The 72,089-nt window shown below is 31.4% G+C and overlaps 2 protein-coding genes across 2 annotated transcripts; both read left to right on the forward strand.

Moving 5' to 3' along the window:
- The first annotated feature begins 15,965 nt into the window (after nucleotides 1-15,965).
- LOC139870155 (uncharacterized) lies at nucleotides 15,966-33,775 on the forward strand. Its single transcript, XM_071858001.1, has 3 exons — nucleotides 15,966-16,089; nucleotides 16,310-16,591; nucleotides 33,645-33,775. Exons 1-3 carry the CDS (start codon nucleotides 15,966-15,968, stop codon nucleotides 33,773-33,775), a joined length of 537 nt encoding a protein of 178 aa, XP_071714102.1.
- Nucleotides 33,776-34,405: 630 nt separating this feature from the next.
- LOC139870156 (uncharacterized) lies at nucleotides 34,406-35,314 on the forward strand. Its single transcript, XM_071858003.1, has one exon. It carries the CDS (start codon nucleotides 34,406-34,408, stop codon nucleotides 35,312-35,314), a length of 909 nt encoding a protein of 302 aa, XP_071714104.1.
- Nucleotides 35,315-72,089: the final 36,775 nt, after the last annotated feature.

Raw genomic sequence — 72,089 nt, forward strand, 5'->3', positions numbered from 1 at the left:
TAATCTCCAAAACCTTAGAGATTTCATAATTGTCGCAAAATATTTCGCTAATGAAGTTGTGATTCAATAGTTCATCATTCATTGTTATAGATATACCTCGGTGTATGATGTTGGTGCTCGTGAAATCCTTGTGAAATTCACAAGACATGAATAATGTTTTCTAGAAAGGTTCGAGTATGTCAAAAATGAAAGTGTAAAACCAAACATGTATTTGAATAATACACTTGGTTTATTATGCAATGGAGTTTATTGTCCTGAAGTAGTGATTAACGATTGTTAAGTCATTAACAAAGTATGTACATCAAAGCATATTGTGATATAAATTAACCAAGTAGTACATACTAGTTAAGATTCACACGTAATAGCTTAGTACGAAAAGATTTATTATTGTTCCAATCCATATATATAAAGAATACATATATAATTCTTCAGGAAGAATGAGTCAATACATCATAACTCATTATTACTAATATTCCTTGGTATTTATGGGGCGTATGATGTTGATATCCGAGGTACTGAGTGCGAGTTTGAGGCATGGGATGCAGATGTTGTTGTTGGTGGTGCTGGTGTTGTTGGTGGTGATGCTGATGGTACTAGTGGTGCTGGTTATGCTGCTGGTGCTGCTGATGCTTGTAGATATTGCACCATATTCTCCAGAGCCACAACTCGATCACGAAGCTCGTTGACTTCTTCTATTATACTGGGATGATTGGCGGTTCGGACAAGGGGACGAATAAGATCTAGAATTCTAGATATTATATAATCATGGTGAGCTGTTCTAGAAATGAGGGTGAAAATGGTGTTTCGGACTGGTTGGCCGGTAAGTGCTTCAGGTTCTTTGCCAAGTGGTGAATTCGGTTGGTGGAAGGGATCACCTTCTTCTTGCCTTCATTGATTGAGTCAGCTACGAACCCATCCCCAATTCATCCAGAATAGATGATGGCTGATTGGTTCGTTTGTTCTGGTTACGCTGCCATTGGAGCTCGAGGAGTTCGAGGAATCCATATTATGTGTTTGGAATAGGGTTTGATATGAAATGAGTGTTGGATACTAAATGATATATTTGTTTCCTCGAATACGTATATATAGCAAAAAGATTTCCGTAATTTACGGAGAAAATTTAGGAAAAGTGTTAGACAAAGTCTATTGTGATAGATATGATAACGTATGATTTGTCTATACTCCATTTATGCAATAATTGCAGTATGACGTGTCGAGATTATATGTAATCTGATAATCTTTCGATTAAAGACTTTCAATTTGTGATGGCCTATTCAAGTCTAGGGGCTTGAGCTATAGGATCCTTTAAATCGGTAATCCAAACCCTTCCATTCTAGAGTTTCGTAGATGCCACTCGTCAAGAAAGTTCAATGATCAAAACAACGAGAAAGCAAAGATTTAAAAGTAACGAATGTGAATAGTGATGACATTATAATGTCTTTGTCATGACCCGGATCTTTCCATGATTATATATTGAACAATATTAATATTTACATGATTAAATGTTTCCAACATATTAAGCAATCAAACTTTTTAAAACTTGGTTAATTGAAATGAATTTTATGTAAACGTGTGACCACCCAACTTGTCCGATGATTCACGAACGTTATAACTTGTAAATAACATGATAATATATATATATATATATATATATATATATATATATATATATATATATATATATATATATATATTTAACATGATGAAATGATAATTAAGTATCTCATTAAGTATATTAACATTGAACTATATACATTAAATGAGACTACTAACTTAAGGATTTCGAAACGATATATATACGTAACGATTATCGTTGTAATAACGTCTTAATATTTATATATCGTATTAAGATATATTAACACACTATGTTATCATGATAATATAACAATTTAACATCCCATTAGATATAATAACAATGGGATTAATTACATTTAACAAGGTCGTTAACTTAAAGGTTTCGAAACAACACTTACATGTAACGACTAACGATGATTTAACGACTCAGTTAAAATGTATATATATATATATATATATATATATATATATATATATATATATATATATATATATATATATATATATATATATATATAGTGTATTAAGATGTGTTAATACACATTTTAAGAACTTCAATACATATATCAAAACACTCTTACTTAACAAAAATAATCACAATTGTATTCCCATTTGTTTTCATCAAGAATTTTACTCGTATTCGCTCGGTATTTTCACTCGTATTATACCTAGCTTCCAGATGTATTTACTATTGGTATATACCAATAAAAATCTGCTCCTTAGCAGCCTTAAATGATTAAGGAACATGTGGAACCAACCATTTGTCAAGTAGCATGAATTATTTAGCAAGAAAACAAAATTAGGAATCTTTTCTTTCTTTATAAACTAAAAACGTTTTTATGCATACACACCATTTCTTCATTCCATTTTCTCATACTTACACTCCCAATTCTCTCTCAAAATACTCCTAACTTCATACTTGATCATCTCCAAGTATTTTCCCCATCATTTATGTCGTGACCCATCCAAATCCACCTGGACGAATACATTACATTTGGTTACATCGCGAGGTACTTGACCTCTATATGATACATTTTACAAAAATTGCATTCGTTTTTAAAAGAAAAACTTTCATTACATCGAAAGTTGACGGCATGCATACCATTTCATAATATATCCAACTATAATTGACTTAGTAATAATCTTAATGAACTCAACGACTCGAATGCAACGTCTTTTGAAATATATCATGAATGACTCCAAGTAATATCTCTAAAATGAGCAAATGCACATCAGAAGATTTCTTTCATACCTGAGAATAAACATGCTTTAAAGTGTCAACCAAAAGGTTGGTGAGTTCATTAGTTTATCATAATCGATCATTTTCATCATTTTAATAGACCACAAAATTTTCATTTCCATTTCTCATAAATATACGTCCCATGCATAGAGACAAAAATCATTCATATGGATTGAATACCTGGTAACCGACATTAACAAGATGCATATAAGAATATCCCCATCATTCCGGGATATCCATCGAGCATTGTAACAAACATCGAAGTACTAAAGCATCCGATACAACGGATGGGGTTTGTTAGGCCCAATAGATCTATCTTTAGGATTCGCGTTAATTAGTAGACTGGTTTACTAATTCTTAGGTTACCAAGCAAAAGGGGCATATTCAGCTTCGATCATTCAACCATAGAATGTAGTTTCAATTACTTGTGTCTATTTTGTCAAACATTTATAAAACGCATGTATTCTCAGTCCCAAAAATATATATTGCAAAAGCATTTAAAAAGGTAGTAATGAAACTCACAACACTGTATTTTGTAGTAAAAATACAGATGACGATATTGAACAATGCAGGATTGGCCTCAGATTCACGAACCTATATCAAGTATATATATTAACACATTATAGTATTAATCAACTAAGTTTATATCGTATTAAGACTAATATTATCTTACTATAATTGGTATAATATTAAAAACATGATATTTATGTGATATTAGTATATTTATGATATAGGTAATAAATATATTTTGCATAAATAATATTTGTTGTAATAATAATAATGTTTAAAATGTTAATAATAATAATATTATTAGTTATTAATAATATTTATGGTAATCTTTAATAATGAAAATGATTAGATTTATAAAAATAATAGTTTTGGAAATAATAATAGTAGTAATAATAACAACAACAACAATAATAATAATAATAATAATAATAATAATAATAATAATAATAATAATAATAATAATAATAATAATAATAATAATAATCAAATCATGTTTAATGATAGTAATAATAATAATGACAATAATAAAAATAGTTATACTAAGAATAGAGTTACGTATATTTATATTTAATATTTTACTGATCAGGACTATAATTATACTCATCTTAACATCTTAATAATATTATTATATCATCATTTTTTTATTATAACAGTTATAAGCATACTATGTCATTCTAAATCAATGTCCTTAATTCATATTGTATTATATTCTTAAAATGTATTATTAAGCATGTTAATAATAATAATACTAATAATAATAATAATAATAATAATAATAATAATAATAATAATAATAATAATAATAATAATAATAATAATAACAATAAGATAATAATAATATTAATGTAAAAACTACCTTAAGTATGTTCTTCCATGGTTGAATCAAAAAAAAAAAAAAAAAATAGTGCTGCTGCCCAGATTTGAACTCACGACCTCTCAAAGATTACCAACACCACTCAACCATTACTCCAATCCGGTTTTACTGAAGTTAGTAACACCCCGAATGTATATATCCCATTTAATTATCTGTTTCCTACTTCTAGCTTGCTAATGACCCATTTAGAGTTTGGCCCAACATCATATTCAGCCATACTGCACAAATCATTCACAACCCATTCTGAAAATGTAATCTCGGCCCAAAGTTCATCAATTAAATCAAAGCTTCGGTATACAATACTCACAAAAAAAATGGTGGCCGACACAGGTAGGTAAAAGGGTTCGTTTATTCTTCATCTTCATTATTTTATTGTCCTCATCATAACCATCATTCGTCATCATCATTTTAATCATCATTTTCAAACGTTTTCTCGTCACCGTTTCATAACTACAAAATCGAAAGGAAGCAGAAACAATAGTATTTACTTCTCCTTCTTCGTTTACAACCGGATTCGAAACAAAAGAAATATATATATATATATATATATATATATATATATATATATATATATATATATATATATATATATATATATATATATATATATATATATATATATATATATATATATATATATATATATATATATATATATATATATATATAAAACACGGTTACGGTTTCAGAAGCTTGAAGAGTAGTATAAGACGTCAAGTAGGATCCAGTCAATCTAATTATATAGAAGTAAAAGAGCTACGACTGTAGCTGTAAATCGAAATTGTGAGTTACCGAACTAAAGTAGAAACAGACTTGGAAGCAAGCGTAACAAGAGCTGAGTTTCATTGTAACTGATCAACAAGAATAATCATGTGTGTGTTACGGTTTCTACTAGTCACATGAGTTTTGATATAAGATGTGTGTGTTTATCCTCAGTCAGAATCTCAATCATATAGGTTTCCTTTGAGGTGGGTTTCGATGGTAGTCAACAAGAAGAAGTAGAAACAGTGAATAATAGTAACAGGTAACTGAGTGAATTACGAGGGTTTGTAGTTTTAACAATTAGATAATAGAAGAAAATAGATGTGGGTATTCTTGGTTACCTTATACGTCAACTAAAACCGAGACAATGATGGAGTGGTGGTGTTTTAAACAGACAATCATAGCAACAGAGGTTCAAATGATGATGAAAGTTGGCGGTTGTATGGTGATATTTGAATAAGAACGAGAGAGGAAGAGAAAGGGAGAGATAGATGGTTGTTTGGGGTGGATGTTAGGTGGTTTGTGGTGTTGGACGTCGGTGATTCCTGGTTGGCAGCAAGGTGATGGTTCAAGTTAGAGGTGAAAGATTGTGATTACTTGGTTTTGGTTCAACAATAACAAGTTGGTTTTTGATTATAGATATGAAACCGTGATCGAGCAAGGTTTTCGTGGTTGATTAACAGGTTTAAAGATGGTGGTGTCGTGAGAAGATGATGATGGTGTTGGTTGAGTTCACAACGAAAAAAAATAGAGATATATAGATATGGTATGTACTAGTATGTGCATATATGTATACATAATATAAATTGATGCTGCAAGTTGGTGATGGGTTTGGTGATACCCAATGGTGGTGTGTTCGATGGGGAAAGTGATGATTAGAGTGTTCTCCTTTTCTAACTATGTATATGTATCTATATATAATATATACTACATATAAATATCTGTAAACATTACATAATATTAATAATAATATAATATAATAATAATTAGGTAACCAAATCATTACATAATAATAATATAATATAATAATAATTAGGTAACTAAATGAAATAAAACGTGGGAGAATTCTTAGCCGCCACCTTTCGGATAAAATTTCGCTCTCCGTTGTAAATCAATGACGGATAAAAGTCTTTGGAAAAATCTCAAATTTTTAGATTAACTATTTTTATTTATTTTGGTCATTATGGTATAAAATTCGATCCTTAATTTAATAAATAAAAATTACATCAACTGTCCCTCTCATTTATGGGTAAAATATAAAAAGTGTTAAAACTTAACAAATAATTCCTAAATACATTTTTAATAAGCATAAAATTTATAGAACTCATTTTCGGATCACCGTTTATTTTAAAATAACATAAGTTCCTTTTTAATTCGTTTACTATCAATTGAATGACAAATTAGCATTTCTATCATTTACTAAATAACTTTGAAATTTCTTATATATATATATATATATAACATACTTTATATATTCACTTTTATAATAAATTTTAATATATCTTATATTAATTTACATATTTATTTATAACAAATTGTATATTGTATATAAAAGTTTATTAATATTCTTATGCATAATTATTTATATTTACTTATTTATATATATTTATCTATTTACAATTAATGGTTCGTGAATCGTCGGAAATGGTCGAAGGTCAATTGAATATATGAACAGTTCAAAAATTTTGAGACTCAACATTTCAGACTTTGCTTATCGTGTCGCAACCATATAAAGATCAAGTTTAAATTTTGTCGAAAATTTCCGGGTCGTCACAATTTAGCTTCAATTGCAAGCTTTAATCATCATAAAAACAACCTAGAATCAAGAAGTTGCAAGATTACTTCCAATCATTTTAATCCAATCCAACAACTCATCAAAGATCAAGAACTTCCATCTAATCTCAGTAACTTTTCATTCTTAATCAAGGTAATAATCATATCCAAGCTTTGGTTTAATTCCTATAAACATAACTACCTTAAATCAAGTAGTAATCTTACTTGAACTTGTTTTCGTGTCATGATTCTGCTTCAAGAACTTCCAAGCCATCAAAGATCATCCTCAGACCGATGGGCAAAGTGAAAGGACCATTCAGACTCTTGAAGACATTCTTAGAGCATGTGTGATCGATTTCAGAAACGGATGGGATAAATATTTACCATTGGCAGAATTCTCGTATAACAACAGTTATCATACGAGTATTAATGCTACACCATTCGAAGCACTTTATGGAAGAAAGTGTAGATCCCCTATCTGTTGGAATGAAGTAGGTGACAGACAACTGACTGGTCCCGAGATCATACAGGAGACTACTGAAAAGATTGTGCAAATCAAGGAGAGATTGAAGACCGCCCAAAGTCATCAAAAGAGTTATGCTGATGTTCGAAGGAAGCCGTTAGAATTTCAGATTGATGACATGGTTATGTTAAAGGTTTCACCTTGGAAAGGTGTGATACGCTTTGGTAAGAGGGGTAAATTGAACCCAAGATACGTAGGACCATTCAAGATCATCGAACGTATTGGACCAGTGGCTTATCGACTTAAGCTACCACAACAACTTGCTGGAGCACACAATACCTTTCACGTCTCGAACCTAAGGAAATGCTTTGCAAAATAAGACCTCACTATTCCTCTTGAAGAAATCTAAATCGACGAGAAATTGCATTTTATAGAAGAACCTGTCGAAATCATGGATCGTGAAGTCAAACGGCTCAAGCAAAGCAACATACCTATAGTTAGGGTTCGTTGGAATACTCGAAGAGGTCCTGAGTTCACTTGGAAAAGAGAGGACCAGATGAAACAGAAATATCCACAGCTGTTTACAAACACCGCCCATTGAATAGGTATTACTTCAAATTTTGGGACGAAATTTCTTTAACGGGTAGGTACTGTCATGACCCGGATTTTTCCATGATTATATATTGAACAATATTAATATTTACATGATTAAATGTTTTCAACATATTAAGCAATCAAACGTTTTAAGACTTGATTAATTGAAACGAATTTTATGTAAACGTGTGACCACCCAACTTGTCCGATGATTCACGAACGTTATAACTTGTAAATAACATTATAATATATATATGAACTTATATATATATTTAACATGATGAAATGATAATTAAGTATCTCATTAAGTATATTAACAATGAACTATATACATAAAATGAGACTACTAACTTAAGGATTTTTGAAACGATATATATACGTAATGATTATCGTTGTAATAATGTCTTAATATTTATATATCGTATTAAGATATATTAACACACTATGTTATCATGATAATATAACAATTTAACAACCCATTAGATATAATAACAATGGGATTAATTACATTTAACAAGGTCATTAACTTAAAGGTTTCGAAACAACACTTACATGTAACGACTAACGATGATTTAACGACTCAGTTAAAATGTGTGTATATATATATATATATATAGTGTATTAAGATGTATTAATACACATTTAAAGTACTTCAATACATATATCAAAACACTCTTACTTAACAAAAATAATCACAATTGTATTCCCATTTGTTTTCATCAAGAATTTTACTCGTATTCGCTCAGTATTTGCACTCGTATTATACCCAGCTTCTAGATGTATTTACTATTGGTATATACCAATAAAAATCTGCTCTTTAGTAGCCTTAAATTATTAAGGAACATGTGGAACCAACCATTTGTCAAGTAGCATAAATTATTTAGCAAGAAAACAAAATTAGAAATCTTTTCTTTCTTTATAAACTAAAATCATTTTTATGCATACACACCATTTCTTCATTCCATTTTCTCATACTTACACTCCCAATTCTCTCTCAAAATACTCCTAACTTCATACTTGATCATCTCCAAGTATTTTCTCCATCATTTAGCTTCAATTACAAGCTTTAATCAACATAAAAACAACCTAGAATCAAGAAGTTGCAAGATTACTTCCAATCTTTTTAATCCAATCCAACAACTCATCAAAGATCAAGAACTTCCATCTAATCTCAGTAAATTTTCATTCTTAATGAAGGTAATAATCATATCCAAGCTTTGGTTTAATTCCTATAAACATAACTACCTTAAATCAAGTAGTAATCTTACTTGAACTTGTTTTCGTGTCATGATTCTGCTTCAAGAACTTCCAAGCCATCAAAGATCCTTTGAAGCTCAAGTTATTTTCTCATCATTTACAGTAGGATTACCTACTATACTTGAGGTAGTAATGATGTTCATAACATCATTCAATTCATATATATATATATGTAACTATCTTATTCGAAGATTTAAACTTGTAATCACTAGAACATAGTTTAGTTAATTCTAAACTTGTTCGCAAACCAAGTTAATCCTTCTAACATAACTTTTAAAATCCACTAAACACATGTTCTATATCTATATGATATGCTAACTTAATAATTTAAAACCTGTAAACACAAAGAACACCGTAAAATCGGACATACGCCGTCGTAGTAAAACCGGGGGCTGTTTTGGGTTGGATAATTAAAAACTATTATAACCTTTGATTTAAAAGTTGTTCTTCTGAGAAAATGATATTTCTTATGAACATGAAACTATATCCAAAAATCATGGTTAAACTCAAAGTGGGAGTATGTTTTTCAAAATGGTCATCAAGATGTCATTTTTCGACGGAAATGACTACCTCTTTCAAATATGACTTGTAACCTATAACTCTGACTATAAACCACTACTTTTTGAGTTTAATTCTAAATACCACAGTTCATTATGAAACCATAGCAATTTGATTCACTTTAAACGGAGTTGTAATGAATATTTAGCGAGCAAAACAAAATCTGCTAAAATTAACGTTGTATGGACGAAATTTATATTGTAAAAACTATATTAACCATATCCTTGCTAACTTTTCCTATATATATTTGGACATGTTATCATTAGTATAACAAAATATTATAATCTTAGTTAATTCCGAGATTGTATATATATATATATATATATATATATATATATATATATATATATATATATATATATATATATATATATATATATATATATATATATATAATCTTGGTACATTCCATGACAACAAGTATACAATACGTTTTGATAAATCCTAAGACAATAAGTATACAATACATTTTGATAAATTCTAAGACAATACGTATACAATACGTCTCTGGGTTGATACAAAGACAATAAGTATACAATACGTCGTGGGGTAATTCTAAGATTATATATATACCGATTATTGGACTGTTGGACATTTCAGACTATTTTGGACCACTAACAAAGGACTACTAACATAAAAATGTTAAAAATTAATATATAAGTATTCTATGAAATTGTTTTATTTTATTCACATGTTGTATTATTATCTAAATTATTATTATTGTTATAGGTTCGTGAATCCAAGGACGACGACCATATTTTTAATAAGCTGAAAACTTATTATTAATATACTTTTACTACCGTGAGTATATAGTCCCATTTTTTAAACTCTACAAATATTTAGGGATAAGAATACATGCATTTTATGTTTTACGCCATGGATGCAAGCACTTAAAATATATTCTACGTTGAGTTATACCACATTGCATATCTTCCCTAATAGCTTGGTAACTAATATTTACATGTTGTAAGAACATGTAAGCGCGAATCCTATTAATAGATCTATCGGGTTTGACAACCCCAACCGGGCTAGTCGCTCTAGTATCGTAAACGGTTGCATAGTACTTCGTTTTTACTACACTTGGTACAGTGTAGGAAGATTTCATAATAAAGGGAATATGCTACATTTATGGTTAAGTATGGTTACCGAAGCGCTCAACAACTTATAGAATATCTTTATTGAAATATTTATAACTATGAAATCTTGTGGTCTATATTTATATCGATGCTAGCTTTAAACCTATATATCTCACTAACCTTTGTGTTGACTGTTTAAGCATGCTTATTCTCAGGTCCTTAAGAAAGTCTTCCGCTGTTGCATTATCTGAGCAAGCAGTGCATGGAGTCTCATGTTTTTGTTTAAATGAAGTGTTGTATTCAATAAAACCTTTGTCATGTATTATATTCGACTGTTATGTTACGTGTGTAGTATTTAGAAACCGATGTATTATGGGGATTATTTCTTAAATAATCGCCCACTTGTTTAAAACATGCATTATGTATAATAAGGGTGTGTCTTTTTATGAAACGAATGCAATATTTTCTAAAATGTATCATATAGAGGTCAAATACCTCTCTATGAGACCAATGAATAACGTACCGCGTTTATAGTAATATGGACGAGTCATTTCAGTCTTTAAGATTCTCGATAACCCAATGACATTTTTTAGTTCGCAAACCGATGCATAAAGATATAAGGCATTTAGGTACGTGATATAACAGGGAGTTATATACGTTTGAGTATGAATAGTAATAAATATAGGAGTTTCAAAAATTATGGATAATATTTCATGTAATACATATGTAATACACAAAACCATGATAGATGACATAGGAATGTCGAGAATTTCAGAAATCACAGTGTCGCATTTAGATGCGGTGGCGTAATTGGATAGTACTTAAGGGAATGAGCAGAGTTCTTAGATTGGCTCGGCATTCTAAGATAAGTAAAGTTCCTAAAGTATAGTGTAGCATTTAACAATTAAAGGCAATAATTAAAGGCACTATAGTCAAGGAAAGTTGTAGTCCTACATTGCTAAGGTACCTAATTGTATAAGGCACACATAAAATGCAATCCTGGTTCTCTACAACAGTACTGCTCTGATACCAATCTGTCATACCCCCAAATAGGGCATGGGGTATTTGTGAATAATTATATCAAATCACAGTTGTATAAATGAGAACGACTCTATATGAGACGTTTTATTGAGTTTTGCAGCGGAAGATAAATAGATTACATTGTATTTAATAAACAACGCATTAAATGTCTTTAATTGATATGATATGTAATGAATACTCCAAGCATAGCAAACAATCGTCAACAAATTAGCAAATGCAAGTCCTTCAAATTATCCATGAATGACTCGTTGAAATGTTACTTTCAATTAGCAAATACACAGCGGAAGCATTATGTAGGACCTGAGAATAAACATGATTAAAAAGTCAACACGAGGTTGAGTGAGTTCATGGGTTTATCATAAATCGATAGTTCAATATAGCATTAGACCACAAGATTTCAGTTTAAAGTTGATTAATACCAAATATATTAATCGAAAGAGTTGTTGTTTGTAATATCGCTACTAGAAAAAAGTTACCCCTTGTTATTCATGTCGTTGAATCATTATTATGTAGTCAAAGACCAACGATCAACTAACTAGAGACATCACTCTCAGTAGCGCTACTCACAATAACTAAGCTTGCATCATATACCTCAGCAATTAACGATATTACGGCAGAGATTTAGCATGACAAAGCATGTATATAGCATAAAAGTTTGAGTACTTGTGTCTAAACGTAAAACTATTATAAAAGTTGCGCATGTATTCTCAACACAAAAATATATATAAAAAGGGAGCTATGAAAACTCACGACACTGTATTTCGTATTTCGTAGTAATTAAGCTTATGAGCGGCACTGAACAAGTGCAGAGTTGTCCTTTGATTCACGAACCTATATCAAGTATATATATTAACACATATACTCGTAATCGAATAAGTTTATATATATTATTTCATTCGTTATATATTTCTGTATATATATATATATATATATATATATATATATATATATATATATATAAGTATTTATTTGATAAAATAATATTAATAATGATAATGATTAATGAGTTGTATTATTTTGTAATAACAATAATAATACTAGTGGTAAAATGATAATAATCATAATAAGGTTTAAAAATAATAATAATAATAATGATAATAATAGTAAAAATGAAAGTTCTTATAATAATTAAAATGTTATATGTTTACAATAGTAATGATAATAATAGTAAAAATGATAATAATAATAATAATAATAATAATAATAATAATAATAATAATAATAATAATAATAATAATAATAATAATAATATAGTTTTAATGATAGCAAAAATGATAATTTTTGTAAAAATGATAATAACAATAGTAATTTTTAATAATAATAATACTAATAAAGATAATTATATTAGTAATAATAATAAAGATAACATTAATAATACTTATAAATATAAAATGATACTAGTACTAATAATAATAATGATAACAATAATTTGTATTTTTAAAATAATAATAATAATAATTCTAATTATAATAATGATATTAATGTTTAAAATGATAATAATAATAATACAATAATAATACAATAATAATACCACTAATAATACTAGTAATAGTAATTTTAGTAGTAACAATAATAATAGTAATTTTAATTTTAATTTTAATTATGTTAATAATAATACATGGTAACTAATACTTACCAGTAATAATAAAAATAATGGCTTTAATACTTAGTGATAATAACGATAATAATTAATAACAATATTAATAATAATAAAGATAATGATAATAATAATAATAATAATAATAATAATAATAATAATAATAATAATAATAATAATAATAATAATAATAATAATAATAATAATAATAATAATAATAATAATAATAATAGAAAACTACCTTTGAAGAAACAAGCTAAAAAAAAATTGCCGCAGCACGGTCTCGAACCCGAGACCTCTCGGTTAAACTCAAACACCCAAACCATTCTTCCATTTCTTGTTTCCTAGATTTATACCCCCCCTAATATATATATATATATATATATATATATATATATATATATATATATATATATATATATATATATATATATATATATATATATCTCGGCCCTTCTGTTTCATCTTCTACTTCCTTATTTTTAAAATTCGAACGACTCAATGAATCATAAAATCAGTGTTTTAGATTCCTCAAAATAATTAGAACTAATCATTATTATGTTTTTGCAATAATAGAAAATGAAAATAAAAAAAATTGAAATAAAAAGCCTGCTGGTACCGTCATTGTTTACAAAAAAAAATAAAAAATAAAAATTAAATAAAATTGGTTCTTGATTTTTGAGGACGTTTTGGATAAAGATTACAACATGAAATAGTTTCTAAATCGTCCCTATAAACTTTCTGAGCAATCAATTGAGCTTGAAACACAAAATCGAATATGAATTTTACTAAGAACGAATAGTTGACTTTTTTTTAAAATAAACTTTGACTTCAAAATTTGGAATCGTTACAAGGAATTGGGTGATCAAACTTTGCAGATAGTTTGATTAAAGGATTCCTAACAAGACTACATTTACAGATTTTGAAATGGGGTTTCGATTTCGGGCTTTTGATTATAGAGTCAAAAACAGAGGTTGAAAAGGGAAAAAAAATTTCTGTTAAATTTTAATCAGAAGAAGTTGTTGTTTGATAGTTGATTAAGATTACTAGCTACTTGATTCGTTTTATAATCAAATGGGTTGATATGAATACAAATTTGTAACCAATAGAATATATAAAAATATATAAAGCAGATAAAAAAATGGAAGCAGATCTGAATCCATTAAAAAAAAGAGAGCATATATAATTATAAAAAAAATATATAAACAGCTCAGTACCTTGTTTTTGACTTCTTTATTTTATTTTATTTTTATTTTAATTGATATTATTATTAAATATATTAATAATAATTGTAAATATGATAATAATAAATAATAATAATAATAAAGATAATAATAATAATCATTAATATTAGGTAATAATAATACAAATAGTAATAATAACATTAATGATAATAATAATAATAAATTGTAAGATAACAATATTAATAATGATGCTATTATACTAAGAATAATGATAATAATAATTCTGAATAAAAATGATAATTTTTAGTAATAGCAATAATGATAATATTAATGATAAAAATTAATAAGGTGTATTATAATGATAACACCCATTATAATAATAATAATTTTAGTAATAATGGTATTACTAATAATGTTAGCAATGATATTAGTAATATTTAATAACAATAATAATAAAGATAACACTAGTAATATTTAATATCAATATTAATAATGAAATTAATAATAATTGTAAATGATAATGATGAGTGATATTAATATAACAATTTAATATTAATACATAATTATTAACAAATAATGGTTCGTGAATCGTCAGAATTTGTCGAAGTTTAGATGAAATCGTGTAAGGATTTTTGTTTAAATTAACTCAGAAATTTCCGGGTTATCACAGAACCCATCTAGGTTTTAGTTTATTACAGACATAATGATTGCGATGGATATTTATTTCTACTTCCTTGAGTTCCATGCTTTCATATTGGGGGAATAGTGCTCTTTTTGGTGATTGGTTCCATTTTTCTTCGTCTTCTTTGTTTGAGGCATCTGTTTTAGAAGTTGTTGCTGTGGGCGTGTTTTCTTCCAACTCTAGAGCTGCATTTTTAGATAATGGTAATATCCCATTGTGGTGACCATGGTTGCACATCGGTTCCGACAAACTTATCTACTGTTGTTGAGAAAAAGGTGAACATACCTGTTCCGGATTCATCTGTGAATGGGGCCTTGTGAATATTATCAGCAAGACGAATTAAGTGTTTATGCATATTTCATTTTTAATATAAACAGCAATTATCTAGATATCAAAGATGATCTCTTGTTACCTTCAGAATGGTTTTGGGAGAACAAGTCAATCTCTAAAGGTTGTAACGCTTCTTTCCTCACCTTGATCTCGAAAAAGACGTGTCCAATGGGACTTGAAGACTATCGACCCATAAGTTTAATTGGTAGTTTCTACAAAATCATCGCTAAGCTTTTAGCCAATCGCCTCAAAAAGGTAGTACCCAATCTTGTTAGTTATGAGCAAAGTGCTTTCTCAAAAGGGAGATACATTCTTGATAGCATTTTAATAGCTAATGAGGAGGTGATGATTTAAAAGCCCGAAAATGTAAAAGTCTAATCTTCAAAGCGGATTTTGAGAAGGCCTTCGATAGTTTAAATTGGAAGTACATCCTAGATATCCTAAGACATATGGGATTTGGCAGTAGATGGATTTCGTGGATAGATTCATGTCTCAAATCCGCTTTCGTGTTAAAGAAATGTGTAAGGCAAGGAGATCCCTTGTCTCCATACCTATTTATTTTGGCTGCGGAAGGTAAGTCTGTTGATAAAGAAAGAATTGACATCGGCTTATACAAAGGTGTGGAAATAGGCGCGAAAAAATACCGTATCTCACCTACAATAAGCGGATGATACAATACTTTTCGGGGAATGGAGTACAAAAAATACCTTGACTCTGTTGAAAATCCTAAAATGCTTCGAGAAACTATCGGGTTTAAAAGTCAATCTCGCCAAAAGCTTCATATACGGACTAGGGGTTTCAACGGAGTCCATCGATGAGGTTGCATCAATCTTAGGATGTAGCTCCGGTAAATTTCCTATGACATATCTCGGGCTTCCTATCGAGCATAAAATGAATAAGATTAAGGAGTGGGAACCTTACAATGATAAATTTCAGGTTAGATTAGCGGATTGGAAAGCTAAATGGATGTCATTCGGTGGCCGACTCACTCTCATAAAATTGGTGCTTAGTAGTCTCCAGTTGTACGCCTTCTCCCTATTCCGAGCTCCATCAGGTGTCATCAACTTGCTTGAAGGTATGCGTCGTAAATTTTTTTTGGAGCGGGTTGGGTGATAACTCTAAAATATCCTGGGTCGGGTGGGAAAAAAATTCTCTCGAGCAATGAGAAGGGTGGGTACAACATTGGCTCATTAAAAGCAAAAAACTTGGCACTCTTGGCTAAATGGTGGTGGCGCTTTCGTATCGAAGAAAACTCATTTTGAGTTTCCATTATTAAAAGCATTTATGGGCGGGATGGAGGGTTGGGATACTCACGTGCACATTCTGTTTCCAACAGGGGGTCGATATGGCAAGCTATCCAGCAAACTGGTTCATATTTAAGGCAGTGGAACATCAACCTCTCAGCCTCCTTCATCAAAAAGGTTAACAATGGAGAAGGAACTTTATTTTGGAATGATATCTGGCTAGGCAACATACTGCTGCGTGATAAATTTAACAGGTTCTTTAGGATCGACTCAAACCAAGAAGCGAAGGTTTCGGATAGGCTGAACAGCAGCCGAACTCACGGAGCTGCTTTCCTGTCTAGACACTTTCAACTTTGCAAACGACTCTAATGATTCGTGGTATTGGTTTCTCCATAACACCGGGATTTATACTTCTAAGGCGTTCACCATAATCTTGAACGACCGAATGCTTCAAAACGCAGTTCTTCCAAGCCCCACAATGCGTAACAATTTCGTCCCTCAAAAGCTTGCTATTCACATATGGCACACGAAGCTTAATAGATAGCCGGTTCGAGTTGAATTAGACAAACGCGGTGTAGATTTAGACTCGATCCGCTGCCCCATTTGTGACAACGATATGGAAACGGTTGAACATATGGTTTTATTGTGCCCAAAAGTTAAAGATTTATGGCTTCGAATTTTCAATTGGTTCAATTTGGGTAGTGTCAATTACTCCGGGTTGAGTGACATATTTTTAGGGAGGAAGCCTTCGTCAAGCGCAAAATCTTTGTCTAAACTGTGGCAAGCCATAGAGTGGGTTACGGGCTATATGATATGGAGAAATCACAATTTGAAAACCTTCGAAAATAAAGATTGGAATTGCCCAATGGTTGTAAATGAAATCCAAATTAAAATCTACCTATAGATATCCTCGTGTGCTAAGCATATCAATATCGATTGGGATCAATGGCTAGTAAACCCCTATGTGTATGACGATCATGGTTAGAAGCTCATCTATGGTGAAGATCTTCATGCTCGTGTCTACATTCCTATTTCCTTTTCATGTAGTTTCTTGTCTCTAGTTCAAACTGTAATTTCCTTGTTTCTGCATGTTCTCCATGCTCCTCCTGTAACATCTCTTTTTTCATAATATAATGTTTTGCTTTTCAAAAAAAAAAAAAAAAACAAAACAAAATTTTTCATCAAAATTTTATGGGTTGAAAAAAGATGCACTATTAAATTATTTTAAATCTATAATCCTCAATTTAAATTCAGGTTTGCAGCCAATGCATATTTTGTATCATAACGGCAAGTATTAACCCAAATACTCGGTTATTGCTAAGAATGTGTAGGTAAGACATTATGTACCATTGGTCTTTTGATCAGGACACTCAGAGGTATGGTAGGATTCCTTTTAGCGTTCTTTCGCATGCAGGGCATCCATAGTACAACCATTCTTTGGTTCCTATTATTTCGCCGATTTTTCCCTCACATGTGAACATACGTTATCCAATAATGCAAATAATCTATCAAACTAATAAAATATTAGGCAACATTATGCAGGGAACAGCACAAAAATCTGCAACACCATTAGATTAGATTCATACTAATACAGTGTTGTAAAACTACAAATACAAATGTCTATAAAAATTTAAAAATAAAAATTAAATGATGGGTTGGTGAAAGAATGATGCCTTACCTCTTACAATAAAAAAAGAACCATGCACAACGTCGTCGTCGTCGGTTTCTTAATTTAAGAAAGATGGAATGTGGGAAATGGTCTTGTGGTGATTCATATATGGTGATGATCAATAAGATGAAATATGGTGATACGGTTTTTTGTTTTTCCCTTTTTAGCATTTTGGGTCAATAAAACAGTAACATTTTGAAATAAAGGTACGTCCGGTAAAAGAAAATAAATGTTGTTGATTGCGAACTTTATTTGATTGGGGCTGAAAAGATGGCACATATAACTAAAAAGGGTGATTCAAGTGTATCTAGTTAAAAGGATAAACTCATAACTCATAACTAAATTGAGTGTTTATTCATCAATTACCTTGTATGCTGTTGGGTTTTGCTGCACCAGTTCCTGTAATGTTCGCTGCTTCTCTTCAAGTTGTAGTAGTGGTCGCTGTTCGAACTTGTTTTTGTACCTAGTATCATAGATAGGTTAGTTTTGGTTATGGCGTTATATTATTAGAATGAAAATGTCCTTTTTTTCTCAACCTGACAATGGTAGGGTATGGTGAAACTCTTCGGTATCGGTTAAAGTAGCAATGTGTCCCGGAAGTAATATATGGTTGTCCGGTATGCTTTGCTAAAGTTTTTGGTTTTGACTTACATTTGTTTCATTTTACCCAGCATGCGCTAGCGGCTATGATAACTGGCTTGGGCAGCAAATTATAGGTTTCAACATCGTAAGTCTCTTTGCGTGATCATACCACAGGGTTAGCTGTATTGTGTTGTCGCTGAAGACATAAAAACGTTAGTTGTGTAGATTTAATCTATAAATTATTTGTATTATTGATAATGCTAAAAAAGAACATATATTTCATAGCAATATCCTTCCAATATGTAAAGCTTTTAGTTGTAATTATTCTATTTTAAGTAATAATCGTTTATATTAAATAAGTGCGAAGACAAAAGAAGAAAATGAAGATTTAAAGACGCAAATGACCAAAAAGCTCAAACGTACAAGTTACAATCCAAGTGGTTCAATTTATTGATGAGAAACGTCTAAAAATTGACAAGAGTACATGCCGCAAAACGCAAAGTACAAGATATTAAATCATACGAAAATTCATTCGAGAAACCGGAACCGAGACATAAACCGGGCAGAAATGTACGAGACAACGGAGCCAATATTACAAGTCAACTATGCACAAGAATATAATATAATATATAAATAATTATATAAATTATATATATATATATATATATATATATATATATATATATATATATATTAAATAAATAAGTCGACAAGCTAGGAAACAAAAGTTGGTGAGCTGGATACTGAACCTCCACGATCGCGGAGCTGCATAGGGTAAAACCTCTACGAACGCGGAGCTGCCAAAATCATAATTTTCCTATAAAAGGCACGAGCTTCTGCTGGATCCATTACACCATCTACATATCTCTCCCTCTGTTAATATATATATATATATATATATATATATATATATATATATATATATATATATATATATATATATATATATATATATATATATATATATATATATATATATATATATATATATATATATATATATATATATTAGTTTAGTTTAGTTTTATATTAGTTAGTTTGGGTAATGTAAATGGTTATTTTACGGGTTTTAAAGTCGGAGCTCTGTCCCTGTAACACTACGCGATTAATGATCACTGTAAGCTAAATTCTCCTTTTTAAATTAATGTCTTGTATTTAAGTTATTATTATGCTTATTTGAGCCGAAGTAATCGTGGATGTTGGGCTAAATATTAAGACGGGGGTTATTGAGCTTTGGACCATAATTGGGGTTTGGACAAAAGACCGACACTTGTGAAAATTGGACTATGGGCTATTAATGGGCTTTATATTCGATTAGCTAAATGAAATCTTGTTAATTTAATGTAGAGATTTACAATTTGACGTATTTATATATAACCACATACGCTTAACTAGGTACGGTAGGCGGGATATCTATAAATACTAATAATTGTTCATTTGACCGGACACGGGGATGGATTAATAGTCAATGGACTCATTAAAACAGGGGTGGATTACATTCAAGGGTAATTGGTGTAATTGTTAACAAAGTATTAAAACCTTGGATTACACACAGTCAATAACCTGGTGTAATCATTAACAAAGTATTAAGACCTTATTACGGTTTAAATCCCCAATTAGTTGGAATATTTGACTTCGAGTATAAGGTTAATTTGGCGAAGACCCTCGCACTTTATAATTATGACCGATGGACTATTATGGACAAAACTAGATGGACTTATCAAATAATCCAAGACAAAGGACAATTAACCCAGGATAATAAATTAAAATCAAAACGTCAAACATCATGATTACGGAAGTTTAAATAAGCATAATTATTTTATTTCATTTCTTATCGCAATTTTATATTTCGTCATTTAAATATCATTATTTATTTTACGCTTTAAATTAAGTTATATATAATATTTTGCATTAGGTTTTAATTGTGACTTAAAATATAAAATCGACAAACCGGTCATTAAACGGTAAACCCCCTTTTATAATAATAATAATTGTAATATATATATATATATATATATATATATATATATATATATATATTTTTTTTTTTTGTACAAATATAGTTATATAAAAATATAGTGTAAAATAAGCCGTCTCCCTGTGGAACGAACCGGACTTACTAAAAACTATACTAATCTATAACTAGGTACACTGCCTATAGTGTTGTAGCAAGGTTTAGGTATATCCCATCTGTAAATAAAATAATTAAAACTTGTGAAAATTGTATCGTATTTAATTTCGTAGCAAACAATAATAGTATTTCGTATACACCGCTGCACACATCAATTATTGTATACTCACTTTAAGTTGATGATGTTTATTGATATTCTGTCTTTTGGTTTTTCGTTTAGATTGGTACTTTGTTTCATCTCTTCAACGCTAACGATGCTGCCAATGTAATCTGCGTAAGAATGATGGCCAATGTTAGTTTCATATTTTATAAAGCTTGTGTAAGTGTTCATTTAGTACCTGTCATTGTGTACGATTTGAGATAGCTGAAAGATTTGAATTCGTAGAAGTGTGGTGGAGATCCAATCACTGGTATGACTTCGAATACTGTCTGCAGTCCAAATATGAGGGAGGTTGGGTTTGATATTGTTTGGTACCATCTTTTAGTTCCTTCAGAGATAAAGTTTGATATTCTGTACGTTTTTGGCCTTCCATATATCTTTATGAAATGGGTTTCGTGTCTGAAGTTCATATTAGCTTGGATTGTTGTATCCTGTTATGCAGTTGCGTAGAGCTCAATCTTTTTTGGTGAGTAAAGGGCATTGTCGGTAGTATTCCTATCTAAAAATAGAGGTGGATTCTTTAACTTATGTGTGTGTTGATAAAAAGCCAGCAGTAAGCACTCTTTGAAGAACGTTTGGCCTTTTAGAGATCCATTGTCTATAATTGTTGCTTCGATTGCCTTGAATCTGTCCCCTGGTTGGAGAGTCGATATTGGCACCACTCGAGTTCCCGACCTCTTCCATTATGTAACATTTACAAATATGCATCAGTACATGTCAAACAATATTTTAACTTTAATGAAATAGCTGACTTAATAATTTTATATATAAAATAGCAAGGTATATGTAATCAGATATAAAATTATAAAAGGAGTTCCTATAATTTATCAGACAGTATAATTTATGGCACATTTGAAATGGTTTCTGCAATTCAACTTTATACAGTTTAATTCATATAAACACAAATTTACAGAATTACAGAATACCAACACAGAATAATTCAACCATAGAAACATATCTCTATAATCGGAAGGGACCAGCATATGTTGAATCGTTACGAACACAAACTAACGACATAACCAAACCCGATGAACCCGTACATTCTGTACGAATAGCTTGCGCAAAAGATATACCAGCACTACCATCATCCCCCTAATAGATGTACGCCGAAAATAGTTCCTTTTAGTAGCCGTACTACTCAAGGAAGCAGCAACACTCCCACCACCCGATAAAGATGGTGAAAGAACATTGGTACACTTACTCTACTTTCTCTTAGGCAGCATGATAAGACGAAATATTGACCACTCACAACAATAAAACCAACTCCATAATAATCAAACACGAATATAAATACAAATAGCAGACTTCAAATCGTGTCAACGAAATTGTAATAAACCATAAAACCTTAAATCTTAACTAAAGAAGATAAGCAAACATAAACAGTAAAAATTTATTGCAGAAGAAAATGTAGCACATAAATAATAGTTAAAAAAAAATCGTGTATCAGAAACAACATCGTTAACTGTAAGAGAAGTCAAAATCAACAATCAGAGTTCAACACGAAGCTAGGGTAGACTAATGAACACAATCGCAGTGAAAACAGAGAAGGAAAAATGATGCAAGTAACCACCCTAGGCAAAACGTTAAACTTAATCAAAATACAACAATGTTTATTTAACCCGTATTAAACGACAGGCAGTTAAGCTTAAAACGGCAGAAATTGGCGAGATTATTAGTATATAAGGGGTAATGAATGTTAAAAAAAAAAGACGTGAAATAATACACAGTTACCATAACGATAAAGTATCACTTACACAAAGATTTTGTGGTTCTTGAAGTATGTCATCAAGAACTTCGTTTGAGTTTCCGTGTTTTCTAAACATAGCAAACTATCCACATTTATCTCTACAAAAGAAACACCACAAACTGCAAGTAATACCCTCTATGGCAAATATAATATTTACCTTTCGAATTCTAATAATCCACATGACATTAAATATGCTAAGTCCAATAAAGGTAAACAAAACTTGCAAAGACAAAGAAACCAACATAAAAAGCATGAATTCACGCATTTTATGTTGTAGATCTTACGCTTAGCATGTAGTCGGCTACAATTGCAGCAAGTGTAGGCTACAAAACAAAAAAAATGATGGCATTAAGTAAATAACTAAGAAGAAAAAAACTCATATAAACACTTTATGTCTCTCAGAAATTAGTAATGCAGTTACATCAATTGGATTATAATCTTCAAATGAAATCAAACTTTTCATTAAGACATTTTCAAAAATACTTGGATGGCATTGAAAAACCACTAACATACATTCAAAATTCTATGTTATAATCAATACGATCCTATTCCACCATGAACATTAAAATTATAAAGGATAATTCTATGTTATGGTGCTTTATTATCTTCCACTCCTTCACTATATTTTCATATTTTAACTTATAATCACATAGCATAATTCAATTAATTTAGTGAAAACTATAGTATAGCCAAAACATGAAGGAAAAAACAATCAGCCAGTAAAACAGACAAATTAAAAGAAAATATAAACCCTAACCTCTTTAATCACATCAAATTCACTACCTACAAATCATACCATCGATCATTCCGTTCTCAGTCACTGAACCGAGTAAGTGCAGGACCTTTTAGACCGCCAAATTCACAAAGAATCTAATGTGACGACCCAAAAATTTCTGACCAAATTTAAACTTAACCTTTATATGTTTCCGACACGATAAGCAAAGTTTGTAATGTTGAAGTCTCAAAAACTTTAATCTGTGTTCACGTATTCATTTACCCTTCGACTGTTTTCGACTATTCACGAACAATTGAATGTAAGTAAAAATAAAAATATATACAAATATAAATATAAGTGTATATACAATATTTTGAATTAATAATGTAGACTTAATCAATTGGAATTAAAAATGTAAAATAATAAACAAAATTATTAAATTACCATTATATATGAATATATATAAATATATATATAAAATTATTATGAATCTACATATATGATTTCTATTAATAATTATTATATTGTAATATATATAAAATATATAAGCATTCAATAATCAATAAATATTATCATATGACGTATAATATAATTAGTAAATATTATATAATTAATTGTAATATTAATATAATAAATGTAATTACAAGTTAAAATATAGTTGTTATAGTAATATTATCGTTACTTTCATTATTGGTATTAAATATCAATATTAGTATTATTAATATTATTATTATGGTTATAATTATAATTTTAAGGTTATAATTATCAAAAATTAAAGATGTTAAATATAACTATTATTATAAGAATGATTAAAATTACAATATTAGTTATTATTATGATTATGTTTATCAATATTATAAAAATTAAGATTTTAATAACTTTACTAAAGTTATGATTTGAATAAATTATTAGTTATCATTATAATCTTCAAAATTATCATTTATATTATTATTATTATTAAATATGATTAAAAATTGATATCATTCTTATTATTAGTATTATTTTGATTATTATTAATATTATTATTATTATTATTATTATTATTATTATTTATTAATTATTAATATTAATCAAAATATCAGATATTAATGCTGGAATCCATTAGCCATCGCAATCTGCTTTATTTCTTTTATCCTCTTCTTCTTGTTTGAGATTCTTGACTGCCTTTTTGTTATACGTTGATTTCACAAAGCTATTAGGATCGATTTTAACTGCCACATCATGTATTCAATCGCTGTATATAAGTCCTTTACTACAATTGAGAAATCGAAAACCAGAAAAAAAAGAATAAACTAAACCCGTCTTATTCTCTGTTCTTAAACTCAATATTATAAAAGCCCATTTTCAAATGAATTAGCAAAATTTGGAAATGCAGTTGTGTTAGGAATTAATTATTCAAACTGTCTGTAAGTTTTCAAGTCTCAAATCAATGAATTGAATTTGAATTTTAGAGTCAAAGGTTGTTTATCAAAAAGTCAAACATTATGTTCTTGGTGAAATTCGTAATCAAATTGATGTTTCAAGTTAAATTAACAAACCAGGAAGTTTCTAATGACCATTTAGAATCTTTTTCAATTGGAAGTCGTGATCTAAAACCCTCTTAAAAACAAGATTGCTGTTTGTGTCATCGTATTCATAAAGAAGCTGTGTCGTGTGATTTTTTTCGGTTCCTTCCTGTCAATCTATATAAACCAAAAACCTTTTACTTCTAATTCGTTTGCAGAACATAAAAACCAATTCCTTGTAGTTATTTGTTATGGTGGAAATTATTCTGGTCGATGGCGTATTTGAAGAAGATGAATGAAAATTTAACTGGTTTAGATAAATTATGTATGGGTATATAATCAGAAAAGTATGAGACGGAAGAATGGTTTGGGTTGTGTGCGGGTGAGCGAGAGGTGGCGGGTTCGAGTCTCACCTGGGACAATTCTTTTTAGACAAAGTTTTGAAAGGGTATACACCATTACCTTTAGTTCTATTATCATTATTAATATTAATTATTATGATTATTATCATTATTATTGTTATTATTATTATTATTAGTTAATAATGTTATTATTATGATTATAAGTCTTATTATAATTATTATCATTTTTATTATTATTATTATTATTATTATTATTATTATTATTATTATTATTATTATTATTATTATTATTATTGTTATTATTATTGTTATTATTATTATTACTTTTGTTATAGTTATTAGTATTATTATTTTTACTAATAAAATTAATAGTTACCATTTACCATTTATGATTATTATCATAATTATAATTACAATGATGATATATTATTGTTATTACTAAAATTATTATCATTACTAGTATTATTATTAAGTATTATTAGTATTATTAATATGATTAATATTGATACAAGTATTATTATTATTAGTGTTATTATGAAAATAACAGAATTTATTATTATTTTCATTAATATTAGCATTAGTACCATTTTTAGTACTATTATTATTATTATTATTATTATTATTATTATTATTAACAAAAATATTAATATGAATATCATTAGTAGTAATGTTATTATCAATATAATTAAATACAACTTTTATTTATATTAAATATTATTATCTATATAAAAATATACTTATAAGTATATTACATATAAGTATAAATTAATTAGATTAACAATCTTTATATAAATATCCATATATAACAAATTCAATATTTTATATATATATATATATATATATATATATATATATATATATATATATATATATATATATATATATATATATATATATATATATATATATATATATAACTATATAGATAATAATCATTTTCAAATATATATACAAATTAGTTACATAATATATAAAGTTATAATTGTTCGATTACGAGTATATGTTTTAATATATATACGAATGATGTAGGTTCGTGAATCCGAGACTAACCCTGCATTGTTCAGTTTCGTCATATGTGTTTTTACTACAAAATACAGTATTGTGAGTTCATTTGATTCCCTTTTACTCTTTACATTTTTGGGACTGAGAATACATACGCTGCTTTTACAACAACTTTATTAAATGCTTTTGAAATATATTTTTGAACTGAGAATACATGAGATGCTTTTATAAATGTTTGACGAGATAGGCACAAGCAAAACATTCCTCGAATGAATTATTATGCAGACAGAAGTTCTGCGGATTATTATTGAATTATGTGGACATGATAATTGCCACCATTTGATGTGAATATTTTCCCCTGATTATTATTGCTTGGTAACCTATGAATTAGAATCGGGTATGGCCATAATTCACGCGAATCCTAAAGGTAGCTACCAGGTTTAACACCCCCACCCAGAATGTTTAGTAGACGGAAGAGCTAGTGGGCGTGGTGTTTAGTACTTCGAAGTTTATATATTATACAGACGAGATGTTCTTTTTGGGGATATTATTGATGCGCATTATATGTTAAGGTCGGTTACCAAGCCAAGTTATGAAAGTGAAGTGAATGTTATGTATCGAGAGAATGATTTTTATACACAGGTTATGTGTATTAGTTTTGTGCACGAGATATGTGCACGATTATTTAAAAATCGCGAGGCAACCTACGCGGGAGAAAAGGATACGAACCTACTCTGCTCAGCATTATGAAAAGTGGTTTCGTACACGAGATAGGTGTACTGTATTTGAATCTTGTGGTCTATCAAAATGATGAATTTTATTATTTACGATAAACTTATGAACTCACCAACCTTTTGGTTGACACTTTAAAGCATGTTTATTCTCAGGTACGAAAGAAATCTTCCGCTGTTCATTTGCTCATCTTAGAGATATTACTTGGAGTCATTCATGATATATTTCAAAAGACGTTGCATTCGAGTCATTGAGTTCATCAAGAATATTATCAAGTCATTTATAGTTTAGATATATTATGAAATGGTATGCATGCCTGTCAACTTTCGATGTACTGGAAGTTTGTCTTTTAAAAACGAATGCAATGTTTGTAAGACATATCATATAGAGGTCAAATACCTCGCAATGTATCCATATGTTGTTATATTAGTCCTTATGGATTAGGACGGGTCTTTACATGTGGTATCAGAGCAGTGGTCTTAACGAACCAGGTCTTGCATTAGTGTGTCTAACTGATAGTTGATTAGATGCATTACTGAGTCTGGACTTCGACCGTGTCTGCATGTCAAAAGTTTTGCTTATCATTTCGTGTCGAAAATTACCTGCTTATCATTTTTAGGGAATCACTTGCTTATCATTCTTAGTCTAGACACATCTTACTACATTGACTGCATGAATAGTGTATACACAAAATTCATATCTCAGCGTATCTGCTAATTCATATCTTAGCGTATCTGTTACTATAAACTTTGCCTGACATATTCCGTAAATTCCTCCGTAATCTACGGGATCTTCTGTACTATATAAGTATTCTATGTAATTAGAATATCATCCAATATTCGAAAATCATTTCATACCGAAAAACCCTTTACTCAATCGTACGAAATGGAACTCGCCATTAGTTCAAGTTCTTCGGAATCCGACAGCTATTCCGACATGGATGTTCACCTAAGCTCCAAAAGCAGCGTCACCAGAATGAATCAATCAATCATCCATCCCCAATTCATCTGATGGGTTTGTAGCCTACTTAATCATTGGAAATAAGAAGAAGGTGATCCCTTCCATTCCGCACATTCCCCTCTTGGCGAAGAACCTGAAGCACTTACCGGCAAACCTTTCCGTAATACCATTTTCTCTCTCTTTTCCAGAGTATCTCGTCATGATTATATACTACCTCAGATTCTAAACCTTATTCATCCGTTCATTCCGACCGACAATCATCCCGGAATAATAGAAGAAGTCAACGAACTTCACGCTCGAGTAATCAATTTGGAGAATATGGTGCAAAATTTACCAGCTTCAGCAACATCATCGGCACCAACAGTACCATAAATAACAGCACCAGTAACATCAACAATCCATGCCTCAACATCTCATTCTGTACCTCGAGTATAATCATCGTTCTACGTATCATTCTACATCAATTATCTTCGTTCTTCATGGCGATTATATAATCTCTAAAGTCTTAGAGATTATTTATTCTAGCTCAAACCGAAAAGCAAATGAGATTAATATCATATTAACTCATTAAATCCATGATTTCATCTGAAGAAAATATATATGTATATATGTTTTCATAAAGATTGTAATTAAAAATTCTTTGGTACAAACTGTAAATGGTGAAAATATTTTAATGGGTAGGTAATACCCGAGGAATATTTAGATTTCACATTAATAAGTTACACTTTAAATTCCTCAAATCTGATTCAACAGTCATTTACTATCCTACCTACATCCACAGATATACGAATCCGTTCACCACAGAGTAACCATTTTCATTCAATTTCATATTTGAATTTTGACCTATCAGAATCCAACAAGTGGCATAATGAAGAAAACATTGGACAAAATAAAATTTGTTAGAAACAAACAAATTAACTATGAGAAATTTTGTTAAGAATTCACGCTAACAAAATCCTAGCTAACTTTTCCTAGCTAACTTCTAATTCCTTATTACATTTTAATTATCGCAATTTATTTTATCGCAATTTAATTCTCGCAATTTTATTTATCGTCATTTAATTTCTGTTATTTATTTTACGCACTTTATGTATCATCATTTAAATACTGTTATTTACGCATTTTAAATATCGGGACACGTATACAATGTTTTGACATATCATATCGACGCATCTATATATATTATTTGGAATAACCATAGACACTCTATATGCGGTAATGCTGGAGTTAGCTATACAGGGTTGAGGTTGATTCTACAATAATATATATACTTTGAGTTGTGATCGAGTCTGAGACATGTATACAATGGGCCACTAATATGTATTAATTAATTCGAATATTATATATTAAACTATATATGAATTGTTGAATTACTAACAGTGGACTACCAACTATGGACTACCAACATTGGACAATTAAAATGAATTAAAATATTGATTATAACATATGAAACTAAACATCTCTTCCAGTTTTTCACTTGATTTCATCTTAAACCTCATTTGTATCTTGACGATTACAACCTGCGTTCAAACCTTTCGTGATTCTTGAAAACACCTCAATCGAGAGGATGAACCAACCGCACTTCACTATGGAAGAAAAGATTGATGCATATAGTTATGCACCTGAAAAACACTCGGAAACTGAGTAAATGTTTAACACGTATCTGTGCTAGCTCCTTTGGAATTGCTAGTACCGAAAATAACATTGCAATTCTTTTTCAAAGTATCCAAATTTTGTCACTGCTCCAACAGGTCAACTTCGATTTTTATTTGAATTAGCCTTATTATAACTTTGATATATAAGTTTCCTTTCGTTATCGTTAACGGGGAACCGTTTATGTTCCACCATATTAGCAGTAAACATACCAGCAACTTCAGTATTCTCTGGCGTAAGTCTCTCCGACAATTCACTATATATTCATTGAAAAACCCTATCATGTACTTATCTACATCTTGTAACAATAATTACCATACCAAATGCCGGGAATCATCAATCATTAACTCCGAATCTCGCAGCATGTCCACATCAACAGTTATATGTATACATATATCATTTATCCCTTAGAAATATGATATTCCATTCTGAAATTCTGAAAAGCACCCAGTCTACGAATCAATACTCGGAATGTTGAAAAAGTTGAATGAAGCAGCAAAAACTGTAAACGACCTTAACAGCCAAAAGTTTAATGATAACGAATAGTATGTTGGCAAAGCTCAGAAATGTTGGAACTGGTATATAGATTGAGCAAACCATGAAGGAGGCTGTGGAAAAATCACAAAGACTAAACCTGCCTTCAAAGAATCCAAATGATTCAGTACCTGCTGAAGTCATTAACGAATACCTTGCTCCTGACTCTAAATCTTTGCGGACAAATTTTCTTCATCATCCTTTGATACTAGAAATTCTAAGATATCATCGTATCTTTCATTATAAATATCCTCGATATTTCTGAAGATATTTTCATAACTATTCTTATCTGAAATCATTTATCTCTTCACGATATCAGTGTTACATCAGAAAGGAAACTGTTTTAGTTTCTAAATGCTGAAAAATTCGAACTTAAAATATGAATGTTATTGAAGTAGTGTTGGGAACTGAAGCATGAGTTAGTATAATATAATGACACTTGATCAACGTGATTATATTACAATAAGTCATGCTGAGTTTCTAATGGAACATGATGATTCACAGATCATATCCTCATCATGTGCCATGTTACACGACTCTTCATTCTATCTAATCTTCAAACATATCAAGAACATACCTTTCTGATAGTTTTATCTCTTCTCTTGAATTTTAGTAATTTAACCAATCAGGATCATGCTATTACAATTTCTCTCTTAGAACGTTAGTCATGTTCATTCGAAACTTCATACCTACGAATTATAGACCATTATTCGCTTGACTTAAAGTCGAGAAGAGAAAACAAAAGAATAGAAGGTATGAGCTATGGAAATAAGGAAACGAAGGAGTAAATTTATAGTAAAATGTTCGTTAGAGCAATCGTGACAGATCATCGCATTTAACCAAAGAGGATTCTAATTTCCTTAAGAATCAAATCTTATTACGAAGATTTCCTCTAAAATCCTTGAATTTCAGAAATCAACCATGATTACGTCATCGATTAAGACGAAACTTTATTTCTCTCATTTCACTCTTTTGTGAAAGCTTCATTCATACTCTTCGAATAATCGAATTGTTTTATCCATATTACTCCATGATGATAAAACTCTAGGTATCAACTCATATTCATCATGCAAACATTTTTATTGTTAGCCATGACCACCTCACTCAAATTTTGGGACGAAATTTCTTTAAAGGTTAGGTATTGTGACGACCCGGAAATTTCGGACCAAATTTAAACTTAACCTTTATATGTTTCCGACACGATAAGCAAAGTTTGTAATGTTGAAGTCTCAAAAACTTTTAACTGTGTTCACGTATTCATTTACCCTTCGACTCTTTCCGACGATTCACGAACAATTGAATGTAAGTAAAAATAAAAATATATACAAATATAAATATAAGTGTATATACAATATTTTGAATTAATAATGTAGACTTAATCAATTGGAATTAAAAATGTAAAATAATAAATAGAATAATTAAATTACCATTATATATGAATATATATAAATATATATATATAATTTTTATGAATCTACATATATGATTTCTATTAATAATTATTATTATATTGTAATATATATAAAATATATAAGCATTCAATAATCAATAAATATTATCATATGACGTATAATATAATTATTAAATATTATATAATTAATTGTAATATTAATATAATAAATGTATTTACAAGTTAAAATATAATTGTTATAGTAATATTATCGTTACTTTCATTATTGGTAATAAATATCAATATTAGTATTATTAATATTATTATTATGGTTATAATTATAATTTTAAGGTTATAATTATCAAAAATTAAAGACGTTAAATATAACTATTATTATAAGAATGATTAAAATTAGAATATTAGTTATTATTATGATTACGTTTATCAATATTATAAAAATTAAGATTTTAATAACTTTACTAAAGTTATGATTTGAATAAATTATTAGTTATCATTATAATCTTCAAAATTATCATTTATATTATTATTATTATTATTAAATATCATTAAAAATTGATATCATTCTTATTATTAGTATTATTTTGATTATTAATATTAATATTATTATTATTATTATTATTATTATTATTATTTATAATATTGAATGTATTATTATTATTAATATTTATTATTTATTAATATTAATCAAAATATCAGATATTAACGTTGGAATCCATTAGCCATCACAATCTGCTTTATTTCTTTTATCCTCTTCTTCTTGTTTGAGATTCTTGACTGCCTTTTTGTTATACATCGATTTCACAAAGCTATTAGGATCGATTTTAACTGCCACATCATGTATTCAATCGCTGTATATAAGTCCTTTACTACAATTGAGAAATCAAAAAACAGAAAAAAAAAAAAAAAAAAAAAAAAGAATAAACTGAACCCGTCTTATTCTCTATTCTTAAACTCAATATTACAAAAGCCCATTTTTAAACGAATTAGCAAAATTTGGAAATGCAGTTGTGTTGGGAATTTATTATTCAAATTGTCTGTAAGTTTTCAAGTCTCAAATCAATGAATTGAATTTGAATTTTAGAGTCAAAGGTTGTTTATCAAAAAGTCAAACATTATGTTCTTGGTGAAATTCATAATCAAATTGATGTTTCAAGTTAAATTAACAAACCAGAAAGTTTCTAATGACCATTTAGAATCTTTTTCAATTGGAAGTCGTGATCTAAAACCCTCTTAAAAATCGCGAGGCAACCTACGGGGGAGAAAAGGATACGAACCAACTCTGCTAAGCATTATGAAAAGTGGTTTCGTACACGAGATAGGTGTACTGTATTTGAATCTTGTGGTCTATCAAAATGATGAATTTTATTGTTTACGATAAACTTATGAACTCACCAACCTTTTGGTTGACACTTTAAAGCATGTTTATTCTCTGGTACGAAAGAAATCTTCCGCTGTGCATTTGCTTATCTTAGAGATATTACTTGGAGTCATTCATGACATATTTCAAAAGACGTTGCATTTGAGTCATTGAGTTCATCAAGAATATTATCAAGTCATTTATAGTTTAGATATATTATGAAATGGTATGCATGCCTGTCAACTTTCGATGTAATGGAAGTTTGTCTTTTAAAAACGAATGCAATGTTTGTAAGACGTATCATATAGAGGTCAAATACCTCGCAATATAACCATATGTTGTTGTATTCGTCCTTATGGATTAGGACGGGTCTTTACATCTAAAAGCGACGATCATAATCGCAGTGGCAGTGACAGTGGATTACTGACGGAAGGTGAAGTTCAATCATCTCCGGCGGATGTCACCAGAGCGTGGACGATGGTGGAACAATTTTAGGCGGTTGTCGGTTAATGGTGTATCCTAGGGGATTCACGCATAAAAGCATCACTTTTATACAGGAGAATTGATCAAAAAGCATAAAAGATAACAATATTTGGCAGTTTTTAGCAATTGCCGTCCAGCGCACAGCAGACCACCCAACGTCATGCGTAAGCCCTATAGTTAGCTTCTATGCTTAAGCCCTTCTATTAGGCGAGTGACTGCCACGCAGCTACGTCAGCCACGCCAAAGTTGGTTCCGGATACTTCGCATAACAGAATTAATCAGCGATTGACACGTGTATCCCGAGAATTTCGGGTATTCTACGCCTATAAATAGACCCCCTGGGTCACCACAATTCACATCATCTGATCTGAACTCAGTCAGAAAGAAGTACACTTTCTCTCTCACACAGTTCTTTCTCACTCTAAAACATTAACCGCTTAGCAGTAAAACGCTAGAATGATCAATTACAGATTGATCCACAGATTGATTGAGGCCACCCCACAGATCTCTCATCCGTGTTCCAGGTCTGCAGGGATTATTTCCTAAGGGCAAACATCAATCAATATACTATCACTCCACGCTAGGCGGCTATTGTTCTATACTGGTACCTTACACCCGCTATACGGAAAATCGTACCAACATATGGCGCCATCCATTCTAAAGAATCACTCAACTCTCAAGAGCACAAAGAGACATAATCATAAGGTAATACCTATCGAGACAAACATGATACATTCATGGCAAGCCGGACAGCGGAGGAAAGAAGAAACGTTAGAAGATTGGAAGCAAGAGTTAATTGCTTTTCCTTCTATGTTTAATACCAATCCATCTGATGCTCCTGTAGTGATTGAAGCTCGTATAGCAAATTGTATTGTTAGAGGAACATATACTAATACAGGAGCAGGGGCAGATATCATGTATGAGCATTGTTTTGTACAACTACCAGAGAGAGTTAAGGAGAAGCTGAAAGACACGTTTGTTCCCTTATCAAGTTTTTCTAATGATCCATCATGGTCAGAAGGAAGCATAGTTTTAGAAGTAGTGTTGGGAAAATCACCATTTAAAAGAACAGCTCATATCGAGTTTTTGTTTGTTAAAGCAAATTCGCAATATAATGTCATTTTAGGTCGATCAGCTATAATAACATTTTGGGCTGTGACATCAATGGTACACAGAATGATGAAATTTCCCACACCAGCTGGTATTGCCACGATATACGCTGAGCGAAAAAGAACAATAGAATGTGTGCAAATAAATAGAATTGTTGGTAATCCAATTGTTCATGAAGATGGGTCAGTATCACCAAATCCAGAATTCCCAGATCAGAAAATTGTTATTGGTAACACATTAGCAAAAGAAACAAAAGAAAAACTCTACAAAATTTTAGCAACCAATTTAGATGTTTTTGCATGGCAAGATTCTGATATGACTGGAGTACCACGTCATATAGCTGAGCATAAGCTCGGTGTGAATCCTAATATCCTACCAGTATGTCAAAAGAAAAGAGGCATGGCTCCTGAACGAACAAAGTTTCTTAGAGAAGAAGTTTAAAAATTGGTGGACGCTGGGATATTGCGGAAAGTTAAATACCAGACATGGGTAGCAAATTCAGTGATGGTTAGAAAACCAAATAACACATGGAGGATGTGTGTGGATTTCATAGATATAAATAAAGCATGCCCAAAGGATAACTACCCTTTGCCAGAAATAGATTGGGAGGTAGAATTTGTAAACAATTATTAGTTTAAATCTTTTTTTGATGCATTCAAGGGGTACCATCAAATACCTATGGCAATACGGGATCAGGATAAAATAGCATTCCACACACCAGATGGAATTTTTTGCTACATAAAACTGCCTTTTGGATTGAAGAATGCAGGAGAAACTTATCAGCGTGTCATTGATAAGGCGTTTAAAGATTAAATAGGCAGGAATGTGGAAGCCTACGTTGATGATATTGTTATCAAGAGTCATACGGAAGAAAGCATGCTTAGAGATACTCTTAAAACCTTTGAATCATTACGAAGGGTTAACATGAAGTTGAAACCTAAAAAATGCACTTTCGGCGTGGAAGAGGGCAAATTTTTAGGTCATATTGTTACAGAGAGAGGAATTAAGGCAAATCTAAAAAAGAATCAAGCAATTGAGGATATGGTATCTCCAAAAATAAAGAAAGAAGTGCAAAGCTTGAACGAAAGATTGGCAGCCTTAACAAGATTTTTATCTAGAGCAGCATACCGATCATTACCGTTCATGAAGGTTTTAAAAAGTTATTTAAATAAAAAGGATTTTATGTGGAAGAAAGAAGCTAAAACAGCTTTTCAGGATGTTAAGCGACTTTTAAAAGAATTGCACACCTTAACTGCACTAATAGCAGGAGAAACATTAATTCTATATATGGCAGCGTCGGTAGAAGCAATTAGTTCAGTTTTAATCGCACAACCGAATGGGGTACAGATGCATATATACTTTGTCAGTAAAATATTACAACAAAATGAAGTCAATGATCCACCCATCGAAAAATTGGTATATGCCTTAACATACACAGCTAGGCGACTCAGACGCTATTTTCAAGCACATCCAATTCTTGTCTTGAAGGATCAACCAATAAAGCAGATTTTGAAACATCCAGAGTCATCAGGACATTTAGCAAAATGGGCGGTTGAATTGGGAGAATATGAAATAAATTTCTCACCACGATATGCAGTTAAAGGGCAAATTTTGGCAAATTTCCTTCTAGAAACAACTGAAAAAGTAGATTATTCACAAAGTGTCAAAATCAGTACTTGCATATGGGAGTTTCATACTGATGGTGCATCAAGGGAGGAAGGATTTGGTGCAGGATTGGTGCTTACCAGCTCGGAAGGGGAAGAACATACGTATGCACTTAAGTTTTGTTTTTATGCATCTAATAATGAAGCAGAATATGAGGCATTGCTTTTCGGTCTCCGCATAGCGTCTGAGATACAAATAAAGCATTTGCGTGCCTATGTGGATTTTCAGATTGTAGCACAACAAGTTAATGGGGCATTTGAAGCAAAAAATATCTCAATGAAACAATATTTACAATTGGTGGAAATGATTTCCAAAAATTTTGAAACTTCGAAAGTTGTGCAAATATCAAGAAATAAGAACAAGAAGGTAGATGTGTTGAGCAAATTAGCAACATTAACATTTGATCATTTGCATGAGAAAGTTTTGGTGGAGGTTTTAAAAGATAAATCAATTGATGAAAAGGTGATAGTAGCAGCTGTTGAAGAGGGCTGATCGTGTTGGATGACTCCCTATATAAAGTATTTGTAGGATGGAACACTACCAGCTGATGTCACATAAGCAAGACAAATAAAGGTAAGTGCTCCGCTTTACGTATTGGAAAACGGTGTGCTCTATAGGAAATCTTTTAATGGTCCAAATTTGCGGTGTTTAGCGCCACAGCAAGCTATAGATGTGGTGAAAGAGATGCATGAAGGTTTGTATGCCCAACCTTCTGGTTATAGAACTGTTGTAGGACGGATAATGAAATAAGGATATTACTGGTAAACAATTTACAGAGATATAGCAGAGATAATCAAAACATGTGATGCTTGTCAGCGGCATGGAACCATCCAACGTTTACCAAAATATGATTTAATTTTGGTATCATCTGCATGGCCATTTTGTAAGTGGGCAATTGACATAGTAGGGCCATTCCCAAGGAGTATTGGAAATACAAAGTTTTTGGTGGTTGCAATTGACTTTTTCACTAAGTGGGTTGAAGCAAAGGTGTTAGCACGGATAACGAGTGAAAATATAAAGAAGTTTGTGTGGAATGATATTGTATGTAGATATGGTTTGCCAAATGAAATTGTAAGTGATAATGGTAAACAGTTTGCAGATAATCTGTTTAAAAGTTGGTGTGAGGAGTTAAGCGTTAGACAAACATTTACTTATGTTGCTCATCCGCAAGCAAACGGTCAAGTTGAAGTGACAAACAAAGAAATTGTAGCCGGCATAAAGGCTAGGTTGGGTTAGAGTTAGACTAAATGGATAGATGAATTACCATATATTTTGTGGGCTCACCGTACAATGCCAAAACGGACCACGGATGAAACACCGTTCAGCTTGGTATATGGCACTGAGGCAGTAATACCAGCTGAGATCCGTGTTCTGACACAAAGAGTTTTGGCATTTGATGTAAAAAATAATTCATCCGTCTTGCGTGAAAACTTGAATTTATTGGAAGAGAGGCGGATCATGACCGCTATCCGACAAGTGGATGCTAAGCAGCGAATGGCAAAATATTACAACAAACGAGTCAGGCATGTGCAATTTAAAGAGGGAGACTTGGTGTTGAGGGACAATGAAGCAAGCAGACAGGCAAAATAAGGGAAGTTGGGGCCACGATGGGAAGGTCCATATAAAATTGTACGAGCACATTGTGACGACCCGAAAATTTTTTATCAAATTTAAACTTAATCTTTAAATGAATTAATGTTTCCGACACGATAAGCAAAGTCTGTAATGTTGAAACCTCAAGAATTTTTAACTGTGTTCATATATATTCAGTTACCCTTTTGACTATTCCCAACGATTCACGAACATTTGTGTGTAGATAACATGTATAAATATAAATTAATTATTCAATAAATATTAATATAGTTTAAAGTTAATATATTATACGTAATTATAAGTTAAAACATAAATGTTATGTTATTATCATTACTTTCGTTATTGTTAATAATGTTAATATTAATATTAATATTTGTATTATTAATATTAATAATTCAAATATGAGATATATATATATATATATATATATATATATATATATATATATATATATATATATATATATATATATATATAATTTGACATGTATAAGTTAATATATTATTATCATTCATATTATTATTATCATTAATGAAATTAATATTTATATAACTAATAAGATTATTATTATCATTTATATTATTATTGTCATTATTAGTAATTAAAAATTATCATTATTAGTATTAATAATATCATATGATTATTTGTCATTTATTATTAGTAGTATTATTAAGTAATATTATTATTAAAAATATTATTATGAGTATTAATAATATTAATAAGTATTAGAATAATTATATTAGATAATTAACACAAATAAAAATTCGATACATATATATATATATATATATATATATATATATATATATATATATATATATATACAGATATATCATCAAATTATATAAATATAGTATATATAATTATACATATACAAGATACAGATATACATATATATAAATACATATACGATTCATTATATAAATCTGTATTATTATTATTATTTTTGATTAATTGAATATTGAAAACACTGAATCTATTTTACGTTCTTATCACACTGTATGTGATTGATGATTTTAGTCTCTGTCTATAATTTGGAATCGAATCCTAGTACAGTTTCAAACAAAAATCGTTAGCCATCCTAATCAACCTTTATATATTTATTATTTTTCTATTTAAATTATTCTGTAAATCCAATTCTTATATAATACGAGCATTTCAGATTGTTGAGGGAATTGAATTAACTAACTTATTCCTCTTCTTCACCCTCAAAATCAATTATAAATTTTTACAGCCTTTAATTGTCAAATTTAAATAAAAATTAAGTAGAAAGTCAGGCACCTGCTTTGTACATTCGAAATTTTGTCAAAAACTCGAATTCAATTTGTTTTTCAAAATGTATTATTGCAGTTACATTAGAAACATTTAGTTTAAAGTATCTGTAAAGTCTCAAAGTCCACTTTTTACTATCGAGATCCAATTTTGTAGTCAAAGTTTCGATTTAAAAAGTTAAACTATTTGTTCTTGAAGAAATTCACAATCGTGTTTATGTTTCAAGCTAAATTGAGATTACAGAAAGTTTATAGGTGTGAATTGAAACCATTTTAATGTAGAAAGTTTGATCTGAAACATTCGAGATTTTCGAAATCAAATTTGAGTTATATTTTGTGTTCTTTAACTGCGGATACTTTGTTTTATTTATTTCTGTTTTAACTAAAAGGTAAACATATATTTTAGTACGTGTCTGTTAGTCTGAGAAATCTTAAATCAAAGTTTTTACTAGCTGTTATAATGGTTTGATTCTTGATCGGTTGAAACGAAGAAGAAGGAAAAGGGAAGTTAGATAGTATGGGTTATAATTATATAGGATCTGTTTTAATCAGAAAAACATCACTGGTCACTTGGTTAAGGGAGGTAACGGGGTAGCGAGAGGTCACGGGTTCAAGCCCAGTTTGGTGCAATTTTTTTTTATAAAAGCTTCTAAAAGGGTATACTCTTATTTTATTATTATTATTATTATTATTATTATTATTATTATTATTATTATTATTATTATTATTATTATGATTGTTATTGCTAGTGTTAATTATTATTGTTAAAATTGTTATTATTACAAATATTATTATCATTACTTAATATTATTGTTATTATTACTAATATTAACATATGTACTATTACTATTATAATTATGATCATTATTATTATTATTAACATTATTATGAACATAATACAATTTAGCATTATAAATATTAATATAAGTATCATAATTGTTATTATTATTATTATTATCATAATTAAAAGTATTATATCTATTATTATTATTATTACTATGAGTATTAGTCATGATATTATTAGTAATTTTAAAACCTTAATATTATTGTCATTATGATGAAAAGGTTTTTTATTAATAGCATTATGAAATAAAACAAATTATTATTATTTTCGTAAATATTAGTATTAATACCTTTTTATAAATAATAGAATTGTTAATATTAACATAAGTATTACTATTATTATTATCACGAGTATTATTATTATGTAATTACTAAAATCAATATCATAAATATCATTAACAGTAAAATTAATATTTTTATAAGTATTATTATTAATATCATTGTTATTGTCATTAATAGAGTTATTATTAATATAAATATATTATTAATGTTATTATCATTATTTTTACTAATATTAATTTAGTATAATTTGAACTACTGTTTTGATAAACAAATGAAATACATAAATATATATATTTAATACATATAACATAACACAATATTTTATTATATAAAAGGAATATTTGAAATATAAATATATTATTAATATAAAAATAATATCATTAATAGGTTATATATATATAAACTAGTTCGATTACGATTATGTGTATTAATAAATATACAAATGATATAGATTCGTGAATCCAAGGCCAACCCTACACTTGTTCAATGTTGTCATATGTATTTTTACTACAAAATACAGTATGGTGAGTTCATTTAATTCCCTTTTACTCTTTACATTTTTGGGACTGAGAATACATGCGCTGTTTTTACAACTGCTTTATTAAATGTTTTGGAAATATATTTTTGAACTGCAAATACATGCGTTTTTATAAATGTTTGATGAAATAGACACAAGTACTTAAAAACTTTCTACGAATGAGTTATTATGACATACACTGGATATCACCCCTTTTAGTCTGGTAATCTGAGAATTTGAAAACCGAGCTCCAAATTGACGTGAATCCTAAAGATAGATCTATGGGCACTAACAAGCCCCAGTCAGAGAATTTGAACTGCTTTAGTACTTCGAAAATAGGTAATACAACCGCCAGCTTTAAAAGATATGATCTGTTTATGAGGTGTACACAACCATCATATTTAAAAGAGTGGCCTGTTTGTATGCTTTTGCATGACCGTGCGGAATGCCGGTATGCAGGGGATATTCTATATGCATCTTGTTAAGGTCGATTACTAGGTGTTTGTAGTTTGTATGAATGACTTTTATCTCTATACCGTGCGAAATGCCTGATATGAGATTATGTTTATGAAAGATATTAAAAATCGCGAGGCAACCTACGGGGGAGAAAGGGATACGAACCTACACTGCTAAGCATTACGAAATATGGTTTTGTACACAAGATAGGTGTACTATATTTAAATCTTGTGGTCTATTAAAATGATGAATTTTATTGTTTACGATAAACCTATGAACTCACCAACCTTTTGGTTGACACTTTAAAGCATGTTTATTCTCAGGTATGAAAGAAATCTTTCGCTGTGCATTTGTTCATATTAGAGATACTACTTGGAGTCATTCATGACATATTTCAAAAGACGTTGCATTCGAGTCGTTGAGTTCATCAAGATTATTATTAAGTCAATTATAGTTGGATATATTATGAAATGGTATGCATGCCTGTCAACTTTTGATGTGATGAAAGTTTGTCTTTTAAAAACGAACGCAATGTTTGTAAAATGTATCATATAGAGGTCAAGTACCTCACGATGTAACCAAATGTAATGTATTCGTCCAGATGGATTAGGACAGGTCCTTTCACACATCCTAATGGATCATATACCCTTGCAGCACCCTCCGGTGAGGAAATTCAAAGAACATGGAATGTAATGAGTTTAAAGAAATTTTATGCGTAGTATTGCATATTCAAATAGCATGATCAACAATTGTGAATATGAGATGCAATCATTAATGTAAAAATTTCTTTAAGTAATAAGAATTCAAACAATTTTTATTATAGCATATTGTTCATAATTTTTATCCGACCAAGGATTTTTATCGGATGTCACAAAGATGTGTGTCATCCCTGCCCACAGAAGAGAAGTTTATTCTAGGTGGTAGAAGTTCAATCATAAGCAAAAGGTTGAAATGGCAGCGGATGATGTAGAACTCCACTGAACATCCAGACAATAGATTGTGTCTACGACCGTCATGACATAAAATAATACAAGCAATAAATGGCTAGCCATCATCTTTGATTGTTCAAATCAAACATATAAAGCTTTGACAAAATTAAAAGTAATTGAATATATAATAGACATTGATAACTAACAGATAATACACGCAGTATATATCACAATTTCATGTCCAACACGTCATCCACTGACGTAGCAGGATTATTACACATATTTTCTAATTCAGGAAACGTTAAATGTTCTATCTGCTCACCTACTACCCTAACCTTATCCATAGCATCCGGCTTCAATTTGGATGTGAGGGTATCTGGTAAAGATTTAGGAAAGTCAGGCACGTCCTTCTTCAAAGTTTCCAAGAACCTTATCCGTTCAGCGTCTAACGCAACGGTTATAAACTCATCAAAAGGCTTGGTTAACTTCTCAGAAGCAAAAGCATTTTTTACAATCTTTGGAATGCCTGCAATAAGTCACCTGGTCTCATCTTTGCTTACCGGTAATTGTTCCTTTAACGTTGTTTCAGACTGGGTCAATGTTTCAATTTTATTAAGATACCATTTCTATTTTGTTGCCATTTCAACAAAACGAGCCTCAGCAGCACACTTTACAGCAACAGCAGCATCCAGTTCAAGCTTATCAGTTTTCATTAACTCAGAATCCTTCTCAATTCTCTCTGATTTATCCCGATGAACCTGATCAGAACGTTCTAAACGTTTCAAATTGTCAAACTCTGCAGCAATATTACAGATAATACCTTGCGCTTGACACTTTCGAGCATCACCATTGTAACAGACTGAAACCAGGCTAGTTGTAAGTTTTCTATTTTGCCCTTAGGGTTTGTGCTTAGTCTTAAGTGCTTTTATTTTAATTATTTTATTAGTGTTTATTTTATATGTGTGTTGAAACCAGTTTGTGACAAGGGTCCCAGAACAGGTTTGTTTATTTTAATTGGACCTCGCTTGGGTTACTTAATCTTGTGCGAAAGATATCAGATAACTGGTAAATACCCGTGTGTCGAGGGGTATTTTAATATAACACAATTAAGTGTTATACCAGCTGCCACTTTCTCATTTTCTCTAGAAAATTCATTTAATCACTCCCTCTCACCTAACCTCATCTTCATCATCTCAAACAACCCTAAATCATTTGATCTTGAATTGAAGCTTGATTTTAGTGTCAAATCGTTGCTTGTGTTGTTGTGATTCTAACAAGGTAAAGTTTGTTTGATTTTGTGATCAAATCAGTGTCAAAATGGGTGTTTTAGTTAAGGTTTATGAAAGTGGGTTTTGATGTCAAAATTGGTTCAATTTGTTGTTGTTTGTGCATAAAGGTTGTGGGTTTATGTTTCTAAATATTTTGTGTACAAGATGTGTTCAGTTTTGAGGTTAAAAACGTGACCAAATGAAAGGACCCGTTCATATACATTATAAACGATTCACAATAGTTGATTACATTGCTCGGTATTTGACCTCTATATGATACATTTTACAAACATTGCATTCGTTTTTAAAAGACAATCTTTCTTTACATCGAAAATTGACAGGCATGCATACCATTTCATAATATCCACTATCCAACTATAAATTGATTTAATAATAATCTTTGATGAACTCAATGACTCGAATGCAACGTTCTTCGAAATATGCTATGAAAGACTCCAAGTAATATCTTTAAAATGAGCAAATGCACAGCGGAAGATTTCTTTAACACCTGAAAATAAACATGCTTTAAAGTGTCAACCAAAAGGTTGGTGAGTTCATTAGTTTATCATAATCATTTATTTCCATCATTTTAATAGACCACAAGAATTTCATTTCCAGTTCTCATAAATATACGTCCCATGCATAGAGACAAAAATAATCATTCATATGGTGAACACCTGGTAACCGACATTAACAATATGCATATAAGAATATCCCCTATCATTCAGGGATCCTCCTTCGGACATGATATAAATTTCGAAGTACTAAAGCATCCGGTACTTTGGATGGGGTTTGTTAAGCCCAATAGATCTATCTTTAGGATTCGCGTCAATTAGGGTGTCTGTTCCCTAATTCTTAGATTACCAGACTTTAATAAAAAGGGGCATATTCAATTTCGATAATTCAACCATAGAATGTAGTTTCAATTACTTGTGTCTATTTCGTCAAACATTTATAAAAGCGCATGTATTCTCAGTCCCAAAAATATAAAGGGTAAAAAGGCAAATGAAACTCACCATACTGTATTTCGTAGTAAAAATACATATAACGTCATTGAACAAGTGCAAGGTTGGCCTCGGATTCACGAACCTATATTAATTATATATATTTATATGTTGGTCAATATTTGTATAGCAATTTAGGTCAGGTCATAGTGTAATCCTTTCCTATAGCTCGAGTCTGACTCTACAGTATAGTAACATGTTATATTACTCATGCTCAATTAAGATTCTAGTAAAAGGTGACGTGTGAAACAACGTAACACAAATGGTTTCATAATCATAAAATAGTATTTTAGGTTTTTTTTTTTTTTTTTTTTTTAGAGAAAATCAACACAAAAAGTTAACTGAAAAGTTAACAGGAAAAGTCAAAGTTCAAAGTCAAAAGTCAAAGGTTAAAGTCAAAAGTCAAAGGTCAAAGTAAAAATGAGGTCGCATGCAAATATATAATAACTTATACAAAAATGATTTTCGGTCAAACATGACTAAACGGGCCACTTCAGCTATTTTTAGAAAAATTATCGGAACTCCGATTGATAAATGGCCAAAGATAAAAGTTACACATTACCAAAAAGATTAAGCATAAATATTACAGAAGTAAACTAAACCTAGACAACTCGTAGTTGCCAACGCGTTTTCGGCGTTTCAAAGTTAATTTTTCAGCTTTAATAAATTTACAAAAGTGACCGAGTAGCCTACTTTGGAGATTTTTAGAAAATTCCTCAAAACTCGTATTGACAAACGGTCAAAGCCTGCAAATTCTCGTTACCACAAAGATATAACATGATTTTTGGCAAGAGTAAACACATATCAGGCCGACCATGACAACTGATACAAAACTGACATTTTTAAATAAAAAAGTTTCAGCTCTTTTTAGAATTTTAAAATGTGACCAAACCGTCAACTTTGATGATTTTTAGAAAAATCGTCGAGACTCGAATTGACAAACGGACAGATTCGTTTGTTAGAGCTTACAGCAAAGAATTCAGTGGTATTTTTTTTATATGTGAAACAACGCAGATCAGCGAGAATTTCAGTTCCCGTTTCGACATTTCATCAAAATTTGCAAAACTTCTTTTGTCCATAACTTGACAACCGTTCAACGAAACGAGACGTGCTTTATATGAAAATTCATCTACTCGACGAGTAGAATCCAAATAACCACTTTTTATAACCCAAAAAATTAGTTCACTAATTATCATCAGCAATTTTAATTACGAAATTAATTATGCAATTTGTTTATTTCATAACTTTATAACCGTTACTTGGATTCAAGTGATTCTTAAACCAAAATTCAACTATTTTTCGCTAGCTTTCCAACGACATGCATATCTTATACCTTATCTCAATCGTATATGTAACTAATTCAGGAATCAACATAACCTATCTAATGGCAATATCAAAAGTACAAGCATGCATAATCCTATATACTCGAGCACTAGTCAGGGATACACTATTAGTATGTAAAAATTAAATTATGAGTACTCACATATCAATATTGAGATTCAATATTGCAGGAAAGGTACGTAAACGCAACGGAGATGATAAACACTATATTGACCTCACGAGCATACCCCTGAACCATACTCAATCACCTCCATAGCTATACCCCATAATTTTCTTAATCCTATCCCACTCGAAAAAACAACTTCGAAATCACTCGAACAGCACTCCGTCGTAATATTTTATGTATACTAATAATATCTTGAGATAATACGGAGTAAATATATATATGTAAATCGATTGAGAGAGTTTAGAGAAAACTATTTTCAAGTTTCTATGAAATAATGAAACCTATTGAATTCTATTTATAATAGATTTTTGAATTATTAAAGTGAATTATTAAAGTATGAATTATTAAAGTGAATTATTAAAGTATGAATTATTAAAGTGAATTATTAAAGTATGAATTATTAAAGTGAATTATTAAAGTATGAATTATTAAAGTGAATTATTAAAGTATGAATTATTAAAGTTAAAGTAAAGTAAAAATAAAGTAAAGGTAAAGTTTAAGTATAGTAAAAGTATAAAACTATGTACGTATAATACGCGTATAAATATATATAATATTAATTTAAATCGTTATATATATTTAATAAAATAAAATATAAATATCGTTATCTTTATCTTTATCATACTAGTTAAGTAATGAGTTGTCAAAAGTGGTTCTAGATATTTATAAAAGTTATATACGTTTTAATAATAAAGTTCTTTTTAAACTGAAAACGTTTTTGTACGTTTGAAACTAAATAGATCAATCGAGTCTTTATGAGATTCAATCTTCCACTATCCTTTGTCTAGTTCTCAATGATTGACAATTTGTTCATATTTATAAATCACTTTACCATTTTCCGAATATTGTTAAAATGAAAAGATTTCTCAAATCAACGTGGGCCTTTCAACAGAGACTTGTAATCATAATTTAATATATCTGATAATTCAATCATTTGATCTTATCTTCTAATTCCATTGATAAACATTTTGAAACAGATACAATCATATAAAGTATTTAATCTAATATTTTGTTTACGTTTCAAGTTATAATATATATACACATATACATATATAATCATATTCGTTTAATGGTTCGTGAATCGTTGGAACTTGGTCGAGGTTGAATGAATGTATGAACATAGTTTAAAATTCTTGAAATTTAACTTAACAAATATTGCTTATCGTGTCGGAATCATATAAAGATTAAAGTTTAAATTTGGTTGGAAATTTCCGGGTTGTCACACCAAAGTCGAGATTTGGTGATTTTGGGTTGAAACCTGTCACTTTGCTGCTGCTGCAGCTGATGAACTACCTACGGCTGATGGTCTTTGACCATCGACCGATGGTGACTGACAACCGGCCGATGGTCGTTGACCATCGATCGATGGTGGGAGTCCTTCAGTTGGTGAAATTTCTTTAGTCGTTCGGTCGGTAGAAGAGACCCTCGGCCGATGGTGTGAAGACAGTCGGCCGATGGTCTTAGGCAGTGAAAATTTTTACTAAGTGTTTATTTATAGCTATGATTTTCAGGATGTAAATTTTAAAAATGCATAAGTGTTAAGCATGGATTTTTAGCAAACGCTTTTTTTACTAATTTGCTGAAATGTGCTGTCAGTGTGTCTAATTTTGATGGGAACACTATTCTAACTTGGTTTTTGTAGTTCTCAGGAGATAAGAACACGGAGGAAGCTCAGAAATAATGACTGAGCAGTTGCTGGTAATTGGTGAGTGGGTCTATCTTCAAATAGAGTTTAAGTAGCATATCATGCTACTGTGGTCGACTCTTTTACCATGCATAGTGTAGGGATTGTCATGTTAGAATATATAGTATGCCTGAGGTTGTGTGTAAATTATGTGTACACTGTGTGAATGGCACCAGTCGGGCCTAGGGAGACTGGGCACTCGAGACCGTGCCTAGGAGACGTTAGAGTCCGTATGAGGTCAACCGTGCCTAGGGGAGGTTGGGTCCATAGGCTACTAATTGTGGATTATAGTGTGAATGATGCATCCCCTGCATCTGGAAAACTATACTGTGAATTAAGTAGCAGGGACTATCGGTAGACTCAAGCCCGATCAGCTGAGAGTCGTGTACTCGTACAAGCCGCCGATTAAACACGAGTCGTACGCTACTTGGTAGTTAGCATGTGTTGTTGTTAGTATATAGCTTTGAAACAACCCAACCCGTATTAAACAAGAGTAAATTTTTTTTTTTAATAATAAACCATTAGCGCCCAATTAAACGGTTACATACAACCCATTTAACAATATCACAAGTTTAACGTTTACAAAAGGCACGAAGGCCATTAATCAATCATAATATAAGTTCGACCCACTTAAATTGATAGTTTTAATCCAAACTATACCCGAGCATGGTTTGGGGCTAAACTACCAAAAACGCTAGGTCGACTTCAAAAGCTTCAACAAAAATCCAACATAGGGAACTAGTATCCCATAACCCCCTTTCCCTTGTCCGCACCTGCATCTAAAAAGATAAATAACAAGAGGGGTAAGCTAACGCTTAGTGAGTGCAATAATTATACATATGCATATATAATCTATCTACTTGCATTCACTTACGCAAAACCGCATACAAGCTAGCAATTCAATAATCATGCCAACGACAAGCATAAACTACTATCCGCAATATACAATAAGCTAGCAACATCAACAGCATATAGTTCACAATTTAATATGCTAATCACATAATTCACACAACCACGGTTTACCAATCGTACAAAGGAATGGTACTCGAATTTCCCATCGGTGTTCATAACAACCGTTAATGTACAACAACATATAACACTAACCCTTGGACAACACATATCCGCTCAATAAACCGTTAGTGTACAACAACATATACCACCAACTTGGACAACACATATCCATTCATAAAAACCGTTAGTGTACAATGACATATATCACTAACTCGGACAACACATATCCATTCAAACAAATACATACGTTATATACATACATGTATACTTATTCCACTCACCTTAACGCCAAGGTGATGATTAAAGTCCGCAAGCTTCAAAGAAAGTACCTAATTCATTAAGTACACATTTAATGCACAACTAGTTGGACTAGTCACCAACATTTAACACTTGTGCATTTAATGACCTAATGCATTAAATGACTCACATCCACCAAAACCGCCCATTAATGGCCATGACTCATCATAAATCACTAAAAGTAAGTGATTTGGGTCTACTAACACCAACTAACACAATTTATGGGTATTTCATACCCATCTCAACCAACTAGGTCAACAATCGCCCATTTGACCCATTTTATCACCTAGACTTACAAGTTTTGGTCAAACTTAACCGATTAACAACCTTTCATCATTTCTCAAGTATATAAGTGACAAACAACACAATTAACACTTTAAAAATCTCAATTTACATGACCAAACCCTAGATTAACTCCATTTGGGTTTCCTTACATCAAATTAACCCAAATTCACCCATTAAGTCCCCAAATGGGTCTTGCAAGTCTCAAATGGCCAAACCCTAGCCATAAATTAACTAAAACTCAAAGTACGGAGTTAAGACTTACCAACACTATCTACTCGTAGCTAAGAACGAGGTGAACAACTTTAATTCTTGCTCCAAGGTTTGATTCACAAATCTTCACTCTCAATCTCACTTTGAAATCAAATGGGTTTTATGCTTTGAGAGGAATTAGAGAAAGAAAATGGAAAAGAAATGAAATAAAATGGATAAGTGGTTGAGATTTAATGTCCCAATCAGATCCATATGCAAAATTACCAAACTACCCCTAAATCCCCTTTAAATTAAGCTGGATTCGGAGTCAGACTGCGAGTACTGCCGCTGCGCGGCCGCAATCCGGCGCGGCGCGACAATGCACATGATTTTCGACCTGCATATTGTGCCTCCTGAATTTGTTTTGAGTTCAACATCGTGGCACGGCAAGAGCCTTCGCGGCGCGGCGATAGCCTATGGCTGACCAGCTTTTCGACAACATAGCTAATTATTGATTTCGCGATTCGTATGCCCCAAACTTTCTTCGTATGTACATCTAGACTTCACAACGAAGCCTCACTCGACTTAATACCTTCCTAAGTCAAAAACATACCCTTATGCATGTATACACACTCAAGTATATATATACCACATACGTCAACTAGTACTTAAATCAATTAATCTCACACGATCAAGTATAAAACGTTCATAAAATCAACTTCGTAACTTAAACTGCATACGGGAAAAACGGGATGTTACAACTCTCCCCCACTTGAATCGGAGCGCGTCATCGCGATCCAAGCCGCATGACAAGCCGGAAGATAAACCAAAACAAACTCTTCGGATTCCCACGTAAACTCGGAACCCTTTCAATACCGCCATTGCACTTTGTAAGTTCTAACTTCCTTGTTTCGCAACATTTTAACCTTTTCATCAAGAATTGCTATCAGTTCTTCAACGTACTCTAGCTTGTTGTTCAAGGTAATCTCATCTAATGGCACCCAAGTCGAGTCATCTGCAAGGAACTTACGGAGATGGGAAACATGAAACGTATTATGAATCCCCGCGAGCTGTTCGGGCAACTCTAGTCTATAAGCAACCTCACCAACACGTGCCAAAACCTTGAAAGGATTAATAATCCGAGGAGCTAACTTTCCCCGTTTTCGAAACCGAATAATACCTTTCCATGGCGAAACTTTAAGCATCACCATGTCACTTTCTTGAAACTCAATCGTTCTCCTTCCTTTATCGGCATAAGATTTTTGTCTATCTTGCGCCGCTTTAAGTCGAGCCCGAATCATCTCAATCTTACTATTCGTCTCTAAAACCAAATCGGTACTCCCGATTTCTCGTTGACCCACTTCACCCCAATAAATAGGAGTTCGACACCTACGCCCAAAAATCATCTCATAAGGTGGCATTCCAATACTAGTGTGGTAACTATTATTGTACGAGAATTCCACCAATGGTAAGTGCTCATCCCAACTACCACCGAAATCAATAACACACGCCCTCAACATATCCTCCAACATTTGATTCGTACGCTCGGTTTGACCGTCCGTTTGAGGATGATATGCCGTGCTCATTTTCAATTGAGTACCCATATCTTCATGAAACTTATTCCAAAACCGAGACGTGAAACGAGTATCTCGATCCGAAATAATAGATATAGGAACCCCATGTCTCGATATCACCTTGATGTGCATAGAGGTGTATACGAAATAGTTATATTTTTATTCCAAAATACTACACAAGTTATTTATTTATTTATAGAGTGGATATACCTAAACCTTGCTACATCACTTATAGGCAGTGTACCTAATCGTACAGTAGTGTAGTTTTTAGTAAGTCCGGTTCGTCCATAGGGAACTAGCCAAGTTTAACGCTATATTTTTTAAAAACTATATTTGTATAAATATATAAATATATATAGGTAGTATTATTATTATAAAAGGGGGTTTTTTACCGTTTAATGACCGGTTTGTCGATTTTTAAACTTTAGTCGCAGTTAAAACCTAATGTAAAATATTAAAAATAAATATAACTTAATTTAAAGTGTAAAGTAAATGACAATAATTAAAGTGCGATAAATAAAATTGCGATAATTAAAAAGTACGATAAATAAAATGACAGTAAATAAAAGTGTGATAAAATATGAAATAAAGAAATTATGCTTATTTAAACTTCCGTAATCATGATGTTTGAAGTGTTGATTTTAGTTTAGTACCATGGGTTAATTGTCCTTTGTCCTGGATTATTCAATATGTTCATACGGTTTTGTCCATAATAGTCCATCAGTCATAAATATAAAGTGCGAAAGTCTTCGTCAAATTATCCTTATACCCGAAGTCAAATATTCCAACTAATTGGGGATTCGAACTGTAACAAGGTCTTAATACTTTGTTTAATGAATAAACCAGGTTATCGACTGCGTGTAATCCAAGTTTTTATTACTTTGTTAACAATTACACCAATTACCCTTGTATGTAATTCACCCCTATTTCAACAAGTCTATTGATTATTAATCCATCCCCTTGTCCGGTCAAATGAATAATTATTAGTATTTATAGATATCCCGCCCACCGTACCCAGTCAAGTGTATGTGGTTATATATAAATACGTCTAATTATAAGTCTATATATTAAATTAACGAGGTATCATTTAGTTAATATAAAGCCCATTAATATCCCATAGTCTAATTTCCACAAGTGTCGTTCTTTTGTCCAAACCTTAATTATGGTACAAAGCCTAATTACCTCGTCTTTAATATTTAGCCCAACATCACGATTACTTCGATTTAAATAAGCATAATAATAACTTAGCTACGAGACATTAATTTAAAAAGGTTGAACATAACTTACAATGATTAATAATAGTGTAGCGTTACACGGACAGAATTTCGACTTACACACTTACAACATTCGCTAACATACCCTTATTATTATTAATCTTAAATTAAAATTAAAATTATAAATTATATTTATATATATATCTGTGAGAGAGAGATTGAATTAGGATGCTCAAAATTCGGCCAAAACTCGCGAAATTTATAGACCTGGCCAAACTTTTTGCTCCATGCGATCGCATGGCCGTCATTTCCTGGTCACATTGATTTTTAAACGTGGGCTGCTCGTATATATTTAATATATAATATAATATATATAATTTTATATAATTATATATATATTATATTATATTCTTGTACTCCGTTGACTTGTAATTTTAGCTCCGTTGCATCGCGCGTTGAGAGTTGACTCTGGTCCCGGTTCCGGATTTTCGAACGCCCTTTCGTACTATTTAATATCTTGTACTTTGTGTTTCGCGGCTCGTACTCTTGTAACTTTTAGACGTTTCTCATCAATAATTTGAACCACTTTGATTGTACTTTGTACTTTTGAGCTTTTTGGTCATTTGCATCTTCAATTCGTCGAATCTGTCTTTTGTCTTCACCTTTTATTATTTAAACGAATATCACTTGTAAATAGAACAATTGCAACTAAAAGCTTGTCTTTCTTGAGGGATAATGTTATGAAATATATGTTCGTTTTTAGCATTATCAAATATTCCCACACTTGAGCGTTGCTTGTCCTCAAGCAATATAGTCTTGAAATAAAAATACTAGAATCACTTCTTTATTCTTCACACTTTGTACATCAGTGATTTATATACGGCGGTATGAACAATGATAGTAACGTTGTGGTTTACAGTCCCACATGACTATAAAATTTTAGATCCTTAAGGAAATTGGATCTTTATGAAAACATTTGATCTTTTGAAAATTAAATCTAGCTTTTACCCTAGATAAGTTTTCCGGAATAACCCTTCACCGGTATTTGTAAAATATTTTTGTGGGTTTTGTGGGTTTCAGATTTGAAAATTTTAGCTCAAAACTTATGGTTTTGTGTCACCCACTTGCTAACCTTGTATTAGGAAAGCAACACGTCCAGTTTACTTGCTCCGTATATTACCTTTCGGTAAATTACCGTCCGGTTATAAAGGAAAGCGTTGAACAAGAAACTGTTAAGGCAATGTCCCTTGACATGCTTTTGATTATGGTCTATATCGTGTCAGATGCAATTACTATCCTTTGTAGGAGCAATAGTAAAGATCACCCTATAGTTTTTCGGTCTGGCACAAGGTCCTGTCTTTGACCATGCTATGCAACCACCGTTCTTACGGTTGACACCCGATTTGGTTCAGGTGACCTAATTAATTCCAGGTGAATTCTTAGGATTTTACGTTCAATGGTAATGAACGCATTGAAAATAGGGTTTCAGAAAACAAATCAGTTTGTAATTTGTATCAAAATATTTTCTCGTTCAAGCTCGAGTTTAGATATCATTGAATTCCATGAGTTTGAATTCTCAATCTTTAAGGTCAATCTCAAGGATTGAGTAATATCAGTATTAAAAGCTGATTTTTGATCTTTAAGGAGATTATCCTTTCTAGGGATCTGATTCATTCGTCTTATAAGCTAATTTGCACGGTGCCCCCCATTGTACAAGACAGATCCTCTCATGGTTAGGATAAGTCTGACCACTTGGCGACCCTGTTTGATGCTGAGGTCCGTAGATTTTCAGCTGATTTTCGATAAAACTTTTCATGGTTTTTCGTAGACTCTACAACCGGTCTGGACGATAACTTCCTGACCTAAATCAAGAAGCGTGTGTATTTTTCTCTCGGAAGACTTTACTTCCTTTTAATGATAGAATTGATTCATCGTGTAGATCCATCTTTCTTTCAAATATATTACAATTTTCCGGGTAAAACAGTTAATTTTGTCCAAAACAAAAGTATCTTCAATTATTTGTACAAAAATATGTGACATATGTTCTAAATAACTTGGTAAATTTTTCCCACACTTGGCTTTTATTTTCCTTTCTTTGCCTTTTTATTTTCCTCTATTCCATTTTAAATGAATTCTAACATTTTGGGTTGTTTCTCAATTTATGTTCTTTCCGAGGTAACAATAATTTTGGTGTTAACACCTAGTTTTATCGTTCATAAATATGTATAAACATGATTTTGAATTCATTTATTTGAAAATTTTGTAAAATTTTACTAGAATTGGGTAGTCAGTATATAAGACTAGGGCTGTTCTTTATTATCAGAGAGCACTAGATTCTAATACAACTACTGCGTTACTAGTATTTTTAATGGTAACCAAGTGTATAAGTCAAAAATTTTAAAAATCCGAAAGAATTTAGCCCCTTCCCACACTTAAGATCTTGCAATGCCCTCATTTGCAAGAAATCAGTAACAATTTAAATTATTGAGGGTGATTAGCGTAGAAAAATGATTAAATTTTATCAAAGTTTCCAAACATATTGGCGTTTGTTTGTTGAATGATAAATGGTGCACTTCATTTGTTCATTCCGTCTGTTGTTACATCACATTTGTTTTTCGTTTTGTCGTCAAAATTAGTAGCTTTTTGTAGTGACCCGAACTTTTCCATGTTTATATATATTAATTGAGATTGATATTTACATGACTAAATGTTTCCAACGTGTTAAGCAATCAAACTTGTTAAGACTTGATTAAATGAAATAATTTTCATATAGACAATTGATCACCCAAGTTGACCGGTGATTCACGAACATTACAAAATTGTAAAAAACTACATGTTGTGGTATATATAGACATATATATATGGTTGACATGAGGTTATGATGAGTAAGTATCTCACTAAGTATATTAACAATGTGTGATATACATAAGAAATGAGATTACTAAGTTAAGAAACTCAAAAAGATACATATAACGATTATCGTTATGATAACGTCTACTAAATATATATGTATCATATTAAGATATTGATACACTATATTTAACATGATAAAATGATATTTAAATATATCATTAAGTGTGTTAACAATGAACTACATATGTAAAAACAAGACTACTAACTCAAGAATTAAGAAACGAGACTTATATGTAACGATTATCGTTATAACGATATTTTAATGTATATATCATATTAAGAGATATTCATAAATCATAATATCATGATAATATAATAATTTAACATCTCATTTGATATAATAAAAATTGAGTTAACAACATTAATTGAGATCGTTAACTTAAAGGTTTCAAAACAACACTTACATGTAACGACTAACGAAGACTTAACGACTCAGTTAAAATGTATATACATGTAGTGTTTTAATATGTATTCATACACTTTTGAAAGACTTCAAGACACTTATCAAAATACTTCTACTTAACAAAAATGCTTACAATTACATCCTCGTTCAGTTTCATCAACAATTCTACTCGTTTGCACCCGTATTCGTACTCGTACAATACACAGCTTTCAGATGTATGTATTATTGGTATATACACTCCAATGATTAGCTCTTAGTAGCCCATTTGAGTCACCTAACACATGTGGGAACTATCATTTGGCAACTAGCATGAAATATCTCATAAAATTATAAAAATATTAGTAATCATTCATGACTTATTTACATGAAAATAAAATTACATATCCTTTATATCTAATCCATATACCAACGACCAAAAACACCTAAAAACACTTTAATTCTTCAATTTTATTCATCTAATTGATCTCTCTCAAGTTCCATCTTCAAGTTCTAAGTGTTCTTCATAAATTCCATAAGTATAGTTTCATAAAAATCAAGAATACTTCCAAGTTTGCAAGTCTACTTCCAAGCTTTCTAATCCATTCCAAGTAATCATCTAAGATCAAGGAACCTTTGTTATTTATAGTAGGTTATCTTTCTAATTCAAGGTAATATTCATATTCAAACTTTGATTCAATTTCTACAACTATAACAATCTTATTTCGAGTGAAAATCTTACTTGAACTGTTTTCGTGTCATGATTCTGCTTCAAGAATTTTCAAGCCATTCAAGGATCCTTTGAAGCTAGATCGATTTTTCTCATTTCCAGTAGTTTTATCCAGAAAACTTGAGGTAGTAATGATGTTCATAACATCATTCGATTCATACATATAAAGCTATCTTATTCGAAGGTTTAAACTTGTAATCACTAGAACATAGTTTAGTTAATTCTAAACTTGTTCGCAAACAAAAGTTAATCCTTCTAACTTGACTTTTAAAATCAACTAAACACATGTTCTATATCTATATGATATGCTAACTTAATGATTTAAAACCTGGAAACACGATGAACACCATAAAATCAGATATACGCCGTCGTAGTGAAACCGGGGGCTGTTTTGGTTTGGATAATTAAAAACTATGATAAACTTTGATTTAAAATTTGTTCTTCTGGGAAAATGATTTTTCATATTAACATGAAACTATATCCAAAAATCTTGGTTAAACTCAAAGTGAAAGTATGTTTTTCAAAATGGTCATCAAGATGTCGTTCTTTCGACGGAAATGACTACCTCTTTAGTAATTGACATGTAACTTAAATTTCCGACTATAAACCTATACTTTTTTTGTTTGGATTCTTAAATTAGAGTTCAATATGAAACCATAGCAATTTGATTCACTCAAAACGGATTTAAAATGAAGAAGTTATGGGTAAAACAAGATTGGATATTTTTGATCTTTTTAGCTACGGGAAATGTTTAACAAATCTATACAAATCATATCCTAGATAATTTATATTGTATTATACATGTATTCTAATATATTATGTAATCTTGGGATACCATAGACACGTATGCAAATGTTTTGACATATCATATCGACCCATGTATATATATTATTTGGAACAACCATAGACACTCTATATGCAGTAATGTTGGAGTTAGCTATACAGGGTTGAGGTTGATTCCAAAAATATATATACTTTGAGTTGTGATTTAGCCTGATAAATGTATACACTGGGTCGTGGATTGATTCAAGATAATATATATCGATTTATTTTCTGTACATCTAACTATGGACAACTAGTTGTAGGTTACTAACGAGGACAGCTGACTTAATACACTCAAATCTTTAAAACATAATAAAAATGGTTGTAATTATATTTTGATCATACTTTGATATATATGTACATATTTGTATAAGTTCATGAATCGATCCGTGGCCAAGTCTTATTTTCGAGGAAGGAAATATCTGTGAAAGTGAGTTATAGTCTCACTTTTAAAATCTAATATTTTTGGGATGAGAATACATGCAGGTTTTATAAATGATTTACAAAATAGACACACGTACGTGAAACTACATTCTATGGTTGAATTATCGAAATCGAATATGCCCCTTTTTATTAAGTCTGGTAATCTAAGAATTAGGAAACAGACACCCTACTTGACGCGAATCCTAAAGATAGATCTATTGGGCCTAACAAACCCCATCCAAAGTACCGGATGCTTTACTACTTCGAAATTTATATCATATCCGAAGGGTGTCCCGGAATGATGGGGATATTCTTATATATGCATCTTGTTAATGTCGGTTACCAGGTGTTCACCATATGAATGATTTTTATCTCCATGTATGGGATGTGTATTGAAATATGAAATCTTGTGGTCTATTGTTACGATTTGATATATATAGGTTAAACCTATAACTCACCAACATTTTTGTTGACGTTTAAAGCATGTTTACTCTCAGGTGAATACTAAGAGCTTCCGCTGTTGCATACTAAAATAAGGACAAGATTTGGAGTCCATGTCTGTATGATATTGTGTAAAAACTGCATTCAAGAAACATATGTCGATGTAATATATTTCTATTGTAAACCATTATGTAATGGTCGTGTGTAAACAGTATATTTTAGATTATCATTATTTGATAATCTACGTAATGTTTTTAAAACCTTTATTGATAAAATAAAGGTTATGGTTGTTTTAAAAATGAATGCAGTCTTTGAAAAACGTCTCATTTAGAGGTCAAAACCTCGCAACGAAATCAATTAATATGGAACGTTTATAATCAATATGAACGGGACATTTCAGTTGGTATCCGAGCATTGGTCTTAGAGAACCAGAAAATTTACATTAGTGTGTCTTATCGAGTTTGTTAGGATGCATTAGTGAGTCTGGACTTCGACCGTGCTTTCTTTAAAAATGATTGCTTAACATTTTTGTTGGAAACTATATATTATTAACATGTAAATACTATGTGATATATTAATCTCTTAACATGTTTGATATTGTGTGATAGATGTCTACCTCTAGCACAAATCCCATTGACTCACCTAATAATAACGAAGAGTCGAATGTATATTGGCAAGATTCACAAGTTCCCGAAGAACCGGAAGAAGAGGAAACGGAACCGAAAGAAGAGGAACCGGAAGAAGAGGAACCAGAAGAAGAGGAACCGGAAGAAGAAGAGGTTCCGGAGGGGGGAATAGTAGGAACCACAGAAAACAGGTCAAATAAAAGAAAATCCTCAACCAATGGACCAAAGTTAATAATGGTCAATGGTGTTTCCGCTAAGGAAGCAAAATATTGGGAAAATTACCAATTTTCCGATGAATCGGATCTCGATGAGGATTCCGATGATGTTATAGAAATTACCCCGACCCAATTTAATGAGGCAAAAGAAAATAATAAGGGAAAAGGCATCAAAATAGAGAAATCTGATTCCGATCCCGATGAACTTTATATGTACCGTCAACACCCGTATTTTCAATATCGTGACAATAACCCGGGAACCTCTAAACCACCAGGTTTTTCTAAACCAATGTGGAAAACGACGACTCGTATTAGAGGAACATCATATATCCCTAGAAGATTAGGAAAAAGAACCAATTCCGAAGAAGAAGAAACCAGTGATTCATATTAGAGGGGTGTGAGCATGTTGTGTAATAAATGTATTGTAGTGTGCTTGTACTTTTATGTTCTATGTAAAATTGCTTGTATTATTTGTTATTATGAATCTAATCCTTGTCTATTTTACAGTATAAAAATAAAATGGACGTTATGTAGTGACCCGAACTTTTCCATGTTTATATATATTAATTGAGATTGATATTTACATGATTAAATGTTTCCAACATGTTAAGCAATCAAACTTGTTAAGACTTGATTAATTGAAATATGTTTCATATAGACAATTGACCACCCAAGTTGACCGGTGATTCACGAACGTTAAAACTTGTAAAAACTATATGATGACATATTTATGGATATATATATATATATATATATATATATATATATATATATATATATATATATATATATATATATATATATATATATATATATATATATATATATATATATATAGTTAACATGATACTATGATAAGTGAACATATCATTAAGTATATTAACAATGAACTACATATGTAAAAACAAAACTACTAACTTAATGATTTTTAAACGAGACATATATGTAACGATTATCGTTGTAAAGACATTTAATGTATATATATCATATTAAGAGATATTCATACATGATAATATCATGATAATATAATAATTTAAAATCTCATTTGATATTATAAACATTGGGTTAACAACATTTAACAAGATCGTTAACCTAAAGGTTTCAAAACAACACTTACATGTAACGACTAACGATGACTTAACGACTCAGTTAAAATGTATATACATGTAGTGTTTTAATATGTATTTATACACTTTTGAAATACTTCAATACACTTATCAAAATACTTCTACTTAACAAAAATGCTTACAATTACATCCTCGTTTAGTTTCATCAACAATTCTACTCGTATGCACCCGTATTCGTACTCGTACAATACACAGCTTTTAGATGTATGTACTATTGGTATATACACTCCAATGATCAGCTCTTAGCAGCCCATGTGAGTCACCTAACACATGTGGGAACCATCATTTGGCAACTAGCATGAAATATCTCATAAAACTACAAAAATATGAGTAATCATTCATGACTTATTTACATGAAAACAAAATTACATATCCTTTATATCTAATCCATACACCAACGACTAAAAATACCTACAAACACTTTCATTCTTCAATTTTCTTCATCTAATTAATCTCTCTCAAGTTCTATCTTCAAGTTCTAAGTGTTCTTCATATATTCTACAAGTTCTAGTTACATAAAATCAAGAATACTTTCAAGTTCGCTAGCTCACTTCCAATCTTGTAAGGTGATCATCCAACCTCAAGAAATCTTTGTTTCTTACAGTAGGTTATCATTCTAATACAAGGTAATAATCATATTCAAACTTTGGTTCAATTTCTATAACTATAACAATCTTATTTCAAGTGATGATCTTACTTGAACTTGTTTTCGTGTCATGATTCTGCTTCAGGAACTTCGAGCCATCCAAGGATCCGTTGAAGCTAGATCCATTTTTCTCTTTTCCAGTAGGTTTATCCAAGGAACTTAAGGTAGTAATGATGTTCATAACATCATTCGATTCATACATATAAAGCTATCTTATTCGAAGGTTTAAACTTGTAATCACTAGAACATAGTTTAGTTAATTCTAAACTTGTTCGCAAACAAAAGTTAATCCTTCTAACTTGACTTTTAAAATCAACTAAACACATGTTCTATATCTATATGATATGCTAACTTAATGATTTAAAACCTGAAAACAAGAAAAACACCGTAAAACCGGATTTACGCCGTCGTAGTAACACCGCGGGCTGTTTTGGGTTAGTTAATTAAAAACTATGATAAACTTTTATTTAAAAGTTGTTATTCTGAGAAAATGATTTTTATTATGAACATGAAATTATATCCAAAAATTATGGTTAAACTCAAAGTGGAAGTATGTTTTCTAAAATGGTCATCTAGACGTCGTTCTTTCGACTGAAATGACTACCTTTACAAAAACGACTTGTAACTTATTTTTTTGACTATAAACCTATACTTTTTCTGTTTAGATTCATAAAATAGAGTTCAATATGAAACCATAGCAATTTGATTCACTCAAAACGGATTTAAAATGAAGAAGTTATGGGTAAAACAAGATTGGATAATTTTTCTCATTTTAGCTACGTGAAAATTGGTAACAAATCTATTCCAACCATAACTTAATCAACTTGTATTGTATATTATGTAATCTTGATATACCATAGACACGTATACAATGTTTCGAACTATCATGTCGACACATCTATGTATATTTCGGAACAACCATAGACACTCTATATGTGAATGTTGGAGTTAGCTATACAGGGTTGAGGTTGATTCCAAAATATATATAGTTTGAGTTGTGATCAATACTGAGATACGTATACACTGGGTCGTGGATTGATTCAAGATAATATTTATCGATTTATTTCTGTACATCTAACTGTGGACAACTAGTTGTAGGTTACTAACGAGGACAACTGACTTAATAAACTTAAAACATCAAAATATATTAAAAGTGTTGTAAATATATTTTGAACATACTTTGATATATATGTATATATTGTTATAGGTTCGTGAATCAACCAGTGGCCAAGTCTTACTTCCCGACGAAGTAAAAATCTGTGAAAGTGAGTTATAGTCCCACTTTTAAAATCTAATATTTTTGGGATGAGAATACATGCAGGTTTTATAAATGATTTACAAAATAGACACAAGTACGTGAAACTACATTCTATGGTTGAATTATCGAAATCGAATATGCCCCTTTTTATTAAGTCTAGTAATCTAAGAATTAGGGAACAGACACCCTAATTGACGCGAATCCTAAAGATAGATCTATTGGGCCTAACAAACCCCATCCAAAGTACCGGATGCTTTAGTACTTCGAAATTTATATCATATCCGAAGGGTGTCCCGGAATGATGGGGATATTCTTATATATGCATCTTGTTAATGTCGATTACCAGGTGTTCACCATATGAATGATTTTTATCTCTATGTATGGGATGTGTATTGAAATATGAAATCTTGTGGTCTATTATTATGATTTGATATATATAGGTTAAACCTATAACTCACCAACATTTTTGTTGACGTTTTAAGCATGTTTATTCTCAGGTGATTATTAAGAGCTTCCGCTGTCGCATATTTAAATAAGGACGAGATTTGGAGTCCATGCTTGTATGATATTGTGTAAAAACTGCATTCAAGAAACTTATTTTGTTGTAACATATTTGTATTGTAAACCATTATGTAATGGTCGTGTGTAAACAAGATATTTTAGATTATCATTATTTGATAATCTACGTAAAGCTTTTTAAAACCTTTATCTATGAAATAAAGGTTATGGTTTGTTTTAAAAATGAATGCAGTCTTTGAAAAACGTCTCATATAGAGGTCAAAACCTCGCAACGAAATCAATTAATATGGAACGTTTTTAATCAATAAGAACGGGACATTTCAGTTGGTATCTGAGCGTTGGTCTTAGAGAACCAGAATTTTGCATTAATGTGTCTTATCGAGTTTGTTAGGATGCATTAGTGAGTCTGGACTTCGACCGTGTTTACTTGAAAAATGATTGCTTAACAAATTTTGTTGGAAACTATATATTTTTAACATGTAAATATTATGTGATATATTAATCTCTTAACGCGTTTGATATTATGTGATAGATGTCTACCTCTAGAACAAGTCCCATTGACTCACCTAATAATAATGAAGAGTCAAATGTAAATTGGAATGATTCGTGGACTGATTCACAAGTTCCCGAAGAGGAACCGGAAGAAGAGTCGGAACCGGAAGAAGAATCGGAACCGGATGAAGAAATAGAACACGTGGGAGAAATAATAAAACGGTTAAGTAAAAGAAAATCCTCAACCAACCGACCAAGGTTAATTATGGTCAATGGTGTTTCCGCCAAAGAAGCAAAATATTGGGAGGATTACCAATTCTCCGATGAATCGGATTCCGACGAGAATTCCGATGATGTTATAGAAATTACCCCAACTGAATTTAAAAAGGCAAAAGAAAATAATAAGGGAAAGGGCATAAAAATAGAGAAATCTAATTCCAACCCCGATGAACTTTATATGTATCGTCAACCCCCGAAGTCCTTAAGTTGTAACAATGACCCGGGAACCTCTAAACCACCAGGTTTTTCTAAACCAATTTGGAAAATGACGGCTCGTATTAGGGGAACATCATATATCCCTAGAAACTTGGCAAAACGAACCAAAATCGAAGAAGAAGAAACAAGCGAGTCGGAATAAGATAGTTGTATTCGTGTGGTGTAATATATGTAATATAGTGTGCTTATGCTTTACGATATATGTAAAAATTGCTTGTATTAATAAGTATTTTTTTTTATGAATCTAACTCTTGTCTATTTTACAGTATAAAAACATAAAATGGATAGACAACCCAATATTTTAAGAGACCTACCCGGAGACATGATTGATGAAATCTTGTCAAGAGTCGGTCAGAATTCTTCGGCACAACTATTTAAGGCGAGATCAGTTTGTAAGACATTCGAAGAACGTTCCAAGAATGCCTTGGTTTATAAAAGGCTTTCGTTCGAAAGATGGGGGATATCACATTGGGAAATCCATAAGTTACGATGTGTTTACTTTGACGCATATATTGCGGGGAACCCAAATGCTATTTTACGGAATGGGTTAAGAAATTATTTTGACTCAATATATCCGAATATTGGACTTCGTGATTTAGAAAAAGCGGCTAACATGCAACATAAAGAAGCATGTTATGCTTATGGATTAGTAATGTTCGCTTCTCACCAAAGTGAGAACAAGAACATCAGGCTACAACTATTAAACAAAACGTTTCCACAAGTGACGGAGTCGGTAATTGGGGTAAGAAATGAGGTTTTTAGATTGTTACGGGACTGTTGGACATTACGTAACCCTCGTCCCTTTGACGACATTACAACACGCTGTCTTATCAACGGCCATAACGGTTATGTTCCACAAGACCAAGGATGGGAAGTAATCCTAGTAAAACCAGAATGCATGACTTGTTTCTGGACGTATGAATTACGTGTCTTTATTGCCTTTGCTGAACGACTTGTGTACTAGCTAGAATTATCTTCACAACCATCTTGTATCAAATTTATTGTGTGCTATATTTCATGCTATATGTAAAATAAGCGGTATTGTAAGTTTGTAAAATATTGTGTAAAAGTTTGAACGTGAAATATTATTATAATCAGTTTTTCATATAGAATTGTAGTAGTTGAATTGTATATTAGCTACTAAGTATGAACTTAACGGGTAGGTACTACCCGAATTTAAACTTATAAAACGCTAATATGAAGAAAAAGCTTTTATAAATGAGTTCATATTATGCTACGAAATACTATTAACTACTCTTAATATTCTGTATGATTAACTTGTTCCATTTGACTATTTTGAAGGAAATGGCACCGACTACTCGACACACCGTGAATATGAATGAAGAGGAATTCCGTACTTTTCTAGCTTCAAACATAGCCGCAGTACAGGCGGCGCTACATACCAACAATAACCTTGGATCTAGCAGTACAGGAAATCGTGTAGGATGAACCTACAAAGAATTCACTGCCTGCAAACCTTTGGAATTTGATGGAACCGAAGGACCGATTGGATTGAAACGGTGGACCGAGAAGGTCGAATCGGTGTTTGCCATAAGTAAGTGTACTGAAGAGGACAAAGTGAAGTACGCTATGCATACCTTCACAGGTTCTGCGTTAACATGGTGGAATACCTATCTAGAGCAAGTGGGACAAGACGATGCGTACGCACTACCGTGGTCAGCATTCAAGCACTTGATGAATGAGAAGTACTGTCCCAGAACCGAGGTCAATAAGCTCAAGACAGAACTTAGAGGGTTACGAACCCAAGGATTTGATATTACCACGTACGAAAGACGATTCACAGAATTATGCCTATTGTGTCCGGGAGCATTCGAAGATGAGGAAGAGAAGATCGACGCGTTTGTGAAAGGATTACCGGAAAGAATCCAAGAAGATATAAGTTCACACGAGCCCGCCTCCATACAACAGGCATGTAGAATGGCTCACAAACTAGTGAACCAGATTGAAGAAAGAATTAAAGAACAGACTGCTGAAGAGGCCAATGTGAAGCAAGTCAAAAGAAAGTGGGAGGAAAACGGTGATAAGAATCACCAATACAACAACAACAGCAATTACAACAATAATCGCAACAATTATCCCAACAATCGCAACATCAATCGCAACTACAACAAACGGCCCAACAACAACAACAACAACAACAACAACTACAACAATCATCCCAACAACAATAATAACCGCAACAACAACAACAATAATCAGAAGCAGCTATGCCAAAGGTGTGAAAAGTATCACTCGGGGTTCTGCACCAAATTTTGCAACAAGTGTAAAAGAAATGGTCATAGCGCGGCGAAGTGTGAGGTCTACGGACCAGGGGTTAATAGAACAAAAGGAACAAATGGTGTCGGAACGAGTGATGGCAGAGCAAGTAGTGTCGGAGCAAGTTATGCCAATGTAGTTTGTTATAAATGTGGAAAACCGGGCCACATTATTAGAAATTGCCCGAACCAGGAGAACACGAATGGACAAGGCCGCGGAAGAGTTTTCAATATTAATGCGGCAGAGGCACAGGAAGACCCGGAGCTTGTTACGGGTACGTTTCTTATTGACAATAAATCTGCTTACGTTTTATTTGATTCGGGTGCGGATAGAAGCTATATGAGTAGAGATTTTTGTGCTAAATTAAGTTGTCCATTGACGCCTTTGGATAGTAAATTTTTACTCGAATTAGAAAATGGTAAATTAATTTCAGCAGATAATATATGTCTGAATCGAGAAATTAAACTGGTTAGCGAAACATTTAAGATTGATTTGATACAAGTAGAGTTAGGGAGTTTTGATGTGATAATCGGTATGGACTGGTTGAAAGAAGTGAAAGCAGAGATCGTTTGTTACAAAAATGCAATTCGCATTATACGAGAAAAAAGAAAACCCTTAATGGTGTACGGAGAAAAGGGCAACACGAAGCTACATCTTATTAGTAATTTAAAGGCACAAAAACTAATAAGAAAAGGTTGCTATGCTGTTCTAGCACACGTCGAGAAAGTACAAAATGAAGAAAAGAGCATCAATGATGTTCCCATTGCAAAAGAATTTCCCGATGTATTTCTGAAAGAATTACCGGGATTACCCCCACATTGATCCGTTGAATTTCAAATAGATCTTGTACCAGGAGCTGCACCAATAGCTCGTGCCCTTACAGACTCGCACCCAGCGAGATGAAAGAACTGTAAAGCCAATTACAAGAACTTTTAGAGCGTGGTTTCATTCGACCAAGCACATCACCGTGGGGAGCTCCTGTTTTGTTTGTCAAGAAGAAAGATGGTACATTCAGGTTGTGTATCGACTACCGAGAGTTGAACAAACTTACCATCAAGAACCGCTACCCATTACCGAGAATCGACGACTTATTTGATCAACTACAAGGCTCGTCTGTTTATTCAAAGATTGACTTACGTTTCGGGTATCATCAAATGCGGGTGAAAGAAGATGATATTCCAAAGACTGCTTTCAGAACACGTTACGGTCATTACGAGTTTATGGTCATGCCGTTTGGTTTAACTAATGCACCAGCTGTGTTCATGGACCTTATAAACCGAGTGTGTGGACCATACCTTGACAAGTTTGTCATTGTTTTCATTGATGACATTCTTATTTACTCAAAGAATGACCAAGAACACGGTGAACATTTGAGAAAGGTGTTAGAAGTATTGAGGAAGGAAGAATTGTACGCTAAGTTTTCAAAGTGTGCATTTTGGTTGGAAGAAGTTCAATTCCTCGGTCACATAGTGAACAAAGAAGGTATTAAGGTGGATCCGGCAAAGATAGAAACTGTTGAAAAGTGGGAAACCCCGAAAACTCCGAAACACATACGCCAGTTTTTAGGACTAGCTGGTTACTACAGAAGGTTCATCCAAGACTTTTCCAGAATAGCAAAACCCTTGACTGCATTAACGCATAAAGGGAAGAAATTTGAATGGAATGATGAACAAGAGAAAGCGTTTCAGTTATTGAAGAAAAAGCTAACTACGGCACATATATTGTCATTGCCTGAAGGGAATGATGATTTTGTGATTTATTGTGACGCATCAAAGCAAGGTCTCGGTTGTGTATTAATGCAATGAACGAAGGTGATTGCTTATGCGTCTAGACAATTGAAGATTCACGAACAAAATTATACGACGCATGATTTGGAATTAGGCGCGGTTATTTTTACATTAAAGACTTGGAGGCACTACTTATATGGGGTCAAAAGTATTATATATACCGACCACAAAAGTCTTCAACACATATTTAATCAGAAACAACTGAATATGAGGCAGCGTAGGTGGATTGAATTATTGAATGATTACGACTTTGAGATTCGTTACCACCCGGGGAAGGCAAATGTGGTAGCCGATGCCTTGAGCAGGAAGGACAGAGAACCCATTCGAGTAAAATCTATGAATATAATGATTCATAATAACCTTACTACTCAAATAAAGGAGGCGCAACAAGGAGTTTTAAAAAAAGGAAATTTAAAGGATGAAATACCCAAAGGATCGGAGAAGCATCTTAATATTCGGGAAGACGGAACCCTGTATAGGGCTGAAAGGATTTGGGTACCAAAATTTGGAGATATGAGAGAAATGGTACTTAGAGAAGCTCATAAAACCAGATACTCAATACATCCTGGAACGGGGAAGATGTACAAGGATCTCAAGAAACATTTTTGGTGGCCGGGTATGAAAGCCGATGTTGCTAAATACGTAGGAGAATGTTTGACGTGTTCTAAGGTCAAAGCTGAGCATCATAAACCATCAGGTCTACTTCAACAACCCGAAATCCCGAAATGGAAATGGGAAAACATTACCATGGATTTCATCACTAAATTGCCAAGGACTGCAAGTGGTTTTGATACTATTTGGGTAATAGTTGATCGTCTCACCAAATCAGCACACTTCCTGCCAATAAGAGAAGATGACAAGATGGAGAAGTTAGCACGACTGTATTTGAAGGAAGTCGTCTCCAGACATGGAATACCAATCTCTATTATCTTTGATAGGGATGGCAGATTTATTTCAAGATTCTGGCAGACATTACAGCAAGCATTAGGAACTCGTCTAGACATGAGTACTGCCTATCATCCACAAACTGATAGGCAGAGCGAAAGGACGATACAAACGCTTGAAGACATGCTACGAGCATGTGTTATTGATTTCGGAAACAGTTGGGATCGACATCTACCATTAGCAGAATTTTCCTACAACAACAGTTACCATTCAAGCATTGATATGGCGCCGTTTGAAGCACTTTATGGTAGAAAGTGCATGTCTCCGATTTATTGGAGTGAAGTGGGGGATAGACAGATTACGGGTCCGGAGATTATACAAGAAACTACCGAGGAGATCATCCAAATTCAACAACGGTTGAAAACCGCCCAAAGTCGACAAAAGAGCAACGCTGACATTAAAAGAAAAGATATAGAATTTGAAATTGGAGAGATGGTCATGCTTAAGGTTGCACCTTGGAAAGGCGTTGTTCGATTTAGTAAACGAGGGAAATTAAATCCAAGGTATATTGGACCATTCAAGATTATTGATCGTGTCGGATCAGTAGCTTACCGACTTGAGTTACCTCAACAACTCGTGGCTGTACATAACACTTTCCACGTCTCGAATTTGAAGAAATGTTTTGCTAAAGAAGATCTCACTATTCCGTTATATGAAATCCAAATCAACGAAAAACTTCAATTCATCGAAGAACCCGTCGAAATAATGGATCGTGAGGTTAAAAGACTTAAGAAAAACAAGATACCAATTGTTAAGGTTTGATGGAATGCTCGTAGAGGACCCGAGTTCACCTGGGAGAGTGAAGATCAGATGAAGAATAAATACCCGCATCTATTTCCAGAAGATTCGTCAACACCTTCAACAGCTTAAAATTTCGGGACGAAATTTATTTAACGGGTAGGTACTGTAGTGACCCGAACTTTTCCATGTTTATATATATTAATTGAGATTGATATTTACATGATTAAATGTTTCCAACATGTTAAGCAATCAAACTTGTTAAGACTTGATTAATTGAAATATGTTTCATATAGACAATTGACCACCCAAGTTGACCGGTGATTCACGAACGTTAAAACTTGTAAAAACTATATGATGACATATATATGGATATATATATATATATAGTTAACATGATACTATGATAAGTAAACATATCATTAAGTATATTAACAATGAACTACATATGTAAAAACAAGACTACTAACTTAATGATTTTTAAACGAGACATATATGTAACGATTATCGTTGTAAAGACATTTAATGTATATATATCATATTAAGAGATATTCATACATGATAATATCATGATAATATAATAATTTAAAATCTCATTTGATATTATAAACATTAGGTTAACAACATTTAACAAGATCGTTAACCTAAAGGTTTCAAAACAACACTTACATGTAACGACTAACGATGACTTAACGACTCAGTTAAAATGTATATACATGTAGTGTTTTAATATGTATTTATACACTTTTGAAAGACTTCAATACACTTATCAAAATACTTCTACTTAACAAAAATTCTTACAATTACATCCTCGTTCAGTTTCATCAACAATTCTACTCGTATGCACCCGTATTCGTACTCGTACAATACACAGCTTTTAGATGTATGTACTATTGGTATATACACTCCAATGATCAGCTCTTAGCAGCCCATGTGAGTCACCTAACACATGTGGGAACCATCATTTGGCAACTAGCATGAAATATCTCATAAAACTACAAAAATATGAGTAATCATTCATGACTTATTTACATGAAAACAAAATTACATATCCTTTATATCTAATCCATACACCAACGACCAAAAATACCTATAAACACTTTCATTCTTCAATTTTCTTCATCTAATTGATCTCTCTCAAGTTCTATCTTCAAGTTCTAAGTGTTCTTCATATATTCTACAAGTTCTAGTTACATAAAATCAAGAATACTTTCAAGTTTGCTAGCTCACTTCCAATCTTGTAAGGTGATCATTCAACCTCAAGAAATATTTATTTCTTACAGTAGGTTATCATTCTAATACAAGGTAATAATTATATTCAAACTTTGGTTCAATTTCTATAACTATAACAATCTTATTTCAAGTGATGATCTTACTTGAACTTGTTTTCGTGTCATGATTCTGCTTCAAGAACTTCGAGCCATCCAAGGATCCATTGAAGCTAGATCCATTTTTCTCTTTTCCAGTAGGTTTATCCAAGGAACTTAAGGTAGTAATGATGTTCATAACATCATTCGATTCATACATATAAAGCTATCTTATTCGAAGGTTTAAACTTGTAATCACTAGAACATAGTTTAGTTAATTCTAAACTTGTTCTCAAACAAAAGTTAATCCTTCTAACTTGACTTTTAAAATCAACTAAACACATGTTCTATATCTATATGATATGCTAACTTAATGATTTAAAACCTGGAAACACGAAAAACACCGTAAAACCGGATTTACGCCGTCGTAGTAACACCGCGGGCTGTTTTGGGTTAGTTAATTAAAAACTATGATAAAATTTGATTTAAAAGTTATTATTCTGAGAAAATGATTTTTATTATGAACATGAAACTATATCCAAAAATTATGGTTAAACTCAAAGTGGAAGTATGTTTTCTAAAATGGTCATCTAGACGTCGTTCTTTCGACTGAAATGACTACCTTTACAAAAACGACTTGTAACTTATTTTTCTGATTATAAACCTATACTTTTTCTGTTTAGATTCATAAAATAGAGTTCAATATCAAACCATAGCAATTTGATTCACTCAAAACGGATTTAAAATGAAGAAGTTATGGGTAAAACAAGATTGGATAATTTTTCTCATTTTAGCTACGTGAAAATTGGTAACAAATCTATTCCAACCATAACTTAATCAACTTGTATTGTATATTATGTAATCTTGATATACCATAGACACGTATACAATGTTTCGACCTATCATGTCGACACATCTATATATATTTCGGAACAACCATAGACACTCTATATGTGAATGTTGGAGTTAGCTATACAGGGTTGAGGTTGATTCCAAAATATATATAGTTTGAGTTGTGATCAATACTGAGATACGTATACACTGAGTCGTGGATTGATTCAAGATAATATTTATCGATTTATTTCTGTACATCTAACTGTGGACAACTAGTTGTAGGTTACTAACGAGGACAACTGACTTAATAAACTTAAAACATCAAAATATATTAAAAGTGTTGTAAATATATTTTGAACATACTTTGATATATATGTATATATTGTTATAGGTTCGTGAATCAACCAGTGGTCAATTCTTACTTCCCGACGAAGTAAAAATCTGTGAAAGTGAGTTATAGTCCCACTTTTAAAATCTAATATTTTTGGGATGAGAATACATGCAGGTTTTATAAATGATTTACAAAATAGACACAAGTACGTGAAACTACATTCTATGGTTGAATTATCGAAATCGAATATGCCCCTTTTTATTAAGTCTGGTAATCTAAGAATTAGGGAACAGACACCCTAATTGACGCGAATCCTAAAGAT

This window comes from Rutidosis leptorrhynchoides, chromosome 10, assembly GCF_046630445.1.
Source record: "Rutidosis leptorrhynchoides isolate AG116_Rl617_1_P2 chromosome 10, CSIRO_AGI_Rlap_v1, whole genome shotgun sequence".
NCBI lineage: Eukaryota > Viridiplantae > Streptophyta > Magnoliopsida > Asterales > Asteraceae > Rutidosis > Rutidosis leptorrhynchoides.

Coding starts and splice junctions, on each gene's coding strand:
- LOC139870155 (XM_071858001.1), top strand. CDS start 15,966: ATGGGATTTGGCAGTAGATGGATTTCGTGGATAGATTCATGTCTCAAA. Junction 16,090..16,309: donor ATTTATTTTGGCTGCGGAAG/GTAAGTCTGTTG, acceptor TATACGGACTAG/GGGTTTCAACGGAGTCCATC. Junction 16,592..33,644: donor TGTCATCAACTTGCTTGAAG/GTATGCGTCGTA, acceptor CTTATGGATTAG/GACGGGTCTTTACATCTAAA.
- LOC139870156 (XM_071858003.1), top strand. CDS start 34,406: ATGGCGCCATCCATTCTAAAGAATCACTCAACTCTCAAGAGCACAAAG.